The sequence below is a fragment of the Cibotium barometz genome, chromosome 34, assembly GCF_041138505.1.
Source record: "Cibotium barometz isolate CiBa-2024 chromosome 34, ASM4113850v1, whole genome shotgun sequence".
Classification (NCBI taxonomy): domain Eukaryota; kingdom Viridiplantae; phylum Streptophyta; class Polypodiopsida; order Cyatheales; family Cibotiaceae; genus Cibotium; species Cibotium barometz.
In genome coordinates this window covers 37141830-37213918 of record NC_141079.1, presented here as the reverse complement: position 1 = coordinate 37213918, position 72089 = coordinate 37141830, and the positions used below count along the sequence as shown (strand labels likewise).

At 41.5% G+C, this 72089-nt stretch overlaps 2 protein-coding genes across 2 annotated transcripts; one reads left to right on the top strand and one right to left on the bottom strand.

The window, feature by feature from the left end:
- Positions 1–28783: 28783 nt before the first annotated feature.
- Positions 28784–29887, top strand: LOC147618981 (glycine-rich RNA-binding protein 3, mitochondrial-like). The gene has a single exon (XM_086774189.1). The coding sequence runs from the start codon at positions 28854–28856 to the stop codon at positions 29376–29378; it is 525 nt and encodes a 174-aa protein (XP_086630315.1). The 5' UTR covers positions 28784–28853; the 3' UTR covers positions 29379–29887.
- Positions 29888–57005: 27118 nt separating this feature from the next.
- LOC147618980 (F-box protein At-B-like) lies at positions 57006–59906 on the bottom strand. The gene is made up of 4 exons (XM_086774192.1): positions 59536–59906; positions 59117–59328; positions 58768–58867; positions 57006–58672 (listed from the first exon to the last, which is right to left on the bottom strand). The coding sequence occupies exons 1-4, from the start codon at positions 59752–59754 to the stop codon at positions 57236–57238; spliced, it is 1968 nt and encodes a 655-aa protein (XP_086630318.1). The 5' UTR covers positions 59755–59906; the 3' UTR covers positions 57006–57235.
- Positions 59907–72089: the final 12183 nt, after the last annotated feature.

Below are 72089 nucleotides of genomic sequence, written 5' to 3'. Positions count from 1 at the left end.
TGCTAACCGGTCAATCAGGTTATCTGATCTAGGGAGAGGATAACGGTTCTTAATGGTCAGCTTGTTCAATCTCTTGTAATCTATACACATTCTCCAGGTATTGTCCTTCTTTCTCCTAAGCAACACAGGTGTACCCCCAGGTGATTTACTTGGACGGATCTGGCCCATCCTCAAATAATCTGCGAGTTGCTTAGCCAACTCATCTTCCTCAGCTTGGCTCATCCTATAAGGTGGAATACTGACAGGATGAGCACCAGGGATCAAGTCAATACGATGATCTACTGCTCGTTCAGGTGGTAAACCCGATGGCAGTTCCTTAGGAAATACATCTTGAAATGAATTAAGTATCTTCTGATAATTCATTTACATCCATGGAAGGGATGAGAAAAGAAGAAAGTGGAATCAATACACAATGGAAAGCGGTATAAAGAAGAATTCATTATATTTCCAAAATCAATTGTATTTACAAGAGGTCCCTGAGAGGGATGAATACAATCACCTAAAATACTATACTTGGTGTCCCTATGCTGAAAAGAAAAAATATGACTAGACCAATCTATCTGGACGTCAAGAGTCTTAAACCACTCAATCCCTAATAACAAGTCTACATTTTCTAGATACATAACATAGCATTCCAGAGTATCTTTGTAGTCCTGAATCTGGATTGGAAGCATCTCCACCTTGCGATCCCAAACTTGCCTTCCCGCAGGTAGGCGTACCTCATATATATGGTCGTTGAGTGTCGTATCAAGACTCAATTTCTGCACAAGTTTGAAGTTAACAAAGTTATGCGAACTGCCAGGGTCTAAAAGAATGTGAATCTTATGGCCATTCACTTCTCCATAAACTCGGAGAAGATCATGCAAGCCAAATACTTTAGAATTGAACAGACAATCAGAACAAGTACTAGGGCGAGAAAGTACAATAATTGACGTACCTGTCAAAGACAACTGGTTAGCTGCCTTTGGCTTGGGTCTGGCGTTTGACTTGGTACCCTTTTGCTTCGGGCACTCGTTACGCATGTGTCCTTTTCAAGGTTGCTGCCGTACGTACGTACGGATCCGTACAGTACGGTATAGCCGTACGGTGCGGTACGGTACCGTATTGTATGGATCTGTACGGAATCATTTAAAAAATAAAAAATGTGTGGCGTGTGGCTCTCTTCAGAAGACTCATCATCTTCATCTGATGATGAGATTTGAGACTCTTGCGTCTAGACTCTAGAGCATAGTCACAGGGGACGGAGGGGACGGAGACTTGGAACGCCGGGACGGTGAATCGGGACGGCGCAGGGACGGGGATGGATGGGGACGGACGGACGTCCCCCACGGGACGTTTCTCACAGGGGACGGCGACAGGGACGGCGCTGGGACGGGGACGGTGCTGTGCGGGGACGGCAGAGAGCCGTTGCGCCTGCCGTTGCTCCTGCCGTTTTTGGCCGTTGCGCCTGCCTGGTTTCTAGCCGTTTATGGCTGTTGGGCCTTGGCTCTTCTAGCCGTTTATGGCTGTTGGAGACAGCAGTAAGAGAGACAGTACGAGAGACGATTTTGAGTTCGTTTCAAGCCCCCCTTGGATCCCCCCGGCGGTAGAAATTTAGAGAGAGTATTTTTTGAGTGCCGTTCCCTCCCCCGTTCCCGTTCCCTACTTATGGCCGTCCCCCATCCCGTCCCCGTCCCCGTCCCCGTCCCCCATCACCGTCCCCCGTCCCTTGTGACTATGCTCTAGAGTCTAGACAACTGTAGTGTTTCATTGTTTTGCTTTTTGCACTTGTGGACCAGGACATGTGCTGTAGACATGATATTTGTACTCTCTTTTATCATCTATGACTTTCATGGTTCTTGCTTATATCACTATGACTGTTGACATGAGGTATTGTGTAATGGGCTTGGTAACTGATAATTGATTTAAACTTTAAGTAATGAGGTTCAGTCTTTATTTTAAGTATTTTGGTTGCTATGTCTACAAAATATTCAGGTTTCTAGGACTGCTTACAAATGGTACGTACTGTTTACGTACCTTAAAATTTGTTCCGTACAGAAGTACGTTCCGTACGTACTGATAGCGTGCCGTACACTACGTACCTTTCCACCTTGGTCCTTTTTCTTCGCAGATAAAACAACGTCCTTCCTTCTTGAGCTTTAAAGCCCTAAGGAGTCGTTTCTTCTTCGTTGGTGTCAAACTGGAATTCTTCGAAGGTTGGTCCGAAGACTTGCCTTCAATCGTGTTAGCCATAGGTGCGGAGAACTTTCTTTTATGCTTGTTTCCCTGCTCGGTAACGGGTTTCGACTTGGAAGAGACCATCGTATCATCATAGATACGAGTTGAATGGATGGCCTCGTCCAATGTTTTACATTTGTTATTTTTAACCTGTAATCGGTACGAGTCGGGTAAACCAGCTACGAAAAACCCCAAAAGAGTAGTGGGATCCATCTTTATAGCTTTCATCTGCAAGTCACAAAACTTCTGGAGGTAGACCTCATAAGTGAGGTGCTGCGAGGTCATGGTCAAAGCTGAAAACCGGGCAATAACATCGTAATCATCCTCTTTCTTGAGGAATTCTTTCTTGAAGATATCTTCAAATTGTGCCCAAGTCGTTGGCTTAGGGTTGAGTTCCTTCCACCAAAGCAAAACTTTGCCGGACAGGAACCTGCTGCTAACTGGATCTTCTTTCCATCATCATATGGATGAAACTGAAAGTGAACTTGCCACTTAGGTAGCCAAGTGTCCACGATCTCCTTGGTTCGCTGCTTTTGCTCGCCCCCAAACGGTTCCGGAGTAATATTGGGGCCTAAAGCTGAAGCCAAGGTATCCATACCCGAGAAAGTAGAGAGGGTAGTGGTCAATAGAGCGATGGAGTTCTGCAAAGCTTGCATTTGGGCTGCGATTTGTGCCTGACGTTCCGTCGAAGAAGCTTCGAGAGCTACTTTGAACTCTTGGAAATCTGATTTTGACACAAAATCGTCAAAAAGATCGGCATCGGTACCTTCCGTAGCCGGCAAGCCTTCGCGTTCCACGAGGGGCTCCAACTCTGATTCTTGGGTCGACATCGTGAAGAGGGTACGTGGAGAGAAAATTCGATCTTTGTACAATGAAAGTGCGAGCGAACTTGAGAGCTTGAGAGCTTGAAAACTTGAGAACTTGAGAGATGTGTGGCAAGAAGTCCACTTGAGGGGGTTTATAAAGGTTTCCCAAAAGCCAAAAAATCTCCAAAAGCTAGGCTTAGCTTTTGCTTTGCTTTTGTGTTTTTTTTTAATATATATATATATGGATATATATATTCTATTTTCTTAAAAAAATAAACACCTTGGAAACCTTGGAGAGGGGGGGACTTTTAAACCTTTAAAAAAAAAAAATTTAAACTCCCAAAAAAAAAACGAAAGCACTAAAAAAAACCGAATGCTTTCCTTGTGTTTTTTTTTCGCTTCCTTCCTGGATTAGATCTGCTAGCGTCACCCACCGGGCTACAGGCGTAAGCTTTTCTCTGCCGTCGGCCAACTCACCTGGCGGCTACTGCTGGCGTCACCTGTGTTTCTGCCGGTACCTACGCTGGGCCGCCTGCCAACATAGAGTCGGCCGCCTGCCTGGCTGGAGCGCCTGCGTAGGCCTGGGCTGGCCTGGGCGCTGCCCGGACTGGCGACGGCGCCGGCCTGGGCGCCGGCCTGCTTGGCCTAGGCGTCGCCTGGGCTGGCTGCGCTAGTCTGACCACAAGGCCACGTGGCCTGGTTGCTTGGCCGCCTAGCCTTAGGCGCCTTCAGCCCGCCGGTAGCCACCGCCTGCAAACGTGCCAGCGCATCAACCTGCCCGCATATCCACCTTCTCACACGTGCTCTCTCACTCACGCGTTCAACGAAAAGCAAACATGCTTTTTTTTTCTTTTTTTTCTGTTTCTCTCCCTGCAGTTTATGCGTATGCACAACAAACATGCCTCTTCTTTGCAAAAGCAATCAACCCTACTTAACTACCATCCCCCCCATCAACATGGGTTTCTTTGATGAAGAAAAAACACATACTAAATCTGAAAACTACAGTATGCACAGAAAAAACAGCAAGTTTTTTTAACACATACTGTTCTTCGATCTCATCTTCTCTACCTACCGACTTGCTTGTTCACGAGGTATGCTCTGATACCACTGTCAAATCCCCACGGATCCCCTCGTGATCGATCTTGGTTCGAAACTCGAATCCTGCAAACAAACGAACAAACAAACAAGCAAGGGGGTGTAGGCCTGACTCACCTCCCAACCATGACAGCCGTGGGCAAGCCCACAGTCTTGGCTGTCCCCACCGAGCCACGAGCTGAGCTAACTAGGTTGACGTACCGACCAATCTCCTCCTCGCGACGTTCCATACCGCCACGAAGCTGCCCTCGCGGGCCTCGAGATTGCTGCCGGCCTCGGCTGCACAAAGCAGGTGCACGTCTGTACTAGATCCAGGCTCCAAGACCATAGAGCTCTCACAAACTCGCGAGACTCTCTATAATACAATAACTAACCTTGGCCACCCTTTTATAGGCTCTTGGCCGGTCATCGAGCATCCACACTTGGCCGCCCGCCCGTCCATACTTGGGTGCCCGCCCGTTAGTATTTCCCTAACTCAGCTCGTCAATCAGCCTGCCTAGTTCCAAGCTTCCCCAAGCCTCGAAACTAGTCTTGCATGCGTATAGCACACGGTAGATACACACTGTGTGTAAACCGGCCTTCAGAAAAGTAAAGGGCGGTGAAACAAACACTCGCACATAAAACACTTCAACACCATTGAGGACCTAGAAAAGGAAAACAAACAGGGGGAGCTAGAGTGCTCCTGCAAATAGTACACGGACACCGATTGGCCCCAAATCGCAGTGGCGCCCCTTGCGGTATTTCTTTAATTGAATTTAAGAGCTTTGATTACAATATAAGGCTGGTAACTCAGCCGTCACAGTAGAACCCCTGAAGCCTGCAAAGAACCTGCATCTGGCTTCTTGTCCACTCGGCATCCACAAACAAGTCCAGCCATTGTTCATATCAAAAGACTCTCTCACATTGAGTCTGCATACAGAAGCTTTCTCCCATGATCAAGGCTGCCACAACCATCCATAGCCTCTCACACTATGAACAGCATCACACCCTGACACATCCAGTGCTTCTGTATCACAACACAGACTCCCAAACTGTCTCTCAAAAGAGTATCACAGCACAGCATACCATACAGTTGACACACCTGTACAAACCCTCTCTACCATCCAAGGGTACTATCCATCTCTGTCATGGATTCCCTGTCCCCTGTCTAATCAGTAGCAAGGCTGTACCAAGCATGTGTCCATTCCTGTACCTTCTGCCTGCATGTGACCTATCTCCTGGAGAAACCCAAAAACATGTTTCCTCGTCGAGAAACCTACGACCTGTTTCCACATGAAACCCTTAGGCCTGTTTCCCTTTGAAACTTCTGTTCTGTTTCCATACATCTAGTTTCCTGTTCCCTCATGAAACATCTGGCAACATAGAGATGCCCATAACTGTAGGTCCCACTGTTCCTTTCTAGCAGGAAGAAAACAATCTGCTCCATGAGCACGCAGCCATGCGAGCTTGCTTCACTCCCATGCCAAGAAACACTTTCTATTGACCTGTACTTGCAGCCAAAAACCCAAGCACATGACTGAATTTGCGACCAAACAAAAACAGCCCATAAACTGTCCCAAAACAGTCTTGAATCAAAGCATAGAAAAACTGAAAGTTCCATCAGATGAACGCCATCGACATGATGTTTATGTTCATGGAAAAAAACAGCCCTTGCTTTCTGTAGAAACACGATTTCCTCCAAAAAGCACACGCCTGCAGCCACCTTTCCGAACAGGTCAACATCAGCAGCCACCCATACCCAATAGTGTGCAACTGCCACCTGTAATAGCTGTCGTACAGCAGCCGCCTGTACCAGCTGTACCTGTCCGTACACCTGTGCATGCAGTCGTACAGCTGTACCTGCAATCGTACAGCTGTACTTGCAGTCGTACACCTGCCTGCGCCGCCTGAATATGCAACTGCAGCTGCCTGACCTGCGCCGCCTGTACCAGCAGCAGCCTGATATGCGCAGCCTGTACCTGCAGCAACCATGCACTGTACCTACAGCAACAGCCGTACACTGTACCTGTAGAGCAGTCGTACAGATCTGCACGAGCTCTTATGTGCGCAGCCCACAACCAGCAGCCAACATGCAGTCGACCCACTTCTCCTCCCTTCCACGCATGAGAAGTTGCACGCCTCCCCAAAAGCAAGAGAGAGACCAGAGCCTCCAAAAGTGGAGTAGTCTCTAAAAATTGCCTTGGGGTCTCTCAAGGCTTTGAAACCTTCATAACTTTAATTTTGCCCCACCAAAGGTTATAAAACCTTTTTAAATTAAAGTCTCTTTGCCCCCCTTCACACATGGGGTTATACACACATGGGCTTCCTTTTTGACTCCAACCTGATGCCATTCACACTGTCCACCATGTCCCCGTGCACATCTGCATCTTGTCCAGAGAAAAACACAGGGTCATGACACTGTGCACATGACATGTTACTTCGCCGATGGACCCAAATACAAAGTTAACTGTTAATGATCCTTGTGAGCCAGTTGATGCCTCGTAGTATCGGAAGTTGGTTGGTTCATCGATCTAGTTGCTGAACACCAGATTGGACTTGAGCTTCTCCGTGGGGCTGTTGAGCTCTTTTATGCAGACGCCATTGAAGTCTCATTGGGACGCAAGATTGCGGATCTTGCGGTATCTGCAGAGTACAAAGGATCTAGGACTCTTTTACACAGGAGGGCATGGTGTCACGTGCACACCCTTCAGGTGTACAGTGACATGGCATCATTTCTAGCATCAGAATCATCATCAAATATTTATCAGATATTTATGTATGATTTATCAGGCATTAAAAGCATTTATTTCAGCTTGTACATCATTGTATGGGGCTGGAATGGCACCTACAACAGCGTACACATCATCTGCATCACATGGTTTATTTTATGCAATTTTTAGGCACATTTTTGGGGCAGCCGACATGCAGATAAAGGCATCTATGCCAGTCGTCGTGGACATTTGCATCTGGCCGACCAGCAGCCCTCACTCATATATAAACAGGCGCCTTGGCTGGTGACATCTTGCTACTTTATTGTTCGACGGAGGACAATGCGGCGGACCTCTTCACTCACAAAGTCTCTACCTCAGGCTACGCTCAGGCGGCACTCCAGCTCCCTAGGGTTGATTTCATAGCCAGGAGCTGAGAGGGGGTGTTAGAAGTCATCTCCTGTCTTTATCAGACACCAGGGCCTCTGTTGTGGGTGTGCCCGCCCTTTTTTTTTTCTCATTTTTCCTCGCTCCCCGTATTTTTTTCCCATTTTTCCCAGTTTTCCATGGCTTGGGTGGCTGCCCTGTGATGGCAGCATGTCCCAGTAGTTGGCCGACTGCATGGGTTCATCACCATGAGCTGGCCGACTGTTCATTCAGGCCCACGACCTTTCACTGCTGCTAGCCGACTTGATACAGCTGGCCGACTGGAGCAGTTTGCTGGTCGTGGAGAATACAGTCCCTGTCGGCTGCCCCTTCTACTGGCCGACTGCTCTCTTGGGGCCATATAAAATGGCCCCATAGGCCTTGTTTACACTTCGGGATCTTGTGTATATAGAGCAGAGTTACATGCCTATCTCTCTCCTTCTCTTGTGCTGTCTATTTTCTGCACTCTACTTGCTCTTGTGGTCTCAGATTTGGTTATCATCTCTGCTGCGTATTTTGACAAGGGGGTGGCACACCTCAAGTCAGCAGAGCAGATATATTATTATTTGCCCATGGAACTGGCCGACCAGCATTCGGCCAATTGATTAAGTTTTCCAAGAGCCTATAAAAGGCAAGTCTTGGCTCATTGGTAGGACATTTGACCCTCAATTGAGGGCAGGTCCAGATGTCATGTGCATGCACATGGACATGCTAATCCCAGGGCTAATCTCTCAAAGGCAGCAGATAAACAGAAGAGTTAGGGCATGAGTAGGGCACAGGAGGATCCCAAAAGGCATCCTAAGGATGCAAGAACTGGTCGGTAGGACACTGGAGGTGCTACTGGGCTTGTGGGCAGCAAAAGATATTTTATTGTCTTTTTTTGGTGGCCGACAGCAAGTTTGCCAGATTGGGGACTCTTATGGGGCCTATAAAAGGCTTTGCCAAAGAACCTTTTGAGCATCAAACACCTTCATGGTGTTAGGTCACAGTAGCTTAGGTAGGATAGGTTTTCCCATGACACATGCGCGGAAGCTTTGTGTCTTCTTTCAGCCCTAAACACCTTTCATAGGAACTGAAAGAAAGTAAAGCAAATATAAAACACAGATGTAGGTGCCCAGGTACAAGAACTGTAAATGCTGGAAAATGATGTTTATTGCTGAAATCTGAGCACGAGGGAAGGCTGTAGGTGCTGTACAATGGTAAGAAGCAGTAGCAACTACTAATGATCTCAACTGAATGCTGAAAAATGAGATGAACTGGGGGAAAGGGAGTCAGCCCTTATATATTCCCCCAGGATGCTGGTCGGCCAACTGTAGTAGGCCGACAGCATGGTAGTAGCATAAAATGCTACAAAAATTGTCTAAAAATACCAAAAAATGGTAGAAAAAATGATGAATAATCTATGCTAAGATATGCTAATGCAAGGCCTCATAAACGGCCAATACAAGAATGAAAAAGGTGATGTAGACCCTCTGGAGATGATATAATCTAATAGGAACATCTTGATGCCAAATGCAAAGAAGAGATGGAGAGAAGAAGATTTGGGCCTCCCATGAGCTAAAATGGCAAGAGAAGGCTACAATGACAAGTGGAGAGCCACACAATAGCTGAAGTGACAAGTGTGAGGCCACTTGTCTCACTTTGATCCACTTTCTAACAAGTGTCAGGCCACTTGTCTCACTTTGGTCCACTTTCTTACCACATGTCCCAATCTAAGAGATGGGTCCTTCCATAAACTTTCTCTCTAAAAATATCCCAACTGGTAGACATTCTGTCATAGGCACTTTGCCAACTCTTGGTATCTGCTCAATTCCAGATGTAATGACGCGAACAGAATTTCCATCGGAGTCGGGCCAAAAATAGCAACTCTCCTAAATTTTAGGAGTGTGGTCCTTTGTATTCTAGGATAATCCCCCATTCCCAAAGCTTGCACTTTCCAAATATTTAGGCATCCTGGAGTCCACCAGACCCCTTTCATACTGGGAAATGTCCAGGCTAGTGACACAACGGCTCTTTGATTGTAATTTATGTTGTTCAAGGATGTACTCTATTCTGGGCATGGGTGTCAAATCCCCACCGGATCTCCTCGTGATCGTTCCTGGTACGAGACTCGAAACCTGCAAACAAACAAACAAACAAGGGGTTGCAGGCCTGACTCACCTCCCAACCATGACAGCTGTGGGCAAGCCCACAGTCTTGGCTGTCCCCACCGAGCCACGAGCTGAGCTAACTAGGTTGACGTACCGATCAATCTCCTCCTCGCGACATCCCATACCGCCACGAAGCTACCCTCGCGGGTCTTGAGATTGCTGCCAGCCTCGGCTGCGTAAAGCAGGTGCACGTCTGCACTAGATCCACAAACTCGCGAGACTCTCTATATCTCAATAACTAACCTTGGCCACCCTTTTATAGGCTCTTGGCCGGTCATTGGGTGTCCACACTTGGGCGCCCGCCCGTCCATACTTGGGTGCCTGCCCGTTAGTGTATCCCTAACTCAGCTCGTCAATCAGCCTGCCTAGCTCCAAGCTTCCCCAAACCTCGAAGCTAGTCTTGCGTGCGTGTAGCACACAGTAGATACACACTGTGCACATGACAATGGGAAATCTATTCTTCACTGTTAGCTTATTGAGTGCCCTGTAGCCCACACATAAGCGTGCGGACTTATCCTTCTTCTGGACAAACAGAATGGGAGTGGCAAAAGGTTAGGAAGATGGTCGGATAAATCAGGACCGGAGTAGTCGGGTAATTGCTACTCCAGCTCGCTCTCCAATGCCATAGAAAGGCGGTAGGGAAACTTGCTTGGAGGTTCTGAACCAGGAACCAACTCTATGCGACGGTCCTCAGGTCTACTAGGTGGGAGAGTAGGTGGGAGGTTGTCTCGTAGCATGATGCTGCTGTATTGAGACAAAAGACCAGCCATCCGTTGCTCCTCTGTGGGTGCTACTTGAATTGCGTTGGACTGAGAGCGGACATATAACAATACACACTTTGCTCCTTTTCTGATGGCTCTTTGGGCATGAATGTGGGAAATGAGTGGGATGCCAGGAATGCTCCGATCCTCATGAATCATGAGAGGCTTAGGAAAGCCTTCAACTATGGTGAAAGTGTCTTGCCTCCAATCAAGAATGTGTGCATACTGTCAAAACCACTCGATCCCGAGGATCATGTCACACCCTAAAAGAGGAGAAATAATGAAATCCCGTTGTAATGTGGCCTGTTGAACCTGAAACTCAAATTGCTGAGCTTTATGAATGATGTGTATACATAGACTAGGGGTAAACCTGTCCACATCTAAATGATAAGGAACCAAGGTACAACTCATCTTGGTAGCCAATTGCGGAGAGATGGCATCCTCAGAACTGCCCATGTCAAAGAGGACAATGAACTGCTGTCCCTTTGTAGTGCCATAGGCACGGATGAGAGTCTTTGTCTTGCCCTCAGCCTCACCCTCCTGCTTATCATCAAATACCATGGGTGGCATTGAATTCAAAGAGGGTAAAAGCTGAATGGCATTAGAGGTTGATGGTGGCGAAGGTGTGGATAATGATGCTACGGTTGATAGTATGGAAGTGGATGCCTTAACAGACTTTTCAGCCTGGAACTAAGTGCAATCTTTCTTCTCGTGTCCCACAGTGTGACAAAAGAAACAACGGTTCTCTGTCGTGTACTGTGTTTGTTCATCTGGCTGGAGATAACCTCCAGTGATGCCCTCCTTAGCTTTTTCCTCGGGAGTCTTCTTGGGCGTAGAATCTTTCTTATTGCTCGATTGACCCGAAGAATTTTCCTTTTGGTCCTTTTGTTGTTATGAGCCCCCTTACCCTGGGTAGATGACTGTTGTTGGGGCCTTGGGGTAGACTAAACCAGCTTGGGCTTACCTCTGTTCAACATCAGCTCTTGATTCTGAGCGAGGGTCAGTGCCCGTGCATAAATGAGGCTCAAAATTCCTCACTTGGTACCTAATGGTAGTGTCTAAACCTCGAATAAATTGCTTGAGCTTATCTTCTTTTGATATGCCCAACTGCTGGGCCATTGTAATGACCTTGTTTGAATAGGTCAAAACAGTGAAACCACCCTTAGTGAGTTTGTAAAACTCATCCTCAAGATTAGTCATGTACTATAGTGGAAGAAAACGGGCTTTGAGGTCAGACACGAAGGTGTTTCAATGAAAACGGACTTGGCTTGTGATGTGAAGTTGTGTCCAATGCTGCCACCAAGTTACAACTTCCCTTGTGAGGTGGGGGGTTGCCACATGGACTTTATCTTGTGGATCTGTGATTTTAGCTAAAGGAAAATGAGCTTCAAATTGATGAATAAATTGAGTAATTGCAGCATGATCACACTTACCATCATACTTACTAAAATTTGGAGAGGTTCGTATGACGGTGGTGGTAGGGGCGGTGGAGGACGAGGAATTTGGAGCCTGCTGAGGGAGAGCCGCCAGAATTTGTGCCATCGTTTTTTGATTCTGGATTTGCATAGCCTCCCGGTTGAGTCTTTGTTGGAACTCTCGGTCGGCTTTCTCTGCGCGGTGTTGGTCTTCCTCATATTTGCGTGTGGCTTCCCTATCCCTTTGTTCCTCCGCACGTCTCAATTCAGTTCTTTTTCTTCATCTGCTTTTCTTTTTGCTTCTTCATCTTTTTTTCTTTGTTCTTCACGTCGGTCTTCATCTTTTCTTCTTTATTCCTCCATACGTAGGACTTGTGCCAGATCTAAGATGCCTTCTTTGGGCTTCTCTTTTTCGGCGGCAAGTTGTATCTTCAGGGAATTTAATTGCTCCATCATTATTCTCAGCTCTTTGGTGCTTGGTGGAAGCGTTTTTTCTGTTTGGAAGTTTTGTGCCTCCATCACTTCTTGTTGCCTTTCTTCTTGATGTGATCTCTCCCGACATGGTGGAGGCTTGGGTTTCTTTTCCGGACCGGGGATTAGTCTCTTGTCTGGATATCCATGGCGAGGCCCCGTGTAACAATCCACCAGATGCTCACTTCTTTAGGTAGCCGAGTTGGGTTACCAACCTGATGCTTTAATAGCAATGTTACATGCACTGAGGTTGATTGTGATAATGTACGACATGGCCTTCTTGATACCTTTATGTGGTGAGAATCTTTAGCATCAACTTTAGAGAATAGAGAGAGAGAGAAGAGAATGAGAATGTAGAAGACGACACAATATTGGGTCCCAATACCCACTGAAAGCCGCCCCCCCCTTTACAAGCAGGAGTATTTGCTTATATTATTCTTTGGAGAAATGATGTACAATGCTGAGTACAAATGATATGAATGCCCAACACAAGGATGAGGAAGACCGTACATCGGTCGAGTATCCAGCTATCCCCAGGCTCTACTGAAGACTCTCCTTGGCCATTGATGCAAGTCTAGATAGCTGTAGGACTGCACATATGCTGGCTGAATGTGAAGATGAACTTCCTTATTGCTTGGAGTTGATAGGATGCTGATTGCCTTGATGATTTCTGTTGAAATACCTGAATGACTGACTAGGAATGATGCGCTTGTATATATATGCCTCCTTGCTGCTGATTGGCCAGCATAGGGCTTGCAGCCAGTTCAGCATGGACAAAAAATATGAATGGGAGAAGAAGAATTAGGGTTAGGTTAATTCATGTGGGAGACATACACAGAGAGAACAAGGGAGAGAGAGAGAGAGATGTGGGGATAAGTCAACTCATGATGATATGAGTGTGTGACTCCCCTATCACACATGTATATTGCACTAGTACACATAGTGCACTTAGTACATTAAAAGTACTAAGTGTACTATGTACTATAACTTATGGGCTTGTACACACTATAAGGGTGGGCATAATGCCTTTACCCCAACAACCTCCCACTTAAAGGCAAAGTGCCCTTAAGTAAAGGAAAAGAAAAATCAGCATGTACATGATAATATACAAGGCCATATCAAGGCTGAAACTGGCCTCATCCAATGCCCATCAAGTGTCTGCAATGAGCAAACCGCTCCGGAGGCAAACTCTTTGTCAACAGATCAGCTGGGTTGTCATCCGTATGAATCTTAACAAGCTGAATTTGCTTGTTCTCTATCACCTCTCTGATGAAGTGATACTTCACATCCACATGCTTCGTCTTTGCATGAAAGACAGGGTTCTTTGCCAACTGGATGGCACTCTGACTGTCACAATGCAACAATGGAATATCCCCTGTATAACCCAAATCAACCACTAACCGAGATAGCCATAATGCCTCCTTGCAAGCCTCTGTGGCTGCAATATACTCGGCCTCTGTAGTAGATAAGGCTGTGCACTTCTGCATCCTGGATATCCATGACACAGCACCTCCTGTGAATGTAAACACATAACCGGTAGTAGACTTCCGGTTATCTGGATGACCGGCATAATCCGAATCCGTGTAACCATGCACTAATGCATCCTGTTTGCCAAAGCAAATGCACATATCCTGTGTGCCCTTCAGGTATCTCATGACACCTTTCACTGCTTCCCAATGCTTCTTGCCAGGGTTGGCCATGTATCTAGAAACCACTCCCACTGCAAATGCAATGTCCGGCCTAGTAGCAACCATGGCATACATGAGACTGCCACAAGCTGAAGCATACGGAACCTTGGCCATATCAGCCCTGTCTCTATCCGACTGTGGGCTGTCCATAGCACTGAGTTTCACATATGGAGGCAAAGGAGTACTAGTCTTCTTCCCCCCGTCCATATTGAACCTCTGCAAGACTTTGCCAATGTATTCCTTCTGAGACAAATACAACACATGCTGATTTCTGTCCCGAAGTATCCGCATACCCAAGATGTGATTTGCATCACCCAAATCCTTCATATCAAAGGTTTGATGCAGCCTCTGCTTCAAGGTATCCATCTCCTTACGAGATTTCCCGGCAATCAACATATCATCAACATACAAGATGAGGATCAATAGACTGCCATCCAAAGCTTTCTTGGTGTACAAGCAGTGATCTATGTCACTTCTCCTGAATTTCTGGGATTTCATGAATGTATCAAATTTATGATACCATTCCCTTGGTGCCTGTTTAAGCCCATAAAGACTCTTTTTCAGCTTGCATACAAGCTTCTCCTTTCCACTTACTGCATAACCCTCTGGCTATTGCATATATATCTCCTCATGGAGATCACCGTGAAGAAAAGCAGTCTTCACATCCATCTGAATCAAGTCCAGATCATCATGCGCAACCAAAGCTAACACAGCTCTAAGTGTGGTCATTTTGACCACTGGAGAGAAGATCTCCTCAAAGTCCACACCATATTCCTGCTTGAAGCCCTTAGCCACTAACCTGGCTTTGTATCTTGGCTTAGCATCTGGTGCAACTTTGAGCCTGTAAACCCACTTGCATGGCAAAACTTTCTTGCCTGCAGGCAAATGCACCAACTTCCATGTTCCATTTTTGTGCAGAGAATCCATCTCTGACTTCATGGCACGCTCCCATAGAGCTTTGTCTGCCCTCTGTAAAGCCTCCTTATAACATGAGGGCTCCCCACAGTCAGTGAGCATCAAGTAGTCAACCCCTGGAACAAACCTGTCAGGGGCTCTGGAGGGTCTAGTGGACCTCCGTACCCAATGACCATCATTTGCAGGTTGCTGTCCAGCCTGCATATCACCCATTGGTGGCTCCTGTTCCATGCCATAAGGCTGAAATATCATGCCCGGTATTTCTTCTAACTGTGGTATATCCATAGGGATATCTTCTGCCATCTCTGGCTGTCCATTTGGACCATTTTCAGCACCATTTAAGGGCTGGTTTTCCTGCTGTAATGGCTGATTTACAGCCCTTGGTTGTTGTCCATGATGTCCATCATCATCAAAGATGACTCTGCCAGGCTCCTGTTGCCTTGCAGGCTCCTTATACATGCATGTTTCATCAAAAATGACATCATTGCTGCGTATGATCTTTCTATTCATGGGATCCCAAAGTCTATACCCCATTTCACCTCTGTCACCATATCCTAGGAATATGCATTTGTGAGACTTAGGATCAAGTTTGGTGCACATTTCCCTGCGTATGTGCACGTACGCAACGCAACCAAACACTCTCAAGTGCTTGTATGACGGAGGCTTCCCTGTCCATACTTCCTCTGGCACTTTCCCACCAAGCCTCGTGTTAGGTGACCTATTTATAAGGTGAACGGCTGTCATAACAGCTTCAACCCAAAAACCATGAGGTAATGCAGCATGTGACAACATAGAACGGACCTTCTCCTGAATGGTCCTGTTCATCCTCTCTGCTGTCCCGTTTTGTGGAGGATCATAAGGAGTAGAGAGCTCCCTCTTGATGCCTTTAGCATCACAAAAGTCCTGAAACTGTTTGGACATGTACTCTCCACCATTGTCAGAACGCAAAGCTTTCAGTGTTTTGCCAGTTTGATTCTCAACAAGAGCAACAAACTTCTCAAACACTGAGAATGTATCACTCTTCAAACGAAGAGGATAAACCCACACCTTGCGTGTGGCATCATCTATAAAAGACACAAAGTATTTTGCCCCTCCCAAAGAAAGCTGAGGCATCTCACATACATCTGTATGCACAAGCTCTAACTGAGCATCTTTCTGTCCAAGAGCTTTCTTGTGGGGGCACTGTAGTTGCCTACCATATATACAATGCTCACAAAACTGAAAACTTGAAAACTTTAGAGAAGGCAAGTAACCCAAATGAGACAATTGCTCCATTCCTTTGACACTCATGTGTCCCAACCGGCTATGCCACATAGAGATTTCCGGCAGCTCGGTTGCATTTACATTAGCATGGTGACAAACACCTGCATGCATGAAATAAAGAGTGTCCACCTTAGAGCCTCTGGCAACAACCAGTGAGCCCTTACTAATTTTCCACTTTCCACGACCAAATGTGGTAACATAATCAGCATCATCAAGCTGTCCAGTAGAAAGCAGATTCTTCTTGATCTCAGGCACATGCCTGACATCATGGAGCATAAGCTGTGAGCCATCTGAAAACACATGCCTCACATCACCTCTGCCAAGAATCTTGCATGCATGGTTATCACCCAAATAAACCACTCCTTCATTGCCAGCAGTATACCTGACAAACAAGTCTCTGCAACCTGTGACATGAAAGGAGGCACCTGAATCAATGATCCATGAGTGCATACCCTGACCACCTGTAAGAAGTGAATGGGCATCAAGTGAAGAAGTAAATAGGACCTCATCCTCACTGCCACCTGCATGTGACACATTGATTTCTTCAATCTTGACTCCACTTTTGCCCTTTGGCTTTACATCTTTGGCTTCATCTTTCTCTTTGTCTTTGCCTTTTCCCTCTTCCTTTTGATCATTTTTCCATTTGTAGCATTGCTTTTTAATGTGTCCCTTCTTGCCATAATAATGGCATTCCAAATCCTTTTTGGAGCGAGACTTGCTCCTTCCCCATTCTTGGCTTTTCCCCTTTGCTGGGATCTCCCACGTGCATTCATTGCATTGGACTTTCCAACAGAGTTGTTTTTCCTGTTCATCTCTTCTTGAAGAAGAGCACCCTCAACATCTGCATATGACAGCATAGCATGCGAATTGCTAGTGGCTGTCCTGAATGTGTCCCAACTCTCTGGCAAAGTGCATAACAGAAAAGTGGCTTTGAACTCATCGTCCATTGCCAACTTCTGATTAATAACTTGGCTGACAATACCATTAAACTCATTTAGATGGGCTGTCATAGACGCCCCTTCCTTCATCTGAAGACCTATGAGTTTCTTCATCCAATACACTTTGCTTGAGGCACTTTGTTGGGCATACAAGTCCTGCAATCTCTGCCACATTCCCCAAGCTGTCTTCTCTTCACGAATGCTGAAAAGTAATGAGTCTGATACAGACAACATGATAGTAGATCTTGCCAGCTCATCCATATCTTCCCACTCTTCAGCAGTAAGAGAAGCGGGCATCACATCCCTTTCTTTGATAGGCTTGTGCTGCTTTTTCTGGAGCAACACATTGTAGCACTGGGTTTGCCAAATATCATAATTATGCGAGCCTTCAAGCTTCTTGATGTGAAGCAATGAAGAGCTCTCACCTGTGGTTGCCATAGCAATATGCAACCTGTCAATGCCTGACTCCCTGCAAAATGTGCAAACACTGCACCAAAAGCACACAAAGTGCTCACAGTTGTTCTCCCAAGCTTTATCTCCCACTGCGGAAGCAAGAATGCAACTTTTCTCCCAATGTTTGTGATGAAATCACCAAAATCTGGTTGCTGCAGATTTTGGACAGCACCTTAAATGTGCTCTGTTGCCCTTCCAAAGTACTGTACAACAGTACCAAGTGCTTACAAATGATGTACCAAACCTGTACCGGCAAGTACAGCAGCTTAAATTGAACCTTTTGCTCACTCAAATCAGTGTACAGCCATGCCAAAACTTGCACAAAGCTGTGCCAAATCTGTACCAGCAGGTACAGTAGCAATAAATGCTCTCCTGGCTGTCCAAATGAGTGAAAATCAGACTTTTACAGTCCCGAACACTGCATACAACAGTCCCGAACAAAAATTGGGCAAAAGCCCCTTGACTGCAAGCTGATTTCTGAGGATTCAAGGCATAAATGTCTTGCCTGCTGCTTTGCCAAGCTCAACAAACATACGAACTTGAAAAGCCCCTTGATTTAAGATCAATTTTTGATCATACATGGTACATTGACACACATGAAGGCATCCAGAGTGTTCACGATGCTTCCCCCTGGCCACATATACATCCAATACATGAAAGCCCCTTGATTTACAGGCACATTGAGTGCTTGTAAGGCATCAACACATTATCCACAGCATCAAATGCGATTGCCTACATGCAAATCAATCCAATCGGCACAAAAGCCCCTTGATTTGCACTGCAATTTGCTGCAAATTTTGCAAATCAATACAATCGGCACAAAAGCCCCTTGATTTGCACTGCAATTTGCTGTAATTTTGCCCAAATGTGCGATTTCTCACATCATACAGCATGTATGAGTGCTTAATTGCACAATTACATCAAAAGCCCCAAATTTCGACATCCAATTTCCTGCAAATTGATCCTGATTGTGACCAATGTCACCCAATTTTGCCAATGTTGCTCAGAAATTGAGCAATTCGGCACCTGGACCTGCTCAATTGATTGATTGTACTTGCTCAATTGCAAATCCCAAAAAAAAAATGAAGCAAGATACCTTGTAATTTTTGATTTTTTTGTTGCAGAAAAAAAAATTTGGTGCTGCTATTGATGCTGATGCTGATGCTGCTGTGCAGGTACAGACGGCTGGGTCAATTAAGTGCACCAGCAAGAACCACATCATCTACGTTTATTGACTTGCGGCCTGCATGTTGTGCAAACATTTCAAGGTCTCGTCCAAGTTGCTCTGCATACTTGAACGTCAAGTCGGCCACAGCAGTCATAACCGGGGTTGAAATGGCGCAGCTGCTCTTTTGAGCTTCGCTTTCGGCGATGCGAATCACAGAAACGGTGAGGCGCTCCTTGAGACGCTCCGCTCGCATGTGGCGAAGCTCCGAGTCTTCCAAGTCCTCTTCATCATCATAACTCCTCAGTCGGGACAGACACACACACGACAGAGACAACGATCTTGGGAACCGAGGGACGGAGACGTCGACTCAATGCTTGGCGATTCGCTGTCTTTGACTGCAGGAAGCCTGCTCCGCCTTGTAGACGTCTCGCTATCGACAATACAGTAGAAGGATTCGAACACGTCTCCGTCTGCCTCCAGCGCTCATACGCGTGTTCGCCTGGCTATGCGCCTAGTTACGCCAGAGTATGGACAAAGGCCTACGTGTCCGCCTGAATTGGACACCTGGCGCTGCTGCTGTAGGCGCCTGGTTGCAGGTACAGTAGCGCTGGCCTCCTCGCTACCCCAGCTTCTTGATGCCACCGACTGGACCTCCTCCGGCCTCACTCACTCACTGCACGCCTCACAGAAATCTGATAGAGCCGTCCAGCAGTGAACTAATGGAGGGGGTGCCTAAAATGATGGCAAATCTACCGAGGCCGTTGTCCATCTTCGATTTGTCGCCGTCCCCAATGCATGGCTCTGATACCAGTTGAATGGGAGAAGAAGAATTAGGGTTAGGTTAATTCATGTGGGAGACATACACAGAGAGAACAAGGGAGAGAGAGAGAGAGATGTGGGGATAAGTCAACTCATGATGATATGAGTGTGTGACTCCCCTATCACACATGTATATTGCACTAGTACACATAGTGCACTTAGTACATTAAAAGTACTAAGTGTACTATGTACTAGAACTTATGGGCTTGTACACACTATAAGGGTGGGCATAATGCCTTTACCCCAACAAAATACCCAATAAATAGCATTAAATGCTATTAACTGCTGTTCATGGAAAATATGCTGATTACTTTACTGTCGGACTTGTTATGACTTGGCTGATTGGAGTATTATATCCCACATGCTGTCGGCCTACAGCAAATGCTAGCCAACTGGGTATATACCAAGTCCTATGTTGGTCGGCTGGTCATTGAGGTTATCCAGGGCTAAGCTTAGCCCTTGGACAGGCCAAATAAGCCCATGGACATACCTAAGACTTCTACATGCCTGCTAATGCTTGACCTAATGCTAGGGTTGACTTCTACATGAACTAACTGACACATTCTCCAGGTGGGTTAAGAGGACTGACATCTGACTGACCTCTAAAGCTTAGAGACTGACCTACGTAGCTCGTGCTTGATTGTTCATGGACTGAGAGCTCACAATGGGGTCATGGCGTACGACAAATATTCCTAGAAAAGGTTCTACTTCTATACAAATGCTGCACTGATGATTATGCCAGTGTGACATTGTGTACCCCAATGTAGGGTGCATATGGACAGCTTTTTGTACTAACAATATACTAAAACAGACAAATACATATAATGTCTCTACTTTTTCCAACTCATGAATCATAATATGGAGCTCCTTGCCATTTATACCACATGCCATCAACTTTTCAATCTAAAAAGCTGCTAGCATTGGCTTATTTAGAACCAAAGCGTCGTGTCTCTACTTTTTCACCTCATGAATCACAATATGGAGCAGCTCCTTATACGTGGGCCACTCTAAAAAGTATACTACACGCTAATTAACTTTTCAATCTAAAAAGCTACTAGCATGCCACTCTAATTGCATTAATCGCCCACATTGATTTCAACCATAAATGGTTTATATCTAAAAAGCTACTAGCATGCTACTCTAATTGCATTAATCGCTCACATTGATTTCAACTATAAATTGTTTATTTGGATCCATAACCTTACGTTTCAATCCCTTAAAACACTTGTCCACTTGTGTCCATTCCATAAGCTTGTACTTATTTTACTCACCTGTCTATCCCTTTAAAAGATTCAAAAGAGGTAAGGCGATCATCACATAATTCAAATAAAAGTATGGAAGAAGTATACAAATCCAAGAGAGGATTTGACATGAGTGATAATCTTTAAGATTGGCCACATTCGCACACTTTTTTGACTTTCTCAAATTAATACAAACACGATCAATAGTAATGATGTGTCCAAGATAAAGATGATCATGGTTAAAGAAGTCACACTTACTTTATTTTTTTGTAAATAGGACTTTACTTTTTGAACTACCAGAATAATTCTCAAATGTTGACCATGTTCTTCCAGGGTCTTACTTTAAACCAAGATGTCATCTAAAAAGACTATCACAAAGTTTCCTAGATGTAGATAACAATCGTCATTCATCATCTCTACGAAAAAGCACATTAGTGAGCCTAGAGGGCAATACCAATAACTCATAATCCCATATTGAGTCATAAATACAGTTATATAAACATTGAGCCAAAATCATGGCACAAAAACTCAAACCATCTTGCTAATCCTCACTCACCAAATACTCTAGAAGAGATGGATCCCCCCATCCAAAGTCAAATCCATGACTTTAGTAGTCCATTTCCTCAAAATTTCAGCTACTTGTTATGAAGAACAATAGAAGTCAAGAACAAAACACTCTCATCAAAAGCAATACAAACTTGTTCCTACTTAAATGCAAATCCATCTCCTTTTCAAGATTTGAACTACTTATTATGAAGAAGAACAAAACACTCTCATCAAGTAATACAACCATGTTTCTACTCAAATGCAACTCCATCTCATTATTAAATTTATGTTGCATTTAAGAGCACACCAAAGAAGATCGCACTCTTGTTTGTAAAAAAAACATCCATAGTTTTTGAAGCTAAACAAACAATAATGTCATCATGCATTATAATTAAATGATCAACAAAAGAAGATGTTTTATTTATCCCACAAAGATCTCATACACAGAGAGGTGAACAACATTGAGTTACCAAGTTTACTATGTACTGATGGTCACTAGAACCATCAAAATATAGTCTCTTTGGACAAGAGAAGAGTCATTAAAATTGTGAGGCCTATCATCACTAAAAAAAACATAATTTGCATGGTAATGAAGAAGCACTAGGTAGAAGAAACGTAACATGCAATAGCATTTCTTGCAAGGGTATTATGTGGTATTACAACCATAGCATTGCTATTCGATCATCGTTTTGCTGATGTGCAAAAGAGAATCCGATGTAACTTTAAGCTACAAAGCCCTCTATATATTGATGAGATGTAGAGCTCTTTTACTCTCACACTCTCCCATACACTAGCTTAAAAGTAAACCCAAGCTCTAGTATCAAGTAAAAATCAAGAGAGATAAGGAGCTAAGAAGGCTTGAAGGTTAAGAGTATAATGAAAAGGATCAAAGAACATAAATAAGACACTAAATAATTTGCATTATATCTCACAAAGATCTTCTTCTTCTATTACTTTATCTTCCTTTTCTTCTTGTTGTTTTTATGTGTGTGAAGAAGAAGAAGACGAGGACAACAATGAGAAGCAAGAAGATGAAAAAGAAGAAGATCTACTTCTTATCTATAGAGAACGACAAGAATGATAAGGATATATATATGGAAAAGGAGAAGGATAAGAGTGGTTTAAATTAAAGGATAAGGAAACGAAGAAGGATATATAAGGAAAAGGAGAAGGACAATAGTGGTTTAAAGCAAAGGATAAGGAAATGAAGAACAGAGTGGTTTAAAGTTAAACCCCAAGGCCATACAAGGAAGACTTCCAACTAACACAAAGATATGGGCCAAGAACATCTCATGCATAGCCTATATAACTCTTGATTATATGGAAATCTCTCTCTCTCTCTCTCTCTCTCTCTCTCTCTCTCTCTCTCTCTCTCTCTGTGTCAAGGATGCCATTTAATGAACTTTTTGTATACACTAGTTTGTGTACTTTATTTGCATTTGTTTGCATAAATTCAATGAATAAGATTCGAGATCTCTTGCCGAATGAGAAGTTGAGGTTGGCTTGTAATGCAAAAGAATTCAAATGAGCGCCCTACTAAGAAGAAGAAATAAAAAACAAAATTTAACACAAGAACAAGAAAAGTCTATGCATGTATTAAGAGATCTTTGAATAGAGATCTATGATCTATGCTCCATGCTCTTATGCAAATAGCATAGAACTCTTTTCAAAGACTTCTAAGCACGTTTTATAAAGATTTTCTATTGAGATATTCATTGACTATGTGTGAATTTTAAATGAACACTTAACCTATTTGTGAAAAGTTTTGGAACAACACTATCAAGATCTCACAACTCCTTTTCTTTCTATGGCCTTCTAGGATCATTATAATTCTCTCTCTCTCTCTCTCTCTCTCTCTCTCTCTCTCTCTCTCTCTCTCTCTCTCTCTCTCTCTCTCTCTCTCTCTCAGAAGGATGCCATCTCAGAAGGATGCCATTTAATGAACTTTTTGTATAGTTTGTGTACTTTATTTGCTCATTTGTTTGCATAAGTTCAATTAGTGAGAGTTGAGATCTCTTACCGAACGAGAAGTTGAGGTTGGCTTGTAATGCAAAAGAATTCAAATGAGCACCCTACAAAGAAGAAGAAATAAAAAACAAAATTTAACACAAGAACACGAAAAGCCTATGCATGTATTAAGAGATCTATGCTTTATGCTCCCTGTTCTTATGCGAATAGCATAGAACTCTTTTCAAAGACTTCTAAGCACGGGTTATAAGGATTTTCTATTGAGATATTCATTGACTATCTATGTGTGAATTTTAATGAACACTTAGTCTATTTGTGAAAAGTTTTGGAACAATGCTATCAAGATCTCACATCTCCTTTTCTTCTATGGCCTTCTAGGATCATTATAAAATTTTTTGGTCCATTTTATATCCTTATGATTTACGATTCCTAAGGTCCTTACTTTGGACTTCTTATCATAAACCTTCTAAGGTCACCTGAAAATATAAAGCTTATCTTTCATTTTATTTCTTGGGTTTCATTATTTTCTTCCCAAATTTCTAGAGAAATAAACTGTGAATTTGAACTGTGTTTACTAATGACAAACTGGTTTCACATGGTCTCTTATTCCTCATTTCTTTTGAAAAATTAGGGTATGGATTGGAACATCTCTAGGGTACTATTTTGTGCATAAATACCCTTAATTAATGGGATAATTAGTGGCTTTCTCTCTTTAAACTCTAGCATAGTTAGTAATCTAATTTATCTCTAGAATCGATTATTCAAATCACTTTAAAATCTAATCCTCCTTGTAATGAATTTATCCATTTTAAACCAAACATTATTGATTTGCATGTGTATGTGCATTTTCTCTCTTTATAATTTTTTATTCAAGCCTAGGATATTATTCCCAATCCTCCTTGTAATGAATTTATCCATTTTAAATTCTAAAACATTATTGATTTGCATGTGTATGTGTATTTTCTCTCTTTATAGTTTTTTTAATTATAGCCTAGGATATTATTCCCAATCCTAAGTCTCGGTCAATTCTCCTAGCCTAACCCTTGCTTGGATTAATCTAGGTGTAAAACACATAATTGTGTATGGCATCTAAAATAATTAACTCTAAAACTAATGTGCCACATAAGGGTCAATTAATTGTGCCACATAAGGGTCAATTAATTCTTCAATTAATTCTAAGACTAATGTGTTACATAAGGGTCAATTAATTCTCTAGTTTTGGGATAAGTGTAGAAACCTTGTCCTTCTCAAAAAATTACTTAAATACTCAACCATAATTTAGCTTATATTGTAATGGAGAAAAAGGGTTATTTTTCGGCTATTAAAGCCTTACTCTTCATAAAACCTTACCCTACGATGTAGAAAGATCTTCTTGATACAATGTACTAAATTAAATTGAGAATTATTACTTTAATTTTTCAATGTGAATCAAGATGATCAACTCAATTTAATTGCAAGAAATAGTAATTTTTGAATATGAGAGTTTATTGTACCTTTTTTGGTTTGGGGTTGCAGTAGAGTCTATTTATGAAGTAGATATGTTACACAAGCTCCTAGAGTCTCACTGTGAAGTACATATGTTGCACAAGGCCCTAGAAGTCTACAAGTTTTCCTAGAGCTCCCTAATGTGTTGTTACAATGGTTTGAAAGCTCTTGTACATGTGTAATTGAAGTACCCAAAGTGTAAAACAATGATTGTACTAGGTAAAATGATGGGCAAGTGCTGAAATCTATGCAAAGTACTCTCTTCTCCTTCACAAAAAAATTCATGTATTTCTCAAGAGCTAGGGAGCCTTTATATACTTAAGAATGATAACTGACTTCTCCTCCACATGCTCTCTTAGTTAACTCAAGGTTGGTAGCCCATAATATCACATGCAACTAGAGCTAGAAATGTGTGCAACCATCCACTTTCCATGCAATTAATGTTGATAGATATGGTGCCATGGAGCACAATGAAGGTAAGGAGTGAGTGTATGAGTAAGCTGCCACATGACCAAGCTATTGTTATCTCACATGAGCTAACAAAGCCAAGATGTACCCACCTCATATAAAAGGGGTCACTTTCAAGAAATCAAATCAAGCCAAGATGTACCCACCTCATATAAAAGGGGTCACTTTCAAGAAATCAAATCAAGCAAGCTCTCAAGTCTTTCCTATGAGTACAAGTCTCAATCTTGTAACCTAACTAAATTTGAGTCTAAAGCTTTGTTAGTTTACTTCCTAGTGCACTTAGGCATTATCCACCTTAGCTTAGGGTTTGCATCATCTCTTTAGGTCCATAGCCATGGCTTGAGGCGTTGTGTTTTCAACATGGTATCAGAGCCTCCCCTCTCCTCATGAGCCCCTCCATTTCAAGCTTAGGTCATCTATTTTAATTTCATTAGCAACATCAAATCATTAAGATCACTAATCTTAGATTAATCTAACATTATCCTCTTATTCCCCTGGTGGCCCAAAATTGTTGAGCTCCATTCTCCTCCATCTCTCAACCATTAGCTAAGATTTCTTAACCACTTTGTCTATGTCTCTAGGCAACTAATCCCACCAAAGGAAATCATTAATTTGTCTATGCACAGCGAATTGAATGTACAACCACACCATTGAGACTTCTTTTGCACCATTCATCGCCTATAAGCTAAATTGGTATAAGCCCTCTTAGTTGTGCCTATAGAATGGTATAAGGAGATTGCTTCCTAAAGGACTTAGCTATTGGAGCTTCAAGCCGCGAGAACGAAGCAAAAAAAAAAACGTTGCATTCGGTGCAAATTTGCCCGATTCTAGGGTTCTTGAGCTAATTCCTTCCATATACGACACTTGTCCTCACCAAGAACAACATTGCTATGTAAAATGCCCCTTCAAAGACTGCATTGGTAAGCTCAATTTCAGCCTCCATCTCTCAACCCTCTTAGTCACTATATTAAGAAGGTAATTAAGTTCATTAAGTAAAAATTAGCAAAAATCAAGCTTAATTAAGGCCAAAATTGTATAAGTGAGGGTGTATTTGGGGTTGCTATGTATCAAAGCATATCACATTACACTTTGGGTGTGTTAGAAAGGTTCGAGAAGCAAAAAAAATCTTATATCTCTAGGAGGTTTCGAGATTAAATCTATCTACTGAGCATTATTAATCTTAAATTAGCATTTTCAACACCACAAAATAAAAATACTTTTCTTGTTATCCTTGTATTTACACTTCTCTTATTGTACCGATCTTGAAGAAAATCATTGTAAATCAATACCTATTTTACACGCCAAATCTTGTAAGAGGCATAGACACACTGCCGAGAGTAAGATCACCTTTAAATGGCAACAAACACAACAAGTAATGTTGGGAAGTTCACTAGGAAGGGTTTAACATGTGGACTACATAAATGAAGTATTTGTTAATGCACAAAAAGCTATGGAAGATGGTTAAGGAAAATACACAAAAAGCTATGGAAGATGCACCTAATAACAAAACTGATGAGTGGGTAGAGAAAGATGATAAAGCATTCACTTATTGCGTTACCTTTGGGACCTAACCTCATTCACCACATTGATCACACTAAAGAAAAAAATTGAAGAAATCTATCTCAAAATTGAATTCTATGGGCTAGAAATGAAGTCTAGTGAGTCACTAGCACAATTTGTTAGTAAGATGAAAAGCATAATGACACAACTAGATGGCATAAATGCCAAGATAGAAGATAAAGATACATTAGCCATTCTCTTAAAAATCATGCCGAAAGAGTACAATGCATTACACTAAAAAATATGCTAGAACTAACCTTTGAAGGATGTGTCTCGTCTCTCTTCTTGAAGAAGAAAAAAAGCAAAAGTAAGGAAGCACGACTGTGCAACATGCACTCTTCAACAAAACAACAAAGAAATTCTTTCATTGTAAAAGGATGGGACATTACCAAAGCAAATGTAGACTCAAGCACAGGCACAAATCCACCTCATATAAAAGGGATGACTTTCAAACAATCAAATCAAGCAAGCTATCAAGTCTTTCTATGAGTACAAGTCTCAATCTTGTAAACTAACTGAACTTGAGTCTTAAGCTTAATTAGTTTACTTTCTCATCATTATGAGTGTACTTAGGAATCATCCACCTTAGCTTAGGGTTTTGCATCATCTCTTTAGGTCACAACTTCTATAGCCATAGCTTGAGGTACTGTGTTTTCAACAACTAACCCTTCCTCATGTAGCCAACCCTTACTCTTAGTGTAGTGAACTAACCCTTCCTCATGTAGCCAACCCTTACTCCTAGTGAACTAACCCTTCCTCATGTAGCCAAACCTTACTCTTAGTGAACTAACCTTTCCTCATGCACTAATCCTCATTCTTAGTGAGCTATCCATTCTCATTTACGGTTCATTCCAACTAATAGTCTCCATACTCATCTTCTTATTTAACTTAATTTTTTGCCCCCAAAATTCAACCTTGGGCTATTAACCTTACCCATTCAACCTTAGACAAATCAATGTACACATTCCCACTTACAAATTCCAAGGTTAATATTTTACACCCACATATAGGTTTCATTTTTTAAAAATGTGCATGTGGAATATTTGATTTATCATATTTTCTCTTCAATTTACTTGTTAATTTTTATATTGATGTGCGGGGGAGGGTGGTCGACATGTGGACATTGTGCACATAGGACGGTCCCAATAAAATTATGCACTCGCTATAGGAGGGGGTTCCACATGTGCACATAGGAGGGTCCTAATAAAATTATGCACTAGCTACCTTAAGCTAGTTTGCTCAAAATTAACCCTACTCATTTATCTAATCTTAATTTCTCAAGGTTTGGAGCCATTCATAAAAAAATTAGAATAGAAAATTCCAAAACTAATAGGATTTAACCTTAGTTGCACAACTCTTGGTTTGATGTGAACCCATGCACATGATTTAAAATCGAATAATCTCAATGTATGAACAAATCATTAAAACCAACACAATGTTTTTAAGCTTCACAATCTACACAAGAAAGTAAAGCTACGATACCAAGTGAAACACCTAAGTGCAAAAATTGCACTTACTTAAGTGTCCACCCAAGATCTACACACATATGCACATCTATGGAGCAATTTAAATACCTGTAAATCGTGGTCATCAACAAAACCATGATCATAAAGGTGGGTTTGGCTAGCACTTACCACCCAACCATAGGCTAAAAATTGGATAAAATGCTAAGCCAACCTCGAGCTAGAGTCCATGCAATTGCGGCCCAGTCCGCATCCCAAAAACATGCATGTCCTACACCAAGAATCCCCAGTCTTCTCAAATGTCATTGACACGACTAACGAGTGGGCTATCCAGTATATCTAGGCCCTCAGAAGGCTCCTCTTCCAAGGTTTGGGTCCCAAATAGAAACCTCCTCTAAAATGAGCCACGACCCAAGTTCACACTGTCCGGTCTCATATGCTAGCCTCTTTTTGTCTCTACTACATAGAAGGTGATTGTAGAACTGGTGGCTTGGCTTCTCTACTAGGCTTGGTTGTTGTTAAATAAAAAGTGGAAGGGATGCAACATGTGGGCAACTGGAGTTGCAAGTAATCACATAAAGGGAGCACTCGATCATGCTCTTAAAAACCTTGGCTAAAAAGAGTTGATGCAATTTTGGCTTTGCCTTTCAACTTGCAAGTAATAAATAAGGAAATAAATAAATCTATATCTATCAATGAAAAGATTTGAGGCAATTTTGGCCAAGTAATAAATAAGGAAATAAATAAATCTATATATATCCAGAAAGCTCCTAATGCATTTGTAGGTCTTTGAACCATAATAGTGCATTTGTAGGTCTTTGCTCTCCGTCAGGAAGAAGAGGAGGCGACGATGGCGCAGGCCAGCAGGCGCCTACTGCTCAGAGGAGTCTCACAAGCTCTCAGCAGCAAGCTTTTTTCCTCCCCTTCGTCCATGGCAGTGTCGCGTAGCTTCTCGGAGGACGCCAAGCTGTTTGTGGGTGGCATCTCGTTTCGCACCACAGAGGAAGGGCTGCGCGAAGCGTTCGCCGCCCACGGGGAGGTCATGGACGCCAAAATCATCCTGGACCGCGAGACGGGGCGCTCCCGCGGCTTCGGCTTCATCACTTACTACAAGGAGGAGGACGCCGAGGCCGCCCTCGCCAAGCTCAACGGCCACACACTCGACGGCCGCGTGATCAGAGTTGACCGGGCATCCAGTCGGCCCCCGCGCCCCATGGGCGGTGGTGGTTTTGGAGGAGGCGGTTTTGGCTCCGGCTCTGGTGGTTTCTCTGGCCTGAATGAGCCCCCTGAGCCTCCTGCAGATGAAGATTGGGGTACCATACCTTCGCTGAGCGTTGATGCGCCGAGCGGAGACGCCGATCTCAATCGGCAGTGAGGAACCGTAACGTTAGGGTTAACTCTAAAGGGCTTCACTGTACGGAAAGCCCCAATGTTAACTCTAAAGGGCTTCACTGAACCGCAAACCCTAAACTGTAAGGCTGCATTTTCCGCTAGCCCAAGGGTCGCATCTGGGCACATGCTGGGTAATCTTAAACATAACCCAAACCGTACTTCTAAACCCTGATTTGGTCAGCTGGAGAGTTCTGCAGCAGTGAAGTTTTACAGTATGTGCTACCCTGAGAATCTGCCTTCTCAGATGGATGGAGCCAGAGCATCCACACCTGCCACAGGTTTTATCCAGTAAGTTTCTAGCTTTTTCTACATCTTAGGCAATATAATCTTTATTGGGTCTCTTCATCTCTATTTCTCTATAGATAATAAGGCATTTTGTTGCTGGCTCTCATCCTGAATCATGCAAAAACTTTGTAAGGCAGCAGTTTCTTGTTTTATTACCATTGAAACAGGACATTTTATAGTGGGTTTAATAGTGTGCCGGTGTTTAAGTCAGCTTGTATGGTACTGGGCCAGATGGACTTGCTCTGATTCTTGTGTCTTGTCCACCTCTTTGAAGTTTTCTTATTGTATCTGTAATGTCGTCACTCCTTTGTTTTTCATACTTGAATGGTTTTGAGTAGATCTTTATCTTTTCCCTTTAAGGAGGTGGTATAGAGTAAAACTTCAAACTTAGGTTTTACTGCATGGGTCCAAGGGTCCAGTCCCAACTTTGCTTTTTCCATGCTTGAGGTGACTCAGAAGGCACAGCAAACATGCCATCCTTCTCATAATTGCAGCAAATTCGATCTGTTCATGTTGTTCAACTGCTTCATACATACACAAAGTGGTCATTCTAGTGACACCTGCAAAAGCGTCAAATAAATCTTGTGAACTTCAATTTTTTGTGTTTGGTTTACAACCCTACAAGGATATCATTTTCAAGAGATGGCTGTAAGTTCTATAAGCACTTGAAACCTAGCTACCAAGTTACTCTAGAGAGGGAGTTTAGTATAGCTTAGATGGTTTCTCAACAAATCCACTAGGCACACCTCATCAATATTGAGTTGTTGCAAGATTAAAATGATAAAGTTTTCGTGTTTGCATGTGACAAATTACAGGAGGGTAATGCAACTTTTTGGTACCCTGACGCCATAAGTCCCTTTACTCTCTATATATATACTTATATATACATGTATATAAATGCTATGTTTACATACACATATGTATACATATACTTACATATATGTGTGTGTGTGTCTTCTTTAGTGCTAGCCTTCTTCATGTCTAAGTCAGCTCCTAATTTCTGGAGAAGGGATAGAAACTAGGTTTGATGGTTTATCTATTAAGATTTAGTCTATATGTTGGCATATCTTATGGTTAATGGCTAAGTAAGCTCCTAACTTTTGGAGAAGGGATAGAAACTCGGTCTGATGGTTAATCTATTAAGAGTTATTCTAGTACGTTGGCATATCTTATGTTTACATACAGATACGTATACTTATATGTATTGGTGTGTGCGTGTGTGTGCTTTAGTGCTAGCCTACATGACGAAGTCAGTTCTTCACATCCGGAGAATTGATAGAAACTTGGTTTGATGGTTTATCTATCAAGATTTAGTCTACTGTGGTGACATATCTTTATTCATGAATGCGCACCTATTCTTGGGTGCTGATGGCATAAAGAGTGGGTGTCATAGCATGTGGTCTATGCAATACATGATGGAGTTCACGATTTGAGGCTTTGTGAGAAAACTGTCATGGAGTCAAGATGGCACTTGGGTTTTTGTTAAATTGGTATATGTATGTATGTGTGGGTGGCCATGTACAGGTTATGTAGAGCTACTAGTGCCAGTGCTGTGAAAGTGTGAAGAGAGGAAGGAGTGCAATGGAAGACATGAAGAAGCACTATCTTAGGAAGTAACTTATACTAACTTTGAAAGCCCAAGTCCACATACACAGCTGATGAAAGTACAATTGTTTGTTTGGAAGTTACAAGAGATCAACAGAAAGCGGGAAATTATTGCATGAGCCCAAAGTTGGCTCTTGTAAGTTGATTGATTTCTTGATTGAAAAGTGAGGAGAAGGGGTCTATTTATTGGAAGATAAATGATGTCTTGAACTTGCAGGTCAATTGCTAGTCGGCTGGTTGATGCAGGTGGTGGGCTGGGCTACCAGCAAAAAAACAAAAATAACCTCATCAAAATGACTCCTCTTTCATACATGGGTACACAGTTGTTGGCTGGTCTAGATTTTCCTTGTGTCGCTTGCTTGTTCCATCCTCACATGTTTGGCGTGTGCTCTTCCATGGCCAATACCCAGCTGCTGCTCTTTGAAGCCTCTCTGGTGTTGTCGGTGGTCTTACTCGTGTTGTTCGGTTTCTAACATGCGAACATGGTGCAAGTTGAATGGAAGTAGTCAGTTGCATGGCCTCTTGACAAACTCACAATACTGGGTAAAACTTGTTTGTGAAATGATTATTTTCAAACATCATGTTGTTTGGGATAATCCTTAAACTCAAAGGAGGGATTGAAGCTGTATTTTGATATTTAGACATAAGTATTCTCTTGAAGACTCCCATCATCCACCAGCCGTGGCTTATCTTTCTTCGCCAAAGTACTCAATTTTGGTCTATGGTGCTCTACAAGGTTACTCAACAAAACACTATCTGCATCTTGTCCAACTGTTTTTTGAGCTCAGTCAAGTCTAAGTGGTTCATCGAGTAGGGATTGAGAGGGATTTAGCACCTAGGATGAGTTTACAATGATCCTAAGGCATGGAAGGTGGCAACTTATTTAGTATTTCTGAACTAGAGAGATGACCATATTGATTTAAGATCCGCTTCTGATCCTTCGCGAGTTCATCCAGCTTGTTTGATGCCATAATCAAAGCATACATCATGCATGCATGGCTGCCATCACGCACTTCATTGAAGAGTGGAGATGCAAGCATTGGGTCTTGTGAGTGAGGGCAACTAGGACCAACGCAAACCCATAGCTTAGTGCAGCTTCTAGACCCATCTGGGGTCGCGTGGGTGCCTTGCAATAGTGTCCTACCAAAGAGTGCAGCCATTTGGTGTGCACTTGCATCCTACTTGGCATGGTGCCAAGTATACATAAGGTGTCTTAACCATCCGGCCACACATGGTCAACATCCATTTCGTCTAAACTGAAAACTGTTGGTTCTTGGGTGAAGTTCTTGCTTGTGTGAGAGTTGGTTGATTGCTTGCAAGAGGTGGAGGGAGGAGTTGTAGTTGGCCCATGCACCCACCTGGTGCCATGTGGGGCCACCTGTCACAAACCCACCTGGTAGGTAGCCCATGCACCCATCCAGTGCCACATGGGGGCCACCTATGACTTGCTAATGGTGTCTTCATAAAAACACTACTAGACTAAATTTTCTTGTGTACTAATCATTGGTATGCACACACTAATAGACTGTGGCCACAAGGGTGCCCATGCCCATAGGGGTTGGCCTTGGGACTTGGGCACTACACTTATAAATGGGCACCCTAAGTTGTAAGTGTTAACTTGCAAAGGTTATTATATTTAGTTCTTACCACCTGTTCACATGCCAATAACCACTTAAGAAGACAAGGCTTATGATTCATGGGTGGGTGTCCCGTGTGCGTGTGAACTGGATACACATTAGGGAGTCCCGTGAAAACAATTCACATGAAAACTGTTTCAAGTACGCAACCATATGTGCATGTGCAACTTTGCCATGTAAGCATCTCCTTTTCATGGAACTTGTAAAACACAAGCATTTCCAAGCACAAGTTTGGCTCATTGGAAAGCACAAGTTGAGGATGTTCGAGCACTTGGGTCCAAGCACTGGCCACAATACAAGGAGCACAAAAGATGCTTGGCCTGCCGTAAAGGGACACAAGACTGCTTGGCTTGATATGTTTGCCACTGGAATACCCTTTGGAATTGGGCATTTTGGGTCCATGCAGTGGCCACAATACAAGGTGCACAAAAGAAGCTTGGCCTGCTGTAAAGGGACACGAGACTGCTTGGCTTGATACGTGTGCGACTGGAATACCCTCACCCCTTGCTTGGCTATCCATAGTGTAAGTGCACTGTTTATGGAATTTCCAAGCCCACAAGATCGTTTTCCACTGAAAAGAGAGAAATGACCGAGCTCTGATACTAGTGTAATTCAGTTGGATGGGTGTGTATGGTCTTGGACACACTTTGCAAATAGTTAAACAGTCAACACTTAACTGTTATGGAGCAACATAAGACAAGTTATGATGCTGAAACTGAACTTTTATGGAGCAACACAAGACAAGTTTCAATGCTGAAAATGAAATTGCAAAATGTTCACCAGACAAGTTACAACCGTATGGATTTCTGTACATTGTATGGACAGGTTGATGTCAGCTAAACAGGCAGCCACCACCAGCAAAGAAGATGACAACTAGTAGCTGTGCCTGAAATGATGATAACGATGGCTGTACGCAACTTGCGCGGCTGAATGGGCGCTTGTGTGAGTAATGAATGGAGTTCTTGCATTTGTGAGAGTTGGTCAAACACTTGCTAGAGGTGGAGGGGGTCATGGGGTGGTGGTAAGTGGCCCATGCACCCACCTGGTGCCACATGGGGGCCCACCTATCACTTGCAAATGGTGTCCTTTCACACCTATGGCAATAAGGGGTGCCCATGCCCATAGGGGTTGGGCACACTTGGCCGTGGGCCTCAGGCACTTATAAATGGGCACCTCAGGTTTTTCATGTGGGTGTGAACTTGCGAAGGTCACAAAACATTACATTTAACCTTATAAAAATAACAGAAAAGTTTAGGAGAGTTCTTACCACTTGTTCACTTGTTCACATGGCACAGACCACGTCAGAAGGGCACAGGGTTCAAACGTGTGGGTGTTCCCTGCCCGTGAACTTAATACACATAGCAAGCAGTCACGCAAAAACAATTCATGTGAAAACAATTTCATGCACGCAAACATGTGTGCACGTGTAAACTTTGCTAAGGAAACATCTCCCTTTCATGGAACTTGTAAAACAGAAGCATATCCCAGGGAAGCATGAATTGGGGATTCTGCCGGAAGCTTGAAGAAAGTCGCCTTTTTGTTTTATGGATATTTTGGAGTCCACGGGGTGGAACCAAATTCGTGTTTTTGAGTAGCATTCTTGATGAGTGACCATGGGTAAATAAATATGCAGCCTTTTCCCTTTCTCTCTGAAGAAAGGTTGGGAGCCTGATTGTAGCATTTGAAAGGAGTCAAATCCATGCCAAACCTATGAGCTAGTTCAAAACCATAGGCTGAAGTGTTATGTTGTAGTGACCGTGGGTATTAAGTTGTATTTTTGTGTGTACATTCTTGTTTAGCTCATGGTTTAAGATGACTGAACTTCAATCCAGACTAAGCCCACTTGCATGTGGCAAAAACTTATCTGTGTGGTCTTGGAGGTTCCATTTTGACTACTCCTAAGTTCTAAGCTTTCTTCTTCTCCCAATGTTTTGAGATGCTTTTTCTGGTGTGAATTCTTTTAGTCCATTCTTTGCTTTTCTGTTCCTCTTATATTTACAGCCCTCTTCTGCATCACTTTGTAGAGAGAGAGATTTTTGAATGTTTGTAGGTGGTCTATGAAATGGTGAAGTGTTATGTGTTGCTCTTTGGAAAACCAATTAAGTCCAGTAGAAAAGGCTCAAGGTGAACTTTCCATTTGCTTGTAGCACACTCCTTTATCCCAACCATAGTGCTTTGATGGTTGGTGCCTCCTCTTGGATCTTCTCTAGGATGATGCACATGTTTTTTCTTGCATATCTTGGGTGTGCGAAATTTCCGAGTCTATCACGTGTCAACATTAGGTGGTCCTAGATAAGAGCTTTGTTTGCACCTTTACAAATCTTAAGATTTGAAGTGTGTTTGGGTGAGATGTCTTCTTGTTTGCAAGTGTGCTGCTGTTGTCTTTATGCCTATGAATCTTTTGCAAGTAGAGAGCTACACATCTTTTGTTCTTGTACGAGATGATGTTTCTCTCCCAAACAACTATGGTAGCGCACATGAATTCATATGAACAATGAAAATTATGTACTTAGTCCTCAAGGTGATATACTTATTTGTCCTTCGTACCTGTTGGCTTGTTTTTACATGCAACCTATGTGATGAACTATAAAGCTGATCCATAGGTGAGGGTTGATAAGCTTCAAAGGAATCACTATTTAGCCCCATTTTGAAAGGGACTTAGGTTTATCATAGCCACTCCTGTCATATCTTAGACCTCAGCCTCTACCTTGGTTTACATAACCACCTTGATAGTTGCTTTGAGAACCATGTCCATAGCTCTCTTGGTATCCTTGACCATTGAAATATTGCCTCTTGTATGGCCACCATAACCATGGCCTCTATAGTCTCCTCTTCCACATGAGTGTCCATAATCTCCACACGACGTCAAAAATCAGCTATCCCTCTAGCTCTTCATCTACTCTGTGTCCATGATTCTTGTTGGTTCTTGCTATTAGAGAACCTCTTCCTCTTTAGCTTTCGGCTCTTCCTCTTTGTCCTCTTCTTCTCAATTGGATTATGCCTTTACCGTTGGCACCAATTCTTGCAACACATGTAACTCATCTCTAGTTTATATACTAGTATAGTCTTTCCCTCTACCTATATATAGTATGGCAACTTCTAGTAGCCTCCTGATGGAGATCTCTTTTTGAATCATCTTTTGCACCAATTCTTCAAACATAGGTAACTCATCTCTATTCTGTATGCTAGGAACACTTTGTAGTCTCTTTCCAAGCCTTGTAAGAATGCCTAGACTTTATCATTCTTTTAAACTACATAGACAATTAATGCAAGTGACTCAACCAAATTTCATATCTTCTCTATATAATCCATAATGCTCAAATTATTCCTCTTGACATTGTTAATTGTTGTCTTCAATTACAACTACATAGATTTTGAAGCATTTTCAAACAAGCTAGCTAGGCCATCCCATAACTGACATAACCCTCAACATGCGAAATGATTGAAGAAGTTAAGAGTCATGGCTATTTAATTAGTTACCTTTTTCTTCTTGATTTGCCAATATTTAATCTCCTCTTGATAAGTAGACATCATGTTTGAAAATTCCCCTTATGTCTGTATTGTTCGGTCTCTACTCCTATCGTTGTTCTTGGTAGTCTTGGTTCTGCTTCATCTCCTTCAATTAGTGCCCATAAATCCATTGATTCCAAATATAGATTCATCTTGTAATCTTCCGTGCATGTTTCTTCCTCTCATAGCTTATTTTTCTCATAGTTTGCCTAATTTGCATGCTTTTTACTCTAAATTTGGGTTGTCTCTATCATGCATCACTCTGGCCACTCAAATCTCCTTATTCTTTTCTCTAAAACTCATTATCATGTCTATCCACCAATATTTTAACTGCTCTAAGGTTACTAACTTGGATCATCATACTAGACATTGTCGATATGCATATGCCCATCACATGAAGTTGCTTTTGCTTCTCCAACATGTGTGTGTGTGTGCGCGCGCGCGCGCGCACACACACACAATCAGATACATATACACACAATTTCACATACATACATATATTTAAAATTAGATATGAATACACACACACACACACACACACACACACACACACACATATAATTACGTTTGCATAGATACAATTACATACATGCACACATCCATACATATGTCTAATTACGTACATATAGCGCGCACGCACACACACATGCATGCATGCATGCACATGTGTGTATATGCATACATATACACCCATGTGCACACATGCATGCACACACGTGAGTATACGCATACATATACACACCCACACACACATGCACGCATGCATGCCCACGCGCGCGCGCACGCGCACACACACACACACACACACACACACACACATGTATATATACACATGCACACACATATAGCCATAATTAATCTTCTCAAAGTAAACCTACTTTTTGTAAAAAGAAAGATGATGAGTGACATGGTTATAAGCAAATATATAAGAGAAAGTAAAAGAGGTGTGGAGGTGAAAGAAGCACAAAATGAGGTAGATCTTGTTAGAAATACACCAAAATATCATGTGAAATTGGGGATATGGGTCTCTGGTCATTAGGTTTATAGTAGCGAACTTGGTGTGAACACTCTAGGTATGAACAACCTCTTAGTTAGAGTCAAATGATAGAGTTTAATGCCTATAAAAGGGTATTGTACTTGGTGGTTCATTCATATCTCATCTCATATCATTCATAATACAATCACCTTGTGTTGTGTCCAACTTGCTCTCTCTTGCTTGCTCTTCATAAATATACGGGAAACAATATGTATATTCTTAAAAGATATGTATACATATCTATTTTTTGCTACCCTCTATGTACGCAGGAGATATGGATGTTTTCTTAATAGTGGGTCCTTGGTGTGTGTGTGTGTGTCCGTGCACACACACACACACACACACACACACACACACCTACCTACATAAATACATATACATACATACACACATATATATAAATAACCTTAACAATCACTGCTATCTTTTAAGACATTTGATCATTGAAGAAGATCCATCACATGGAGCATGCATTTGTCATATTCATCAACTATTTACAAACCAAAGGGGCTTGAAACTTGTAAAATAATGTTTTATACGACTTTGTATTATAGAGAAATGGCTTAAGCATGCTATAATTTACCCAAAAGTATTGTGTATATAGTACTCAAAATGGATATTACCATTCTTATGGAGTACTATTTTTTTTTTTGGTCATCACGAAAGCATTTTTTTAAAATAGATGTACCTATTTGTGCTCATATTCATGCTTAGACCCAAAGTGGGTCACACATGATTTTCAAGTAGTTCCTTTGTTAGTAATATTCAAGGAGTTCCTTTGTTAGTAATATTCAAGGAGTTTCTTTGTAGTAATCACCAAATGGGTTCTTTAATCACAATCCAACCATCAATTTTATACACATAAAATTTTATTGACTATAAGCAAGCCTAGTTCCTTCTAACGTAGATCCTTTTAAATCCAAAGTCACCACTAGGCATAGAAACTACATCAAAAAGTGTAAAACTTTGAAGTGGCCTCCTTAATAATGACTTGTGTGTGGAAAAAAGTGTTGCCATGTCAACTTGCAAGCCTATTTCTTAATTGGTGCTTCTTTCACATTTACTTCAAAAGGTTCAGCTTATCTAAATAAATTGTCCTGAATCATTAAAAATATAGAAACACACTTCATGAGAGAAAGAAACACAATGCTAATCACAAAGATAGAACTTAATTAAAGTATTTTCGCTCTAATAGCATAAGGAAAGACTAGTATGGAGACGAGCCGATCCAAATATTACACAGAGCTTCTCACTTCTCACAAATTCCTTATTACCAAATTAATAGAAAGTACATGTTTATATAGGCTCATAAAGGGCTTTCACATGTTTTTATAGGCTCATAAAGGGCTTTCACATGACCGAAGAAATGATGTACAAGGTTGTTGCCACCTTGCCCTTATGGATCTACCTTAGGTAGATTTCCTTAGTAATTGTTGCCAGTTAACTTTAGAAAGCTAACGTTATACTTCATGTCTTTACTAAGGAAATCTACCCTAGGTAGATTTCCTTAGTAATTGTCACCACTTAACTTTAGAAAACTTAACCTTATACTTCATGTATTTATAAAAATAAAGGTAAAATGTCACCCAAACTATCACACACCCCAACGTATGAAAACAATAAGTTGTGGTGGTGGGTTGGTTAAGGGAGGATTCTAGGATGTGGGTTTGATTCCTGCCCATCATATCCACGAGGTGTAAGACTAAAATGGGATTTCTTTTTGGTACCCTCTCATGTGATGCAAAACTTGCAAGCTAAACACATTAAAAAAACACACATGGCTGCAAGATCACCTAGATAATTTAAGACATATGACATGACTAGAGTAGAAATACATCAACTTTCACACTCTCAACAAATAAATCAAGCTCGTAAAACACACAAAGTGCTTTGCATGTAGTTTGAATGATACACTGGTAGCTAAAATGAATACCTCCTCTAAATGTAGTTTGAATGATACACTAGTAGCTAAAATGAATACCTCCTCTAAATGTAAACATTATAAATGGACCTTGTTTGAAAATGGTGTCTTATGTTTAGATTTGTTGATTCATTTCTCCTTTTAAACCCTTTTGGACATTTATTTTCTATGCTTTCTACCACCTTTTGCAAAAACCACAATTCCTTTACTGATGGTTGTGACTTTTGAGCTTAAAGGCGGTTTTTAAAATCAACTTCCACTATGAGAGAAGAAAATCTATTTTGCATCTCGAATAATTTTGGTAAAGGAAGATGAAAGCTGCGATTTATTTTTGTATCTCAATTTAACAGTGAAAGATGAGCATAATAAAAAGTAAGCAAGCAAACCATACATGATAAAACGATGGGATGGTTTCCTGTACGTTTTGTCTGCAGAGCTTCTGTTTCAGGGTTTCAATCAAAAATTTTAGGGTTTTGTCTGCACAGATCTGCTATTTTAGGGTTCTCTATACATGTTTTAGGGTTTCGTCTGTAAAACAGAGCTGATGTTTTAGGGTTTCAATAAAAAATTTTAGGGTTTTGTCTGCAAAACAACAGAGCTGCTATTTTAGGGTTTCCTATACACGTTTTAGGGTTTTGTCTACAACAGAACTGCTATTTTAGGGTTTGCAAACTCCCTGTTACTTGATTATGTGTGTCACAATGAGACGGAAGCCAGCGATGTGATGAATCTGAGGTTTTTGAGGTGCAATTGCAAAACTCTCGGGTTGTAGAGGTTGTCTCACGCTTGCATGAAAAGGCAGTCATTCTATTCTTTACAGGAAGGATCCCCTTAAAATGGATGATTCGTCAATGGATTCATACATTGTTGCCGGTTGAACTTGTTGGCGGACATCTTTGATGGCCCGAGGGCCTTTTTGAAGTTGTGCTTTCCACAATTGCAAAAGGTGCCTTTGTTCTGTGATGGACAACTTGTGCATGCTATGCCATGGAGACCAATGGTTGATTTTCAGGAATTGCTTAAAGTGGACTTCCCTATTTGGGTGGAAGTTACCAAATGCCCTTCTTTATATTGGCCCTTGCTGCATGAGGCAATGCCCTAAAATGGGCAAAGTGTTGGTTTTGCCACATGCGACATCTAACAACAGGAATATGCTATGTATGCTCTGGGATACTTCCAAGCCAAGACCAGCATGGTTGAGGATGTTGTTGCCTAGTTTAGACTCAAATGGGGAGCCTTTGCTGGGCATTGCTTGAAATGTGGGCAACTTGGACACTTTATGGTCGCAGAATGTACGCAAGTAGAAGAGGTGGCAGCAGCCAATGTTGATAATGATTTGGTAATACATCAAGTTGGTACAATGGCTCAAGTGTCTTCTAAAGTGCCCACAATTGCACAAGATCAAATGCCTGCTTCCAGTGTAATGCATTGCCTATGGATAAAGGGACACAAGTTTTGGTCGAAGAGCTTGCCTGGCAAGAAGTGCAGCATAGAAAAGGGAAAAAACCTAAATCTCAAGTGCATGCAGGGAGCCAGGCTCTCGTATCAGATCCCCTGATCATCACATATGCACAGTGGGTTATGGCAGGCTCAAACCCGCCATTGGTTCAGGATCATCAACAATTGGGACAATCTCAGAGCTATCAACCATTGAATTACAATTTGAGGCCTCGGAATGCAAAATATAGAGATCCACCTCTGAGGCTATCTTTTGATTGCAAGGGGCGGGTGATTACTCCATGGGACCGGAGGTCTACTGCTAATGTAAATAGCTAATGTAAATAAGTCTTGGGCCAAGCCATCCACTTCAAGATCTGTCCCTGCTTGGCAAAATTATTATGTTGTCTTGGCTGCGTACATGCCAGATGTTTTGGGTGCGTTGGATGCAAAGAATCGAAAAGGGAAGCAAACATCTTCCTCATAGTGATTTTTTGCTTCTATCTAATGAAGATAGCTACATGGAATGTGCGTGGAGTGTGCTCCCGCAATAAGCAATACATTATGTGGAAGACTTTGTTGGGGAATAGTTGGGATGTCTTGTGTGCTGTGGAACAACATAAAGATCATGTGCAAGCTGGCTCCTCTTTTATGCTCAAGGTTATCGTATGCCGAGGTTTCAACAGTTTTGGGGTGCTGATGCTTGTGCATGATAAGTTGAAGCCTTCTATTGTTGTTAAGAGAGATGTCAATGGAAGGTTCATTATTGTGGAAATTACCTTTGAGGGGGATATTTTATGGCTGGTTGGTTTGTATGCCCCGAATGTGTCTAGAGAACGCAGTGCCCTTTTGGCTACATTGAAAGAATGCTTAGGCCTTGGTAGACCAAGTATTCTTATGGGAGATTTTAATATGTGTTGTGAATTGCAACAAACAACATCTCCTCACTCAGTGATGGATGAGGCCGAAGAAAGAGCGTGGATGTCATTTGAGGCTGATGTTCTTAAGTAAGATCTTTGGAAACAGATTAGTTATGATGATCACGGATACACATTTCATTCCCCTTAGGATATAAATACTTGGAGCAGGCTAGATAGACTATACATTGTGCATGATCTTCCTGCTAGAACTTTTACATATGGCGGCGGTTCAAAGGCAGCATGTTCTCTCTATCATTTCCCAGTGGTTTTAGAGATGTCTCATTAGCCAATGCATGTATATAAGAAACTGCTGACTAAGATCCCTCTAAGGTTCAACAACTCCTTGGATCATTCGTTATTTGATGGTTATGTACAACAGCTTATTAAAATCACTCTTTTAATATAAAAGAATTTCTTTTATGCATCTAATTTATGCATAAAAATTATTTATGATGAAAATCACACTTTTAATATAAAAAGATCTTTTATGCATATGTTTATGCATACAAATCATTTATGATGAAAATCATTCTTTTAATAGAAAAGAATTTATTTTATGCATCTAATTTATGCATAGAATCATTATGATGAAAATCACACTTTTAATATAAAAAATCTTTTATGCATATGTTTATGCATACAAATCATTTATGATGAAAATCACTCTTTTTAATATAAAAGAATTTCTTTTATGCATCTAATTTATGCATAAAATCCATTTATGATGAAAATCATGCTTTTAATATAAAAGAAAACTTTTATGCATATGTTCATGCATACAAATCATTTATAATGAAAATCATCAAGAATTAGTTTTATGCATAAAATCATTTATGATAAAAATAACACTTTTATAATCAAAATAACAATTTCAATATGCTTCCTTCTATGCATAGAATTTTATTCTAAAGAAAGTAACACTTTTTTAATAAAATATTTTTAGTATGCATTTTCTTATATCTAGGATGAAAATTAACACTTTAAGAATACATATACGATGGGAATTAATCTTTTTGAATAAAAAAAGTAAAACTTATTTTGCTCAATTTTAGAAAAATTTTGCCATAACCTCCTTTGTATGGCTGACCATTTTTCAATTTTTAACTCTCTAAAATTAATTAGAAGGTCACCAAGAGTATTTAAATCATTCTAATGTAAACATTTTGTACTTATCAAAGAGAAACATTATGAAAACTTTATCCATTAATCATTCATCTAGGATAAAGAATGGTTGGATTTACTAAAGAAGAGAGGGGAATGCCTTTTTTCAATGAGGCATAACATCATAATCATTTTAGAGAAGACAAAAATCATAAAAACCATAAAATGAAATAGAAAAGAGAAGAATCTCCAACTTACAAGGAGAATTTGAGAGCTTTCCTTTGGCTTGATGGTTTGAGGGATCTACTCTTGTTTGAAATAAGAGTGGCCACCAATCTTTAGAAGAGGGAAGGTCAAAAACTAATGAGTTATGAGTAAATTCACATTTTTTGGCTCTTGGGAGAAGCAGGGTAACAGTGCAAAAAACACTATTAAGTTTCAACAAAGGGGGAGGCTTCTATTTATAGGGAAAAGTGAGTCTCTAACCAAGCAAACTGATTCTAGAATTTTCCAGATCAATTTGGTTAATTTTTGACCATTTTTAGATCAGTTTAGCTCACTTTTTGGATCTAGTTGAAACAAGAGAGAAGAGAGATAAAAATATCTCATTATTTGGGAGTTTAAAACTCTCCCACACATGTGAAATAGGTGCCTCCTTCATGAGGGAAATTCCCCCATATTGAGGTGTCAAAAATGCATTATTTCTTCTAAATAACTCTTTTTTTTAACCTTGTCCTTAGTCAACTCTTCATCTTATGTGAGTATTTACTCATTTTTGGGGGATTTTCCTTTTATTCTTCCATTTACCTCCTTCCTACATTTGGATAAATCTTATTGGTCCATAGGAACCTTAATTTAAAAATTTTTGAAAATCTGGACTCCTAGGATAAGGCCTCTTGAGAACAGATTATACTTAATTTCTAATGCACCTTTTGGAAATCTTTTTGAACTTCTATTTGAGGGAAACTTATTTTAATAAGATGAGAAATTTTTCTATCTAAAAATATTCAAAATCTGAATAACCTCTCTCTAGAACTTTTTCTCTCTCTAGGCCAAAACATGTAGAAACAAGATCTTTTATATTTCTGAAGAGGGATTTGATTACAGGGGAAGATACTGGACATCCTGAGAGACTGGGGAGAAATCTTACATTCTTCCCCACTTAAAAAACGTGAGATGTCCTCATCTCACAGGTGGAGTAAGATCTCTTTCATCTTCTTCTTCTTCTTCAATCACTTCTAGCATTACTGCCTTGGAAGTGGACGGCCGATTTGGGAACAACTCTCTTTGACTTCCTCTATTCTGAGGTGGAGGTCTTGCATTACTTTGGATTGAAACTGTAGGTTGGATAGAGGGTCTACCTCTTGGATTTTCCTGATTTGGCGGATAGAACCCTAATTACTCTGGAAGGAAGGGGCTGGAGTCTGGAATCTTGATCCCTGATTTCCCTGCCCTAAAAACCTTGATCCAAAAGATTCCTCCACGTAACCCTGGCCGTTTCCACAATCTTTAACCTGGTGAGAGCCATCTTGCTTCTCTCATTGTAGCCAGTTACATCAAAATATTCCTCCATGGCCTCAATCCACTTTTCTACAACTTCACACTGATTCCGGGGTTCTCTAAATAGATCAGCTCCCCACAGAATTAAGGGATAAAGATACTCATATAGAACGCATTATCAGTTAACAATTCATTCAAAATATCTCATTCATATCTTTAACACAATAATGGTCCATCAGACTAATTTTTTCCATCAGAACAGTCCTCCATGGGGATTTCAAATTTTCAGATTTTTAATTTATCATCCCTTAACTTGATCCATTGGATAAAAGTTAACAGTAGCAATCTGCCAGCACAATCCACTAATCTCATAGTGATTGGCTGAAGTCATTAACGTCATTCCAGTTAAGAACATCATCACAGGGACTCGTCCCAATCATCCTCGTTGAGTTTTTGCTTAGCTTATTACATTTCAACCAAAATTTAGGAATCTTCATTTTTCAATCAGAATCCAAATCAACTCATCAGTTCTCAATCAGAATTTAAAATCATATCAACCACATTCGAATTCATCATCTAGATAGTATTAATACTTATAATTTCAAGTCTTAGATTTACTCGTATATAGTGCCAGTAAAGAGCTGCAGTTATACCCTCGGTATATACGGGTAGTCACGGTCCTTGGAACTATAAGGTAAATACTATCACGTCTAGGCCTCCAGCAGCAAGTCAGGGATTCCATACAATTGCGGTACTTCCATTTGAAGACCCAATTACCAATTTACGAATTTCAGTTTGAATATCAAATTGTATGAATTTTATCACACAATTATAATCTTTTAGTGCTTCTTGATAAATTTTTGACATATTTGGCTTCTCAGTTGATCCTCATTAGCCAAATTGGCTCTGATACCAACTGTAAGATCCCTGTCCCCATCGTGCAACAATTTCAGGGGTGCTAGCAGCGGAAATAGCACTTCTTGCGCGGGGCAGGGTCCCACACTCGGGGCCTCGCCCACGGATATCCGGATAAGAGACTAATCCATCGGTTTTTCCAAAACCGAACCCGAAAAAAACTTCCTTTGCCTGAAAAGCACAGGCGATTCCACCAGGATAACTTTTCTCTAACGTAGTCAAAAGCCTTAACTAACAGAGCTCATCTGACCGAACCCGTAAGTCCCTTAGTCAGATCAGGGAAAAAGACTGTTCTTGGATCATAAAGACCAACGCTTTTTTCCTCATTGATGAGAGGCACAGCCGTTGATTCTTTTCCATAGAACAATTTGTCCGAGATTTACTTCATCTATCGAACTAAACAGAAATTGAGTCTCGATTTACGGATCCATCAGTCCAGCCTAACCCCATCCAGTCCCATGGGTTAGCCAACCGCGCTCAACCACTGTAGTGATGGGATCCAATTAGGAATTTGGTTAGGTTTTGTCCCGGGTACCAAGGAGGAAAAGAGTTCCCAGGCCTCCTAGCCGGATTTTCAAGTAAATTTAACTCCAGTCACACCACCTACACACCTAATATGAAATTGCCTTTTTCCTAGATTCAAATGTATTTAATTCAGTCATTTAATGAAAACATAGTGTTACTGATCATAAACTTTCAAGTATCCGGTTGAATCTTAATTTCCAATCATTCTTTCATCGGAGTATCTATGACATCATTGGCAACCAGAACACTCACCACCTGTTCACTCAGGGGCCTTTTCGATAGTTCCTAGCTCATAGTACTCGGCAGATGATCACTTATAAAAATCAAGATGGAATCCTCGTTGAAGATCAGCAAGATCAACCAAAAGATCCATATAGGAGAGCTATTGACTAATCAGTTGAGGACCAGCAAGATCAATCAACCAGATCCATACTCGGTTTCAGAAAACAACTCTTACTCCTTGTTCCAATATCTTCCACGACGCACGTGTGGGTATCTTCGGCGACCCAGAGCTCGAGCATCGTATGGTCAGCACCCTCTAGGATCCTTCGCAGGTCACCTAGCGCTTCACTCATAGGCCGCTTCCTTGGTCCCTCATCCACCGTACCGGAAGCTCACCATTTAAATTGAACCGAGCCTGGTCAAGACCTCAGCCGACCTTGCTACGCGAGACGCCCTCCATTGACTCTCCGTCAGCAGTTGCAACTTTATCACATAGGTCTCCACGACGACCACATTCTCAAGACAGTCAAAATGCTTCCCCAGCATTCTTGACATAAAATAGTCATTTACAAACAGTTCACAAATATAGTTTCTATAATGAACTTACGTCTTTCCAGATTGTTCCACATCAATCCAGATTACTTAACCCAAATCCAAATCATATGAGTATCCATTCTTGACCAAATACATAATTTTCCATCCTATCACATTAGATTCATTCACTTCACATAACATCCATTCCTATCTTTCTTAATTTACATTACGTCTCATTACATCCATTTCTCATTACATCTCATTCGTTCATATCGACTTCATATCCATTCACATACATATTCACATTTATTATTCCACATACACATCCACATTCGTACATCCACATTCACATCTACATCCACATTTATACATCCACATTCACATTTACATCCATACATCCATTTTCACATCCACGTCCACATCCACACCCATACATCTACATCCACATCTACATCCATACATCCATTTTCACATCCACATCCTCATTCATACATCCACATCCACATCCATACATCCATACATCCACATCCACATCCACATCCACATCCACATCCACATCCACATTCATACATCCACATCCATACATCCACATCCACATCCATATTTATACATCCACATCCACATCTACATCCATACATCCATTCTCACATCTACATTCATACATCCACATCCCTACATCATCATCCATACATCCACATCCACATCTATTCTTCCACATATATACATCTCCATCTATTCTTCGTTCATTTTCATCTATCTGATTCATTTCACATCCTCATATCTATTTATAGAATACAAGAGAATTCTTATTTTTAATGTAAGATTTCTTTACGCATCTATTTATGTATAAATTCCATTTTAAGGAGAATAACACTTTCGAAATAAAAATTAATCTTTTATGCATCTTCCTATGCATAAATTTATTTTAAATGAGAATGACATTTTTGAATTAAAAATCAATCTTTTATGCATCTTCCTATGCATAAATTCATTTTAAATGAGAATGATACTTTTGAATTAAAAATCAATCTTTTATGCATCTTTCTATGCATAAATTCATTTTAAATGAGAATGACACTTTTGAATTAAAAATCAATCTTTTATGCATCTTCCTATGCATAAAATCAAAATTGATAAAAATAACTCTTTTGAACTAAAAATAGATTTCTTTATGCATCTTTCTATGCATAAAATTAAAATTGATGAGCATAACACTTTTGGATTAAAATAAATTCTTTATGCATCTTTTCATGCATAAATCCAATTTAGTAAGAGATACACTTTTAGAATAAAAGAATTCCTCTTATGCATCTAATTTATGCATAAAGTCCATTTATGATGAAAATCACACTTTTAATATAAAAAAAATCTTTTATGCATATGTTTATGCAATTAAATCATTTATGATGAAAATCACTCTTTTAATATCAAAGAATTTCTTTTATGCATCTAATTTATGCATAAAAATCATTTATTATGAAAATCACACTTTTAATATAAAAAAATCTTTTATGCATATGTTTATACATACAAATCATTTATGATAAAAATCATTCTTTTAATATAAAAGAATTTATTTTATGCATCTAATTTATGCATAGAATCATTTATGATAAAAATCACACTTTTAATATAAAAAAATCTTTTATGCATATATTTATGCATACAAATCATTTATGATAAAAATCACTCTTTTTAATATAAAAGAATTTCTTTTATACATCTAATTTATGCATAAAATCCATTTATGATAAAAATCACGCTTTTAATATAAAAGAAAACTTTTATGCATATGTTTATGCATACAAATCATTTATGATGAAAATCATCAAGAATTTATTTTATGCATAAAACCATTTATGATGAAAAAACACTTTTATAATCAAAATAACAATTTCAATATGCTTCCTTCTATGCATAGAATTTTATTCTAAAGAAAGTAACACTTTTTTAATAAAATATTTTTAGTATGCATTTTCTTATATCTAGGATGAAAATTAACACTTTAAGAATACATATACGATGGGAATTACTCTTTTTGAATTAAAAAAGTAAAACTTATTTTACACAATTTTAGAAAAATTTCACTATAACCTCCTTGGTATGGCTGGCCATTTTTCAATTTTTAACTCTCTAAAATTAATTAGAAGGTCACCAAGAGTATTTAAATCATTCTAATGTAAACATTTTGTACTTATCAAAGAGAAACATTATGAAAACTTGATTTTATCCATTAATCATTCATCTAGGATAAAGAATGGTTGGATTTACTAAAGAAGAGAGGGGAATGCCTTTTTTCAATGCGGCATAACATCATAATCATTTTAGAGAAGACAAAAATCATAAAAACCATAAAATGAAATAGAAAAGAGAAGAATCTCCAACTTACAAGGAGAATTTGAGAGCTTTCCTTTGGCTTGATGGTTTGAGGGATCTACTCTTGTTTGAAACAAGAGTGGCCACTAATCTTTAGAAGAGGGAAGGTCAAAAACTAATGAATTATGAGTAAATTCACATTTTTTGGCTCTTAGGAGAAGCAGGGTAACAGTGCAAAAAACACTATTAACCTTCAACAAAGGGGGAGGCTTCTATTTATAGGGAAAAGTGAGCCTCTAACCAAGCAAACTGATTCTAGAATTTTCCAGATCAATTTGGTCAATTTTTGACAATTTTTAGGTCAGTTTAGCTCACTTTTTGGATCTAGTTGAAACAGGAGAGAGGAGAGATAAAAATATCTCTTTATTCGGGAGTTTAAAACTCTCCCACATATGTGAAATAGGCGCCTCCTTTATGAGGGGAATTCCCCCATATTGAGGTGTCAAAAATGCATCATTTCTTCTAAATATCTCTCTACGAAAACATACTTCCAATTATGTTTCCCTTTGTAACGACGTAGCAGTGGTAATTATTGAAATCTTCTACATAACATCCATGAGGATTATACCTCACTTTACACACCTTGGTTAACCATATTTGTTTAACAGAAACAAGGTTCTTTGTAACGTTTGAAACATGAAGGACTGAAACATGAATCTTTTACCAAGAACAAGGTTAGACCAAATTCTCACAATAACAAAGAAATTGAACAAAGAAAAGTTAAAACAAACATAATGAGATGAATGTAAACACTTTGTACTTCATCACACAAAAGACAAGTATTAGGTGCAATCTCCTCCTCAACTTGTGTGACTCCTTCTCCTACATGTAGTATTCTTGTCATATTCAATTAACCCCTGGAGTAGTATTCTTGTCATATTCAATTAACCCCTGGAGCCAATAATAGCACCTTTTCCAATTTTGTCCTTATTCAACTCTTCATCTTATGTGAGTATTTACTCATTTTTGGGGGATTTTTTTTTATTCTTTTAATTATCTCCTCCCTACATTTGGATAAATCTTATTGGTCCATAGGAACCTTAATTTAAATTTTTTTGAAAATCTGGACCCCTAGGATAAGGCCTCTTGAACAGATTATACTTAATTTCTAATGCACCTTCTGGAAATCTTTTTGAACTTCTATGTCAGGGAAACTTATTTTAATAAGATGGGAAATTTTTCTATCTAAAAATATTCAAAATCTAAATAATCTCTCTCTAGAACTTTTTCTCTCTCTAGGCCAAAACAGGTAGAAACAAGATCTTTTATATTTCTGAAGAGGGATTTGATTACAGGGGAAGATACTGGACATCCTGAGAGGCTGGGGAGGAATCTTACAAGCTCGACACACATCATAACTCTCCAGTCGAAATTTTGAACGAGACAAATTCCTCGAGCAACAACATATCTTAGCGAGGTCTTCCCAAGATTTTCCCTTCCTTGGGGTCACTTCCAAGTGTTGATCTCAAAAGTCATTCTAGTTGACTTCATTCCTTTGTGAATACAAAGAAGGTCTTTTTAAGGCCATCCATCTATTTCTCTTATTTGGGCTTATCTTTATGTTGAAAATCTCTAATGGTCTTTAGTCATTCTCAGTGTCTTATCCTTCCTTATAGATTTCTTAAAATACTCCAAACTTGGTCTCTTCTCTTGATTGGTTTTATTTCCCTTGTTATTGGTGGGATGTCAAATCCTTCATAAATTTAAGGACTTAGCCTCTTTGAATTAAGCACCTAGTACTTGCTTTTTCTAACTTTGGCCTTGGTCCTAGTTCTAGTTCATTATCGAGGGTCATTTAATTTGGTCTTTTTAATGCACTCAAGACTTTCCTTCTAAGATTTGGCTTAAGGTCAATAAGGTGTTCTCAATATCCTTAATTTAAGGATCAATCATTATTTTCTCTCTCTAAAGATAAATTTTATTTGAAGAGATTGATCCAATCTATCCACATCTACATAATTAGTTTTCTAAAGTTTAATCTAGGGTTTTGGGCTAGTTCTTAACCTTAATCTTATCCATGCATATTAAATAATTTCTCTTTCTCGTCCTATCTCTCTCTAGAATTATCTCTCTAGAATCCTTGGTTATCCTTGCATGAATAATTTTCAAAAAAGGAATTCTAACTTGAAACTTAACAATCCCTAATTCTTTTTCGTTAAGCTAGGGTAATCTCCCATCTTGCTAATATCTTTCTCTCTCTATATTTTTAACCTTGATTTAGCTCTCTATGTATGGGGGTAACCCTAAATTCATAATTTGAATATAATTTTGGTAATTAAACCCCACCAGCCATAATTTAATCCAAAATCTTGTCTAGACTTAGGTTCTCTGCAAATTAGGGCATCTAGATTAGTTTTCTATCTCTAAAAATTAATTTAGTCTAAGGCTTAGCCAAATATAAGCTTTTTTCCCTAGGTTTAGGAGTAGCCTATCCCAATCCTTAATTTTTCCTATGGTTCTAAGCAACAAGAAAGTTCCCTCAGTTTATTAGGGTTTCTACAAGGGTTATATACTAAAAAAAGAGTCAAACTTAGACTTTAAAGGTCTCTGGTTTCTATAAGGGTTATGTACTAAACTAAGGATAAAGGGTCAAATTTACACTTTTGTCTCTAGTTTTGAGAATTGTGCAGAGCATAGGAAACTATTATTCTAATTTAATATAAATTATAATCACTGTGAAGGAATAGACAAATAAATTACAAAAGAATGGAAGAAATGTAAAATTTAAGCAAAGGTCTTAGTTGTACCTTGAAAAAAATGGCTTGTAGCAGGCTTGATGTACCTTGTGTGTAAAGAGATGAGCTTGTAGGAGGCTTGATGTACCTTGTGTGTAAAGAGATGAGCTTCCCACCTCTCCAATAACCTCTTAGTTTTTCTATAGATCCCTAGGTGCTTGTACAACTCCAATGATCACCCTCTTACACTCAAATGGTTGCTTACAGCCTAGGTAATTAGGTAATCCTAACATATGACGAATAGGCATATGCAGCACTAAAAACAAGGCACAAAGTACTCTCCTCTCTAGGAAAACAATTTTGGATTTCTCATAAGGAGGGGACCCTTTTTATATTTGAAAATGATGGTTGAAAACTCTACATATACCATTAGTTCACTCCAGGTTTGTAGCCCCCACCATATCTCATGCAACCAAATTGGCAAACATAATGCTCGTATAGTGACCTCAACTCTACATTGTGAAGTGGACTTTATAGCCCCAAAGAGTCCCCAAAGAGATCCACCTTCTTGATAGTAAGTTTTTAATTAATACGACATCTATTGAGTTCAAAAATGTTAAGTAGCTTGTCTAGGATGGATAGACTTAGAAATGGGAGTACATAATGTGCTACCAAATAACAAGACCATACTTAAAGGAAGAGCATGTCATACCTAATCCTAAAGCGTGCTAAGAAAGATTCATGCCATTTCCCATTACTGGGTTTTTTAATTCCTCTTAGCCCATAGGTGACTTGTGCATATGCTTCCCTCTTGCATGATGTTGGTTCACCGTACTTTACACATGCATTTAGTTTTAGCTTGGTGTCTCTCCATCTCATGTCTGGGTCAAGGTTAGCAATATCACATAACCCTCTTCTTGCCCACTCCCCCTTTAATATCCATGATGTTAACCTTCGTCTCTATCTTCTTACTAGGCTCACAAATTGGATATATTCTTCCACATTAATTGGATTTGGTTTGATTGAATAGATAGATAGGTAGAAATAAGGTGTTTAGTCATTTGGTATTTGACAAAAATTTATTAGGATGTGGCAAGTAGTTGAGGATATAATTTTTCTCCTTAAAAAGTTTTTCACATCTCAAGATTCTTTCCATCAAGTTGTAACCTTATTCCAATACTTCCTCCAAAGTATTACTTGGTGTTGTTTCCTTGAGTTTGCTAGTTCTTGTTGCTTTTGAAGAGTCTCTACCTTGACTCCATGAAGCTTGTAGAACTTTACCTAGAGATTTTGCATTGTTGTTAATAATTGATTATGGAGTTGTTTGGTTTTGCCCCACCATGAATATAAAAACTTGGGTTTATCAATGATGGTGGATTTCTAAATTGTGAGTGTATTTCTCCCTTCTATGTGAGTTCTAAAGAAAAAGAATTGTTGATTCATTTCTCTTGCAATATCTCAAAGAGAGAGAGAGAGAGAGAGAGAGAGAGAATGAGCTTTTGATCATCTTCTTCTAGCCTTATACAACCTTATACAACCAATTTTTTTGTTTTTTGAGCCGGGGTCTTGTTTTTGAGCTAGGGTCTATATAACCTAATCTTGCAACAACCAAAAGTGGTCTATTGCATAATTTTGGGAAAAATCAACTATGTGTGTTGTTTAAGTAGCAAAGGAGAAAGCTTTAATTAAGATCAAGTGACCTTTTACGTGAGCAACACAAAGAAGAGAGAGAGAGAGAGAGAGAGAGGTTCAAATCTTCTCATCAACGGCCATACCCCCACATCAACCAATTATAAATGGCCATATCCCCACATCAGGCAATTGTAAATGGCCATACCACCCATAGTGATGTTAAGTTACACCCTTGTTTCTCATAGAGATCTTGGTTAAATAGCATCCCAAGTTGTGACAACATGTAAGGTTTGTAGGCCTCAACAACAACTTTAGATTTAGGTGACGTTAACTCCTTGGGGTAGCTCTACTTGTTTCTCTGCAACCTCCACTATGAATCTTCATTTAGTCAAAGCATCTGAAAGAGTCAGAGCTATGAAGCAATGTGGGGCAAAAATTTATAAACCTCAACAAGGGAAGGCTCTTAATCCAAGTAGAAAAAATGTTTGTCTCAATAGCCTAGCACAAACACAACTCCTTAGGTAGTGTGCACGCACATGCGCACACACATAGATCGTTCAAGACAATATCTTACTTTAACCTATGATGAAGATCGTTTGGTACTGTGTTGTGTAAAGAATCTTTAAAAATTTAATGGTCTAAGAGGAAAATTTTCTCAAAATTGCTAAGTCCTTACACAAGATGGTTACCATCCTCTTCTTTATACTCCCTGACCTCTTCTTCTAGCATAATGTATATGAGAAGCAAATTATTACTTTTTGTCTAACTTATTTTATGGTCTACGTACAAGGCATTTGGATCATTTCCCTAAAGTCAAGTCTCCTCTACTTTCTTCTTTTTGAGAGGAGTTATTTTTCTAACCTTCCAGTATATCACATATTTCTATTTTTGGATATTAAAACCATCCCTACAATGATATTGTGCCTTCTTATCTTAGAAATGAAAAGGCTCACTAACGTTGTCATACTGCTGAATCCAAATATGAAGGGCTCCTAAACAATCACAACATGAACTTAATCTTTCAAGATATGGAGATGGATTAGATCACCACCAAAACAACATGTGGCATGAATAAGCAAAACTACAAGCAATCTTTAAGAATAAGCAAAATGCCACATGTTACAAAACACAAATAGTGAAGTCAAAATTCCTATAAAGCAGCTACAACAAGGGAAGAATTCACTATAGAATTGCCTTCATTCCTTGTTAGGAGCAGACCAAGTAAATTTTGTGGATGAGGAATGTCGACAGAGAGAAAATGAGAAAAGAGGAAAGATTCATATTGGTTGGCCTCCCACCTGCTGCACCCCTCTCTCTCTCTCTCTCTCTCTCTCTCTGTGCTTTGACTTCTCCTATGGGAAAGGCCCGATGTTTTGAAAATCACGAGTCTCTCACTTAAAACCCCTTTGACTTCTGCTGCAAACAGGCCGAAGTTCCTGAAATTCTCAGAAAGTCTCTTTCTTATACATTGTTCCTTGCCTTCTGTCTCTCCCCCCCATGCATATGTATGCATACATGTGTGCGCATGTGTGTGGAACATAACATAATGTATAATATATCAAAATAACATTTAATAGGTACATGGCTGTATAACTGTGTGTGTGTGTGTGCATGTGAACACACACACACACACACACACATGGCTGTGTAACTCTCAGTGTGTGTGCACGTGCACGCGCACATGTGAACATATTGCAGTATTACACCAATTACTTTGGCTAGTGGCCATATAGAAAAAAAATTAATTCTTCCATAAGCAGTCCAAATTGAGTACTGACCTGAATTAGGGTTTTCCCAGAAAGAATTTCCCTCTTCCTTGACCTGACGACTGCCTAAGACTGAAGAGTACTATTCCTCTGCAGTAGGTGTCCAATGGACTGATGAGAACCTGCGTTTTCAGCACAGCTGAGGACACATGCTCCTGCACTCTGGTTCAGGCTAGCATTTATGCTCTTCTGCTTGCCGGGAGGCTGACGCTCAATGCATGAAGGAAAACAATTGCAAAGTGGGCTTGTGGGCAGCACACATATCGCTATACAGTGCTTCCTATGCTGGTCGGCCAGCTCCTACATGCCAACTTGGGCACTTGGACAAATTGTCAATTTCATGCCTTTTTCCCCTTTGAATTAGGCGCCCTGAATAAGTACAAAGGACTGTTTTGCGGTCCAAACTGAGAACTGACCTGAATTAGGGTTTTCACACAGACTTGATGGCTGCCCGGGACTTAAGAGTACCACTACTATGCTGTAGGTGACCAATGGATTGATGAGAACCTGCGTTTCAGCACGGATGATTACACACATGCTCCTGCACTCTGCTTCAGGCTTCGTCTATGCTCTTCTGGCAGGTTGAAGCTCAACGCGTTAAGGGAAAATGATAGCAGAGTGGGCTTGTGGGCAGCACACGTATCACTATATTGTGCTTCATATGCTGGTCGGCCAGCCCCTACAGGCCAACTTAGGCACTTTTGGACAGTCATCAATTTAATGCCTTTTTCCCTTTGAATTAGGTGCCCTCTTTGCGACCAGCCTTAGCCCCTTTTAATTTGGGCAATTTAGACACCATATGGGTGCCCATGGGTTGCCCTAGCCATGCCCATGGCTCCTTAAATACATAATTGGTCTTCCTATGAGCCTGCTAGTGACCTTGGACAAAAAGGCTTTTTGCATAAACAAAAATTAGACTTCCTAATTGATGTGACCACTGTTCCAGGCACCTCACCAAAGGTCTAATAAATGCCTGGGACCTGTACATCATTACAGCTTGAAAGTGGCTTTTGTTGGCCTTTGACATAGACCTTAACACTGACTGGACACTAGCCTAGATCGTGCCTGGCGACATGTCCTTGGACAAGGGTTAACTTACATAAGCTCACGTGAAATAATCATGGAGCACTTGGAAAGAATTGGAGAATTCCTAAAGAATTAATCTTGGAGATTAATAGTATAGATACTATATTGCTTAGGAGATGATGGCTGTTGACTGCTCAAAATCCTTGTCCTATAGTTTCTGCCAGTGTTAGCTTTGAAAAGGGATTAAAGATGGCTACAAATGCTTTGGGTAACGGGTTGCACCTTAGGAAGGAAATGTCTAACCCTAAAACAAGACAGTGAAATATGAGAGGGGATACAAGTACTTGTCATGAGAATCATCGTCATGCCAACTTGGAATTCTAGTAGGAGCCACCAAAGCATAAACAAGATAGCAACCTGCCAGTTTAACAGCCAACTCTACTTTCCATGTGCAAGCAGATTTGTAGGAGAGGTGAAAACAACAGCTGCAAAGGATTAGTAAAACAACAGCCAACTAAAGCAATAAGCTTACCTTTTGTATGGGGGCAAGGGCAGTATGCTTGTGTTGACAGCCGCAGGCAGCATGACTAGCACTGTGCACCAGCCATTTCAAAACCCATTCAGTAGTGCCACTCAAAGTGTGATATTTGAACCCATGCCCTTCAGGAAAAAACATCTTACCGTTGGTGAGCTATCTCCCCCAACCCCTCCCTCCCAACCCCTAAGTAAGGGGTGCGGTTTACTATTAAATCCTTGCAAAGAGTGATATTTCAAACTCCAACCCCTTCAGGAAAGAACATCTTACCGTTGGTGGGCTATCTCCCCCAACCCCTAAGTAAGGGGTGCGGTTTACTATTAAATCTTTGCAAAGAGTGATATTTCAATTTTCAAAAGCCCACATAGAAATTCCATAATGCAACAGTATCTCGCAAATTCTCCAAGTGCACTAATGACAAGCACCTTAATTGCCTTCTTAATAGCAGGGACTTTGAAAAAAGCAGCATCATTCATAAAATCATTCAAGCACCTTAATTGCCTTCTTAATAGCAAGGACTTTGAAAACAGTAGCATCGTTCATAAAATCAAGTCAACTGCAAGCTGAATACAACATACCTTGTTAGAAATAAGTGCACCCCTAGCAGCATACCAATTTCAACTGTCTGAAAGACTGGAAAATACAATGCCTGAAGATCCTTCCCTTGTAACATTTGAAGCTTTCAAGCACCTAAAGAGCATAATTCACATTCTCGATCATCAAACAAAGTTCCAAAGCCACCTTGCTCCTTAAACGAGCCATTCCAATGCTTGTCATGCTTGGTACTGAGTCCTTGATATCCAAAATCTGGATCAAAACCAGTATTTGAGATGTCCACAGAATGGCGCTCCCCCATAAGTCTCGCCAGCGGCTCAGTTGACAAATGCCATCCTAATCCCAACCACCGAAGCCTTGGAAAATATGGCCTCCTAAACCACTCCAATGAACTTGCAGTCACACAAATATTATTCGAAAGATCTAGCACCCTCAGAGAACCCCCTAGGCAGTTGCCCTTGTATTCCATGGAAGCCAATGCAGCCACACAAGCCTCTGTCAAAGAGTGGCAATCCCGAAGACGGAGGTCAATGATTTGCATTCCACTATCAATCAGTGCCCCCACAGTGTGATCTGTTACAGCGGGGAGGTTGGAAAGATCCAGAGCTTCTAGCGTAGCTGGAAGACAACCCTGTGTCAAAGCACTTATCCCAGTGTGTGTCAATCTTTTGCAGCTGCGCAGGGACAGGGATACTAGTGGAGTACTGCCTTTCGATAAGATAAAGAGGCCAAAATCTGTGACATCTGCACCACTCAAATCTAGTATAGCCAGTTTTGAGAGGGAGGACACAGCCTTCAAGCCACGATCTCCCACACTGCGGCAGAAAGCAAGGTTCAGAAACTTAAGATGCTTACAGCAAGCAAGCTGAGCTACTGCATCACTGGTGATTTGATTTGCTGCTGGAAGACTCACAGCAACCAGTGAGCGTGCCGTAGCTGACATGTCATGAAAGGTCAAGTCAGAGGTCTGATTCATGTGGATCAGCTCAAAGGTGTGCAGGTGTGAGCAATTCTCCAAAAGGCTGTTCAAGCCTGTGTCTGTAACTTGAGAGAATCTCCCAAGCCGTATGCTTTCTAGACTCTTGCAGCTCTGAGCCATTAGTAAATATCCCAAGTCATTGACCCTCCTGAAAGAGAGAGACTGGCCTCTACCCCAAACAAGGGACTTGCCCCGGACAAGGGACAGCCTTTTCAGATTTCTGCAATTTGCAACTTGCTGGACACCCCAATTTGATAGATCCATTGCAGCTGGTGGCACTTCCAAAGGATCATCTTGAAGATCCAACTCCCTAAGACAAGCCAGGTTTCCTGTCAAAATTGACATGAGGGTGTCAGTTATGGTGCTCAACACCAGAGAGAGCTTTTGAAGGTTATGACAACCAACTACTCGCACTCTTGGCATCAAGTCAGCCCCTCCAATCCACCTCACGTTCGATAGTTGTCGTGCATCACTCTCTTCCATGTGCTTAATTCTCAAAGCCTTTACAGACGGACCAAGAAACTTCGGCAGCATGCCAAACACCTGTTCATCGAACTCCCTGCCTTGCCCGCACATGGACAGAGACTGGGAACATTGCACAACCAAAACTCAGGCCCTGAAAACTCTCAAAAGCAGCCAATGATAAGCAAGGTAATGCCACAAAAAAAATAGGTGCATACTTCCAAATAATGTAGAGATTTGAGCATTTCCTCAAGGTTCCCTACATAGATCTCCAATAATCTCTGATCATCAATCCAGAACAAGTCCAAGGAGAGCGATCTACCTCAACACAAAGAGAAAGCCCTTGCATAAGAAAAAAAAGCTAGTTTTCCAAGGTGAAGCTTACTATACGTGATAACTCATGCTCCCATCTGGGCAGTGTGGTTTGGTATGGTAGCCACTCAGGCAAGGACTTGTGGATATCTGTAATATAATTTATAGAAAAGGGATTTTCGTGCTGGAGGTGGAGGGGGTGGGGGGGGGAGAGAGAGTCTTGCAAGAAAATGGAGAAAAATGCATTTGGAAAACCTCAAATTGGTGCAACGTTGTCCGATTTCATGAAGAAACCCCGCCGACCCCGACATCTCGAAACAGTGTATGAGACGAAGCTTTTGAAGATGGGGCTTCAACAGTAGTTTGATGTCTCTCCTCTCAAGCTTTGCGCAATTCAGTGTGAGAGTGTGTAGCTTGGTGTTGGTTAATAGATACTTCTCCAGGTGCTTGGCTGAAAGGGGAGTGTCCTGGTAAGACAACATGGCAAAACATGAGGCCTAATGTATGGAAATGGCAAGAACATGGCACCACATGTGGTGCAAGGATGCATGGTGAGCAACTTCTTCTGCAACAGCAATGACTGGACATTACAGATCCGGCAGGCCCTCAGAGCGATTCACAAGCCCTGGTTGTGACATGTTTAATTAAGAGAAGAGCACACAGGGGGAGCTTACCGCAAGGTGAAGGGTGTCGAGCTGGGGCAAGATGGGAGAGACGCACGCGTGGAGCGTGTGGCAAGAGGAATCAACGGCGCAGAGGGAGCGGAGGTCGAGCGTGGCGAAGATGATGTGCAGCAGGGCATCCGGCAGTTGCTCCAGGCGACCCATCCTCACAAACAGGGCTTCCGAACGGGCTACGTTTCTGTGTCCTCCATGGCAGTGGCTATGGCGCATTTAAACAAAAGAGCTTCGTCCTTGGCTAAGCTTTTGGCCTCTTCCTACGTAAAATAAAATTCACGACTAGCCAAGGATGTGTCCCAATCAAGGTTCTTGAAAGATAGGTTCGGAGAGAACTTGCCCAAATAAGCAGCAAAACCGACTTTGTTGGCTGGGGACGATGAAGCTAATGATAAAAGCGTTTCTCGATTCAAGTCTCAGAACAAGTCCGCTCGTCTCTGACGCTGACTTAAAAAACAAAAAATAAAAACAAAGCTTGCTTAAATTTGTGTGAGAAGGAGAAGAATCCTCTTCAAAAAATTTAGTACTAGGCAGTTATAGTCTCTTGCATACATTTAAAATGTATAGGACTACGAAGATGAAATCACATGAAGCAGAACACTACTTACATGGGGAGAAATTGCACCCGTGCAAGATGGCAGAGTGATCAATATCAAAAGCACAATTCTTCATGTTTGTGGTTATATGTTAATATACTAATAAATATATACACACACATAGTTGTTTATGTGTGCAATGTATGTGAGCACATCTTTGCCTAGTGGAGATGGATGAGCCTAGTTGTATTAATAAGGTCATCATTGCCAAAGACAACCAAAGAGAACTTACATAAATAGTAGTAGGAACCATAGCAACATCAGTATGATATTTGATGAGCAGAAGTATTATTTAAATAATCATTATTGGTAGCATCAACATCTTCTTTATTGTTTGTTTCTTTTTTGAAATAACATGCAAAAGCAAAGCTTTAAGCAAGTTGTTCACTAAATTGAACATGCTTCCTTGCACAAGAGAGAGGGTGAGGGGAGAAGAGAAAGAAGACCATGCAAGGGTCAGTTTCAGGAACTAGCAATTAGCCAACCCTAATGAGCGTTCACTCCCCTATGTGAGGCCGCTACTCGGCTCCTAGGGGCTCACTCCACCACCACTTTGTGTCACTCAAGTGGAGCTTCACAAGCTAGGCAATGAGTAAAGAGAAAGGGAGCTATGGAGAGCTCAACCCCTACTCCATGCCTTCATGTGTGTAAGAGTGAAGATGAGGGACAAGACAAGAAGAGGGAGAAGAAGAAGCAAGCCAAGAAGCCATCACCTATATGTACACACCAACAATCAAGTAAGCAAGCATAAACCTACCCAAGCTTACCACCATAGCAACAAGAGAGAGAGAGAGAGAGAGAGAGAGAGAGAGAGAGAGAGAGACGAAAAACTCAAATATGATAATGGGATTTTCCCTTTTCATATTTCATAAGTCACTTATATACATGAGCTCTCTTTTTACAATGGCTGGCCACCCATTTAACAATTGGGGGTCCAAAACTGATTTCCTAGCTCTATGTACACCTAGGCTTATTTCTTATGGCTAACATTACACAAGTTGCTCGGTTATCCTATATATCTTTTAAGTACTTAGCAGAGTTACATAAAAATGAGTTACATTAAGCCTAACCACTCTTAAAAACAATGTTAACCAATGTGGTTAAGCATACCCCTCTCCCTAATTCAAATCCGTCCTCAGAGCTGTCAAGTATAATTAGCGGTAGTAGATGGAATATGTTTTGATGAAGTTGTATACGATTTGGGATGTAGGGGGATTGGTGAAAGACTTTATAGCTGATCTAGAATGCTCTTTCCATCATGTCCTTGAAGGTCTGTAGTCACCAAGCAGGCATCCATTGGATGCGTTCATAGTATCGAACAACTGCTTCAAGGTAGGGCCTTTGTTGTGGTCGAAGGCAAGGCCTTGACTACCCTCCTAGTAGTGGTCCCATTCTAGAAAGGCTTCCAGGAGCATGATGATGAGGTTGAAAAATATGATGGTGGCTATGATGGTGGTGTCGGGAACCTGATCATATCGACTGATGAAGGTGTGCATCTTTGTTAGCATGCTGACCTCAGTGCATGGGCTCTAGGACGTCGGTGGGGCGAACTAGGGGAAGTTGTACTGCAATTTAGGGTTCTCTATCTGCTCTTACCAAAACAAGTCCCAGGCCCAGTGTCTGCGGCGGATAGGTAGGTATGCGAGATTGATTCGCATACGAGTGGCAGGGTGCCTTGTAGTATTCCACCCAAATATAGGGATTGAGCAGAAAGGGTCGATGCCAAACGGGTTGCTCGTCCATGAGCTTGAAGAGGTGATAGGCCGAGCATCAGAGGGGGGCCGATGGTAACCTCCGCGTTGTCGGTGTAGATGTTGGCACTTCCATGCGTCGTGTTTGGCATCAAGGTAAGGCGAGAGGACATGTATGTCCAGACAGTCTGTGAGTTTAGTGATGGGTGCTTGTTGGAGTTGTCGATCGAGTAGGATATTGATGGCCTGCTCGAGCCTCCTACGATCCAGAGGGTCGCGCCAGTTAAGGGGGTTACGTGGCAAGTCCACTTCATCATGTTCCTAACGGGGGTGGCGGTGGAATCTCGCCTTCATTCAAGGGTGTGAGGGAAGGGAGGTCATCAAGGAATTACGACGAAGGTGAAGGGGAAGCTGAAGAAGAGGTAGTGGTGGGTGGCGTCAAGGAAAGATGAGAGCCTTGCTGGTGTTGAGGGTATATCGGTGAGGTGCATGGGGAGGCCCAAGTGGAGATGGAGGGTTGGAGGTGGTGATGGAGGTGTAGGTTATGGAGGGAGAGAGGGAATGAGAGGTGGTGTTGAGGATGGTGAGGGGAAAAGGGGTAGGGTTGCGGTGGAAGAGGTGGGGGGTGTTGAGGTATGGTGATGGGTACTAGGGTGGAGTGGGGGTTGAGAGCTTGGCCCTGGGGGGATTGGTGATGTGGTGGGGGTGGAGGGTGATGAGGAGGAAACTAGGGGGCAGGGGGATCATTGGGGAGTTTACTGATGCATGCCCTGCCCATCATTGTTGTCATCGAATCCACGGCTCGGACGTTTGGAGTAGAAGAAGTCTCGGGCTTCTTCTGCCTCGTTGGGGGAGATGTTGAAGGGTATGCCACATAGGAATCATCGAATTATATGATCCCAGTTAATGACCTGCAGTAGCAGTTGAAGACGTAGCATCGGTGGTAAAGGACGAGAGACCCATAGGGGGAATAGGGTGGAAGCTCCCATTGGTGGAGAGATTTGTAGGCCCAGAAGACGGTCTCCCTACCCTGGTGCTCGAGGAGATGGAGGGCTGCTGTAGATTTGGAGGCAGGGTAAGGGTATGGGCAAAGGCCATGGGGAACATAAAAGTCAATGGTGATGTCATCATGCCCATACCGCATAAGATTGGTCCAATTGATGAGGTTTGCGGTAAGTGGGTGGATGGGAAATGTGAATAGGGATGCGAGGTTAGAGAAGGAGATTTGGGTTTGAAAGAAAAGGGTGATGAGAATGGATAGAGAGTCGGAGGGAAGTTTGTTGAGGAGATAAGAGAGCGTGGCGAGGGAGATGGGATCGTTGACGAAAATATTGTGTTGTAGAAGTAGATTGAGGAAAAGGCGCGGTATTGGAGGTTGAGGAGCTGGTGGGGGTTTTGCGGGGGGGTGGCAAGGTGCGAAAACTCTGTGGGGGCTAAGTCCATGAGGGTGTTGACCTTCCTCTTGACTGTGCTAGGTGGCGGCCCGGAGGGTGGGGGTTGAGACTGAAGTGCTCGGGCTTCGCGGCTTGCTGTTGGGCATCCTTCTAGAGTAGGGTTGTTTTTGCCACTTGTTTTGGTATTTGCTAAAAGAAAGCCGCAGTAGGCCGTTGCATTCATCCTCGGCATGTGTAGCTCGCGGGCCGAAGCTCTTGGGTTTCATTGTGGGTGAGAGAAAGAGCTTGGGTGGCCTGGCCCTTGAGCATCCTGGAGTTGTTGTTGGAGCTTCGTTACCGTGTGGTGAGGGTGGTGGCTAGGGTGACTTCTAAGTCCTCCAAGGCCACGTACAGCGTTGGTTGGGCAAGGGTGGCATCCTGGAGGGTCTCCTGGGTTTTGGTCTGCCTTTGCCAAGATTATATGCTATCCGGCGGATGTCACCTATTCCTACTGATGTTACATGTAATCCATCATTGAGGTGACGAGCTCGTGGTGGGGGCGAGGTTACAAAAACCTTGGGCAAAATCGGGTACGGCTCCATGGGTGGATCTAATGCCTTCGGAGTAGGCGGCATGGGAGCGAAAATGGCCCACGTGGACCCAGCACAGTGTATCCGTGTGCCTTTGAGAGGAGAAGGGTGATGAGGCTCCTTCTTTTGGAAAAGTTGGGGGCAGAGAGGGGAAGTAGTGGCCTCCGAGGCTGGGTTTCGATGAGGTTTTCAGCGAAGAATTGGGTAGTCCGACGGATGTCCTCGTCTTCCCGCACCTTGCGCTGCTGGGCTTCTTCCTCATGTTCAACTTTGAGCTGAGCTTCGGCTAGCAGTAGCCTGCCTGTGGGTCGCCTCATGTTATCGAGTCTCGATGAGATGGCGTCTGGGGGGTGGAGAGGTTGGAGAGGGTCTGGGTTCAGGGACAAGGGGTGGAATGGTAGATGGGCTTTGAATGTGAACGGGTCGTGGTAGCTACCGTGCAGCCTGCTACGTGGTAGATCATCTGGCGGTGAGCTTTCCTTGGGGTTCGAGCAGACTGAATGAAACTCTTTATGTAGATACTTAGCCCAATTGACCTAGACACCGTGGTGGACATAAGCTAAAGGTGGACAGATTATAGTGGTTAAACCTGTCAGTCCAGCAGGTGTTGGGGAGGAAGGTCAGGGCCCTGGCCGGCATTACGAGTTTGGGGTGAGAGATGTGTTGCCACTCCACTCCGCCCGTTGTGGTCAGCCCTTGGTAGGTATAGTGCACATAGCTCATGACGTTGTTAAGCCATACATAGGGTTGTTTGATGCAGGGAAGATGAAGGGCATCCCGAACGAGGTCCAAGATGAGGTGGACAATCTGGGTTTGGCCCTCTTTACCAATGACCTACTTTGTAGCATGGTTGGTATCATATGCATTCATGAAATACAAGCAATGCAGGACATTGGGCCCCCATGGCTGAAGGGTGGGCAAGCCCCGCCGAGCCCTATTTGCTCCAAGTGGGCCACAATGGTTGGGTCCACAATAGCCCGATAACAAAGTTCGGTGTAATAGAGCACTTTATTCTCAACCTTGTGGGTATTCTTCATGAGACTATGGATTGTGTGGCCGGTTGATCTGCTTTATGAGAGTCTCACCCAGGCGAGATAACTGCTGCATTAAAGGTCTTCGCCTGAGGTTCTTCTATATCTTGTGGGCTTGTGGTTGTCTTATTAGAGGGCCACGTGAGGTACGTGTATTGGGTTTTGTCGGGGTTTGAGTGGGGGAATTAGATCTTCGAGGCTGTATCACCCTCATAATAACCTTGGGATTTAAGAATCTTCTTAGGCACTTAGCAATGAGGATTATTGGGTTGGGTGCAGTGGGGTCGAGTGTGTACTTGCGGCTTGTTAGTTGTGTTAGTGAAGTTAGAGCTGTTAGTTGCCTCTTTTTTGGTGCTTGAATTGCTTCGGAGCTCGGTACGAATGAAATTGGATGAGGCGATGGAATATTTAGGTGAGGGAGAGGCCTCTTTTTGGGTGGCATAGTTTTATGTTGGTCAGGGGGGTGGAGCAAGGTGATTGGGGTTGCTGGAAGAGAGTGGTTAACTTGGGGTGGGTGATTGGGTGACAAGGGCTCTTTGTCTGACACATCAGGACTGTAACTTGCCCTTAGGCCTCAATTGTAGGAGGGTTGTCGTCCTTGCATCCCAATCAATATGACACCAGTTGTTGTGTCCCATCCATCCACGTCCTATAAGGATCTCTTCATGCATTTTCCCTGTAGGCATAACATAAAATTTTCCTTCCAAGGGGTTATTTCTAATGTGAAATAGAATTGTAACAGTACCTATGCATTGGACCGAATACAAAGCAACAGTAGTGGCCGGGGTGTTCACTAATGTTGGCCTCCTGAGGGAGTGCCATGTGTCATAGGACGACAGATATACGAATGAAGGATCTGTGCCACCATTATGGCATGTTTGGCACAAGTGGACTGCTATGGATCTGGTTGTTGTTACCGAATCCTCTGTGAAAGGTCGGCCACTCATAGGATGGACTGTTAAAGTGGGCAGGTTGACCTTTAGTGTTTGATCTTTCTTTTAGATGTAGATATGATCTGTGTCCCAGTCATGGATCATTTTGGTTTCCTAGGATCAATTGTAAGAAATAAGTTGTTGGCCAAAGTCCATCACCACACGAAGGTGTGTTGGAAGTTGGTTCCAAGGATCTTTATCTTCAAATCTTGCAGAAGGCCTATGGACCTTGCGTTGGCTTCATCAGCAAATTTCATTGAGTAAGGTCATGTCATCCATGGTAGGTGCTCCCCATTTCTCCTAGCATTGTTTGGTAACAGTGCTTACTCTTTCTCCTCCATCCAAGATGGCGGTGACTTGAAGGCCATCGAAAGTTAGGGTAGTGTTGCATTGAGTTTATATCCTTCAAAGTATTGTCGTAATTTGTTGATGACTGGACTGTGGGGACACTGGTGGTTCCCTATGGCTCTATGAATCTATCCTCGTCTTGTTGGACCTTCCTAGTTCCGTAGGCTGTTCCATTCCCGCTCCAAGGTGTCCTTAAATCTAATCTTTCAAATCTTTTTAGCTCGAGCTACCTTGAAGTAAGCTGCCAATGGGGATTTGGATTTGAGAAGAAAGGAAGGAGGAAAGACCAGCAATGTCTCTTGGAACAGATATGGTTCCCTAGGTGGGATCACCATTGTCTATAATTTAGGGTTTTGTGGGGATAGGGTATCGGAACATGAGTTTCTATGTCTGTTCTTCTTAGGTGATTCTCTCAGGTTCTTGAGATACTCCGCAACATCAGGATGCTCTTAGTGCGAGGTTGCCATGGCTGTAGGCTCTTTTTCCAAGAACTTCTGTCAGGAGCTACTTGGTCATCGAGACCTTTGTTAGACGCTTGGGTTTCCTTAGTTAGTCGTATGTCTGGAATAGGGAAATTTCGCAAGGTGTGCTGCTTGAGGTTCCTTATCTAAGTGAGCTTGACAGTCCTTGACGAATTTTTGAATAGCCTTCAGCCTTTCCTTCTCTTCAATGGGGTTTGGGTATTCAACTAACTTTCGGGGTAGTTGATTGGGATCTATTCACCCTCTGGCTAGAGGGGCTGAGGGTAGCATCTTCTCCTCATTAGATGAGGAAGACAACACATTAGTGGTTGTCCCATCATTGGACCCACTCTTTATGATCACGTGGCTATCCCCTTTGCCTATCTTTGTGTCCTTTTTCTTTCATGAGCGCCTTGTTACACGTGCTTGCTTAGGGACTTCCTTAGGGGATAGAACCCTTGCATGTTGTGGGTTTCCCTGATTTTGCGAGGTTGATGCCTCAACGGGTGGGCGGTAGTGTGAGCCACGACTCTTCTTCTACTTTGCATTCTAAGGCAATGTATGGATGAAGCCATCTCTCGTACACTTAGCAAGTTAATGTTGGTGCTAGGTTTGGCCTTGTGTGCCTTCCCCATTGTGCTTGTTCTCAATAGACAGTCCTTGTAAGTATGGTTATTCCATACCCTGTGCATAAGGGAGTTAAGGTGGAAGTACTCACAGGAGTAGTAGCCATCCCTTTCTTGATCGGACACTCAGCTACTCGATGAGGTCCTGCACGATGATAGCGTTGCGTAGGTCATCATTTGGCCATGTTATTCAAGTCTCATCCCTACAGGGTTGCTAGGTACACCAGGTACATGTGTTCTCCCTCCATCACATAGTGACTTAGGATCTAAGAGGGTGGACTGTTTGACTTAATGGGTTTAAAGGTGGTATTGTTGAAGCTTATCCCTCCTCACCTTCTTTGATATATCAAGGTCAACTGTTGAACATGGGTGATTCGAGGTAATGGCGGCAGCGGTGGTAAACTGGGGGTGGTAAGGGTACTTCGAGCACCCTAAGAATTCCTCTCGGGGCCACTTCATGGCCTGGTTGAGGTGCATTGTGTAGTGCAGTAGTAGTTGTCTAGGGTTTAGAGGCAAGGCTTGGTGTAGATCCTGTGCTTGGGTGGCTCTCTGGTGGTAACAATTAGTGGTTTCATGATTATCCCACCTTTGACAGTAAGAACAATAGAGAGTAGGTAGGGTTCTCAAGTGTGGACACTCTGTGCTGGTATGGTTAGCTCGACAAATCAAGCACCATACTAGTTCTCTCTTTGGGTAAAGATGGGGTTGCCCAACTTGATCTCGAGCTTGGCATGTTCTCTAGTGCTGAGTCATTTGCTACATTAAGCGAGCTGCTCCACCTGTTGCCTTGAAGAGGACTCTTTCCCTTTCCCTTTGGATCTTGTGCTAGGTATACAGAGTAGGTCGGGTTCTCAAGTGTGGACACCCCGTGATGGTATGGTTAGCTCGACAAATCGGGCACCATACTAGTTCTATCTTTGGGTAATCTTTGGGTAAACATGGGGTTGCCCGACTTGATCCCGGCCTTGGTTGTTCTCCAATGTTGAGTCATTTGCTACATTAAGGCAACTACCATAACTGCTTCACGTGTTGTCCTAAAGAGGACTCTTTCCCTTTCCCTTTGGATCTTGTGCTAGTAGTTTTGAAGGATGCCTTAGACATTCCCTCATGCAATTCTCAGGGAACGAGTTTTCTTGAAATTGTTCTCAAAGTCCATGGCACTTCTGTAGCATTGCTCAAAGGATGTGTGGGCTAGGGTGTACAAGGAGTTGTGCAAGGGTACATCTTCAAGGCCCTCTAGGAACCTCCCAATCAATCTTTCATCCAAGAACTTGTCTCTATCATTACAGTGAGAATGGAGATATCTCACACGATTGATATAATCTAGGATGGATTCTTCATCCTTGTGTCTTACATTATGTAATTGCTCCAGCGAGTCCCTTGTCACCTTGAAAGCCTCTTTCAAAGCATCAAAGGTACCCTTGTCTTCTACCTTCAGTGATCAAAACCATTGTCCTGCTTTTCCATCTAGGGTGAGGCCAAAGGAACTTACCTTAACTTGATCATCTGCATGGCTGAATGCCTCACAGATCTGGTTGAACATTTCCAAATGGGGTATGGGGTCTCCAGTCCCGTCAATCTTAGTAATCAGTTTAGAAATTTGGGTAGGTTTATTTCTCTCTTGTCTTGGTCCATGCACCATCTAAACCTGTGCCGGTGGTGTTATTCCTACAGCTAATCCCCTCCCTATTTCCATGGCTATCCTCAACATTTTTGGAGTTAGTCCTGCCATGGTCGAGGCTATGTGGGTTGGGGCATGATAGGTAGGGGAACCGGACGGAAAGTATCCCATCCGTGGTCCTTGCCTCATTTGTGGACCAGCTTGTGCTTCATAAGGACCCATACGGTATCTGGGATACATTCTACGAGGCGAGTATTGTTGATACATAGGTGCCAAACATGTTCACCAAATTGAACCTTGCACAAGAGAGAGAGTGAGGAGAAGAGAAAGAAGAGCATGCAAGGGTCAGTTTGGGGACTAGAAATTCACTAACCCTAATGTGGGTTAACTCCCCTATGTGAGGCCACTAGGGGCTCACTCCACCAACACTTGTGTCACTCAAGTAGAGCTTCCACAAGCTAGGTAATAAGAAAAGAGAAAGGGAGCTATGGAGAGCTCAACCCCTAATCCATGCCTTCATGTGTGCAAGAGTTAAGATGAGGGAGAAGAAGAAGCAAGCCAAAAATCCATCACCTGCATGCACACACCAGCAATCAAGTAAGCAAGCCAAGAAGCCATCACCTGCATGCACACACCAGCAATCAAGTAAGCAAGCATAAACCTACACAAGCTTACCACCATAGCCATAAGAGAGTGAGAGAGAGAGAGTGAGTGAGAGAGAGGGAAAACTCAAATGTGATAATGGGATTGTCCCTTTTCATATTTCATAAGTCACTTATATACATGAGCTCTCTTTTTATAATGGTTGGCCGCCCATTTAACAATTAGGGGGGCCCAAAATTTATTTCCTAGCTCTATGTACACCTAGGCTTATTCTTATGGCTGCTGGCATTACACAAGTCATAAGCTTGGTCATCCCATACATCTTTTACATGAAGCGCTTGGCGCGGTTACATAAAAATGAGTTACATGAAGCATAATCATGCTTCAAAACAATGTTAACTACTAGTGTGGTTAAGACGACTCTTTTCTAGTTTCTTTTTTGAATTCTTAGTCATTTCACCACTCTACAATGACCAATATTTGGCTAGATTTCCTAGTGGGCAAAAGCATCAACATAAACAAGTAGTGATTAGCCTCAATGCTACTCATAATCATAACCAAACAATATCAGATGTTTACTCAACTTTATAATTGTGTGGTATGTATCCCTCTCTATGCAGTTGCACAAAGTGTGTGGCTTTCCCATTCCACAAAATCATAAGATAGAGACATAACAAAAGTTGCATCTCTTTTTAAAGTTTATTTACCTATCTTTTTCCAATTCCAATATCTTCTTGCATCACTTCATCAAGCTCCACCATCTCTAGTGAGAGGAGTAAGAAATTGTTGTGCATACATTTTGAATCACATAGCAAGGAAATCATGTAATTGAGAAATTATAATAAAAGTTAGATTATCCAAAAAACAAATAGGAACTTCCACAAATAAAGATTAGACGGAGTCTGAATAAGGATATCGCAAGTGATCAAGTGAATGATCTTTGAGATGAACTGCAAGATGTCCACACACCTCATTCAAATGCTTGGTTGTTAAAACTAAAAATACCATCAAAGATTATGTCTCTGATTAGTATCTTAAATACTATTACAACCTAGGCAAGTAAGAGGTAATAGATGGCAAGGTTGACAAAATAATCCGGTTACAATTTCTTATAACCCAAAATGTATGTGAAGCTTGCGTAATGGTGGTAAGTAGTATCCGAAAGGTAAGCTAGTTAAGCATTTGCTACCAATTTCTTATAACCCAAAATATATGTTGTGAAACTTGCATAATGGTGGTAAGTAGCATTTTCAAGAGGCTAGTTTTAGGACTAAGGCTCCCCTTAAGTTCATACATGTTGACACGGTGATCTCTTTGAAAAGATTACATTTTTACTTAGAGATTATGGTCTCTATGGTTCTTCCTATTTTTTCATATTCGGGTATATTTTCTTAAGGAAACGTTGTAGGGGAAAGTCTAAGGAATGGCTATAGCACTGGTTGAAAATGAGACTAGAATCAAATTGAAGGAATTTAAGACAAACCAAGGGAGGAGAATTTATGGAAAGATGCATAAATAAATAACTCACTAGTGCTCTTCTCCACAATAAGATGTTGAAGAGAGCACAAGAATCGTGCTATTATTGAGATGGCAAGGAGTATGGTCGATGGTAGAGATATTCCTAAATTCTTTTTAGTTGGGCCAGTTAACATGCATGTGTACATTCTTAACATCAGTGCAGCAAAGATCTTTAAAGAGATTAGTACAGTACAAGCCTACATGGGTAAGAATCTTTTAGCTGATGCACACCTAAGAGTTTTTGGGTGTATATGTATTCTAAATGCTCATAGAATCAAATTAAATGCTAAAAGCTAAAATTGTATCTTCTTAGGTTACAACATGGAGTCCAAGGGATATCGGCTCTGTGAGCCTCAGGTAAAGAAGGCCATAGTGAGCCATGATGTGGTATTTCAGGAACGTCTATGTCAGATGAAGGAGGAGCTTCCCTCTGCATCATCATACAACATCACCAAAGCAACATACAACAACATGGGCCTTCATCATGCAACATCACCAAAGAAACACAACCTCCACTTATAACATGGGCTTCCTCACATTATAATAGAGAGTAGCCAATACAATTTTCTTTGGACATGGATTTTAAGATAAAGAACAAGAGCATGATGTGCCACAAAAGGGTAAACAATTTCTTCCTAAGTGGTAAAGACAACTTTGGAGTAAAATCTTTGGTCACATCAAACATGCAGCTCAAGATGTTTGCAAGAGGAGTAAAATGAGTCTTGTGAGAATCTTATGAACTGTTGAAGATTCAAGAAAACCCTTGCTAAAGCATAAGGGGACCCGAATGGGGGATGCCTCCATCCTTAAAAACTAAACCTAGGATCTTGTGGATCGCCCTCCAAGGCATAACGTAATTAGAACTCAGTGGGCTTACAAGTGAAAATATAGGTCATGGCTAGTTGCCAAAGGTTTTACATATGTTGAAGGTTTTAGGAGGAGACCTTTGGTTCCATGGGGTTTTGCTTATGTGGACTACTTTGATGATGTGGTAGATGATGTGTCCATATGTCAACATGTAACATGGCATGGACGTACATGCCATCATGTGCACCATGGACATAGATACATCATCCACATGATGGTAGCTTGGGGGGTTCACCCAAAAATATGTAAGTATAACAGGTGAGTTCAAATGAAGGGGTTTTTTAATTCAAAAAT

What these genes read in the sequence shown, in the direction of transcription:
- LOC147618981 (XM_086774189.1), top strand. Translation starts at nt 28,854, where the DNA reads ATGGCGCAGGCCAGCAGGCGCCTACTGCTCAGAGGAGTCTCACAAGCT.
- LOC147618980 (XM_086774192.1), bottom strand. Translation starts at nt 59,754, where the DNA reads ATGCGCCATAGCCACTGCCATGGAGGACACAGAAACGTAGCCCGTTCG. An exon ending in CAACGTTGCACCAATTTGAG is followed by an intron (nt 58,868 to 59,116) that starts GTTTTCCAAATG and finishes GTGTTGAGGTAG; the next exon opens with ATCGCTCTCCTTGGACTTGT. An exon ending in AATCTCTACATTATTTGGAA is followed by an intron (nt 58,673 to 58,767) that starts GTATGCACCTAT and finishes CAATGTTCCCAG; the next exon opens with TCTCTGTCCATGTGCGGGCA.